Here is a 70,770-nt window from a genome sequence, read left to right as displayed (position 1 = left end):
TGAAAATTGCCTAAATCCTTCAAAGCTAATCTGTCATCTGCTGTTCGAGCAAGTTGGAACTTAAATGATGAGCATTATTTTTGATTAGCGAAGCCCACGCCGCTCAGAATTCAAGTTGTCCTAAAGGCAAGAGGAGCTGCAACAAAGTACTAACAATGGTGTGTTTCACAATTCCATATTTTTTCATTTTTTCATCAAAATGTCATTCCGACAATTTTATTAAAAATCATTTTAGGTATATTTTTTACAAAGTCAGAGTGTTCAGCTGCTAAATAAATTAATTCTATGTCACCTCTGTGATTATCTCTTTTCTCTGTTAAAGGTGAACTGTGGTATTTTCAACATTAAGCCTCTTTTCTGAGTCGTCTGCAATGTTTTAGAACCCCCCTCACCGCTTTTTTGATGTTTAAACGTCCGTTTTCAAACTAATCAACTCACCGGAGTGGTTACTGGTGTGCACTGGTAATCCATATCAAATTTCGTTGCGAAAAGTTGCTTCTGTCGTGTTTTATTTGGCAGCTCGTTCATGCTCGCACTATTTTCTTCGCGGTGGCGGAGTAATATCAACGAACATCCAGTACAAAATGTCAAATAAAACACGACAGAAGCAACTTTTCGGCACGAAATTTGATATGGATTACCAGTGCACACCAGTAACCACTCCGGTGAGTTGATTATTTTGAAAACGGACGTTTATGGTGCTTTTACGGACCTTTTAGGACATGCGCATGACTTGCCGTTCTGAAGCAGGTTGAGAAGAATCAAAATTAGGCAAATACCGGAGACAGCAGTAAACATCAAAAAAGCGGTGAGGGGGGTTCTAAAACATTGCAGACGACTCAGAAAAGAGGCTTAATGTTGGAAATACCACAGTTCCCCTTTGAATAAAAGTAGTTGAGTGAACTTCTTCCAAATGTGGGTGATTCCATTTTTTTTTTGGCCAGGAGTTGAACGTTGATTTCTTGTATTGTGTTTAGGTGACAAGGGGAAGACAGTGGTGATGGAGGATGTGAAGTTTCATCAGTGTGTCCGTCTCTCACGTTTTGAGAGCGATCGTACGATTTCCTTCATTCCACCAGATGGGGAATCTGAACTGATGTCCTACCGGATCAATACACATGTGTGATCCGCTTTATTATCTTGAACTTCTTGTTACCATATGTCACTTGTGCTATGCATCTAAAAACAGTTGAAGTTTACCGGCATGATCTAACATCGTCTCTTTTTTGTCATACAGGTGAAACCTCTGATATGGATTGAATCAGTAATTGAAAAATTCTCACACAGTAGAGTGGAAATCATGGTTAAGGTACTTTGCTGAGTTTTTTATTTATTTTTTATCTACATCACTACACTGAAATACCATACCCATTTTCTGAAATGTCAGTGCCACTTAAGATGTTTGCTTTAGCAACCATTAAAGCATTCAAATACCTTTGTTGTTTTCATGTAATTAAATGAAATTCTTGGTGACATATCTGTGTTTGCTCACTTCATGAGAAGCAGTGACACATGCACTCTGCCTTTTGTTGTAACAGTTGAAGCCGTTTTTTTGCCCAGGCGCTGTTGTGCTCAAACATCAACTCACAAGGTGTCCTTCTATGTTGTGCTGTGGCTTTAGGCAAAGGGACAGTTTAAAAAACAGTCTGTGGCCAATAATGTGGAGGTGAGGGTCCCGGTCCCCAGTGATGCTGATTCACCCAAGTTCAAAACCAGCACAGGCAGTGCCAAATATGTGCCTGAGAAGAACATGGTGGTGTGGACCATCAAGTCTTTCCCTGTAAGAAATTCACAGCAGAGTCCTTTTCTTTTTTTCTTTTTTTTAATGAAAACTGAATGGAATTGAAATGTGATTCTCTGACTGATGGATTTTTCTCTTTATGCATCCATCCGTACAGGGAGGGAAAGAGTTTCTCATGAGAGCTCACTTTGGTTTGCCCAGTGTTGAGAATGATGAGATGGAGGGCAAACCTCCCATAACTGTCAAATTTGAAATCCCCTACTTCACAGTCTCAGGAATTCAGGTATGTCTTACAGTTGAGTGCATTTCTGGTGAGCTGATTCAAGAATATTGCCTGAGGTATTAAGAGTAGAGTGCTCTGGATTTGAAGTCTATTAGGGTGTGACAGGTTTTGTGTATATGATTATTTAAATTATACAGCTATGTTAGCCTCAAACCTCTTTATTCTGCTTCTAGGCCAATCACTTTGCTTTTGTATAGTCAAGCCAGCTCCTTATAAGAGCCGATGTGTGTGCTGCGGGTAAACTGAGTTTAATTTGATGATACACAATCTTGCCTCAACAAGTTATCTTTGACTCTTTTTCACCAGGTTCGATATATGAAGATCATAGAAAAAAGCGGTTACCAGGCTTTACCGTGGGTCCGCTATATCACACAGAGTGGAGGTACTTGAGGAATAATCTCCTTGTTTGTAGTATTTAAACAAGTGGTCACATACTTATTGATGTTAAAACTGGTATAACAATTTATATCCCTTACATTTTTTCTCTTCCTATTTAGATTACCAACTGAGGACCAATGTGTAAAGCTTGGAGAGATGCTTGGTTGTGTATTCCTCACTTGCAGGACTTCCAGAGGAGCATAATGATCATTTTAACTGCACTGACAGAATGTCTTAAAAATGTCACCAGCTGTAATGTTAATTATCGTGTTTTATGAAATTTGGTTGCAACTTGATTTTAATGTGTGTTGTTTAACCGTCTTATGTGATATTATATCGAAATTATTTAAATCAAATTATTCCCTTGAAACAATTTGTCATCAGTCCTTTGTGTTTCCTTGTTCACCTGGTTTTCTCATGTGTTTCAATATCATATAAGGGGAGGTTTTGCCATCATACTGTAGTTAGGCATTGTGCAATCACAGTCACTAAATTCCGCCTAAAATTAAAAACTTGCACCCGCCTTTTTTTCCACACTCAGCTCTGGAGAAATACAACCAAAGGATGAAAATCTGAATGAACTGGCTGTGACACCAACGTATACGAATCGCCCGCTTTCTTCGCCTTGTGCTCTAATTGGTCAATTGCTGCTGTTACCACAGAGATAGCGTAGTAACAGGGTTTTGACTCCGCCTCTTTTGCCATATATGAAAGAACAACGCCTACTAGGCGAGCCCTGATTGGTCAGCGTGTGTTCTCTCCAATGTTTGTAAATTGTAGTCCAGAGACACCACTGTTTGGATCTCAGCGCGCAAATGTATTCGTTAATGTTGACAAACTCTTCTTGTTTGAATAGTATTTGAAAATAGCTGGGCTGAAGAAACAAGCGGGCTGGAAAATCTTGGCGACGCTTTGGATCTCAACGAACTGAAACAAGGTACTTGTAAAAGCTCTATAGTTGATTCAACGTTAGCAATAAGCCTTTATGCTAATTATTACTAACATTCACTCGACGTGACTTGTGTCTCTGTCGCCACAATAGATATTTGTGTTTAGCTGTGTTGTTAATCCGCAAAAAGAAAAAAAAAACCGACATGGTGCAACAGTAACATAACATGGCGTCAGCGGGGAACTACAACTTACGTTAGCCGGATGCTGTAGTAACGTTAGCTAGGTGTAGCCGACAATAATCTTCCTGGCTCTTCATCGTTTGTCATATTGTTATTGTTTTCTTTGGAAGCCAGTCCGTGGCTTACTGAGTTACTGAGGAACGTGTGTTACTGCGCAGGCAGTAACGGAGACTATAATGGTCCTGAGTCAGATGGACGCCGGTAAAGCTTTGACGGCGGCGGCGGCCAAAGGGAATACCAGCGAGGTGCAGAGGATCCTGGAGGAATGCAGGGTGCATCCTGATACTCGGAATGAGTTCGGCAGGACTGCGCTACAGGTGAGGAATGCTGCCACCAAAGTCGTATATGATTGATATTTACAGAAGATTTAACCCACACGGATATGCTTGTCGTTGGTCCTCCGGTTACAGAACCGCCTTTCTTTAAATTTAGCGACCCAAACTGTACTGTACGTTTTCGCACCATGTTGTTAGTATTAGAAAAGGGTTTTAGTCTCACAGTGCCAGTTGTTGACTATAGAAAAATATCTGAATTATTTTTAGGTTTGGAGTGACGGGAATAAACAAAAAAGAGGATGTTTATTCAAATGTGAGTTATTACATAATAATATGTAAATGCTGCGACTGGGTAGATGTAATAAACGGCCATGTTTTAATCGTTCAGTCTATTGAATCTGGGAAACGCCCCCTCACAAGTTTCTGAGAACTTAAACGAAAATAATTAAACCACGAGGTTAGGAATCCCAAAGCTTTTTTTATTTTTTATTTTTTATTTATTGGCATTTTACCATCAACACCCCTCCCCAACCATACATAACAGAACAGCACATCAAATAACAAAGGTTACACAGTCAAAGCAACATAAGATAAATACACCACATTATGAAACACACCATTCCAAGAATACACCAGGGAGCAAGGGCTCATACAATACCAGGCATTAATCTTTTGGCCAACTACGATCCCTTCATTGAAGGGATTTTAGTACAGAATCACACATTGTCCCAAACATGTTCATTTTGTCCTCGTTGTAATATCTCAATCTCTCCAGACACAATGTGTTTCCCAAAGCTTTTTTTAGATTGAGATGCTAATAATGAGAATAATTACAATTTATAAGCTGTAATTACTGTTCTATATAATATTTAAATTAGTGGTTATCATATATGTTTCTTCATCAATTCATGTGGGTTGACTTAATCATTCATTTAAAATAGTTGCATCCACAGGAAATACAGCTGTCAGAATATAGTCCTATGTGAAGACTTTCCATATATTCTCAGTATGGGTTGGCAGAGAGACTTGACATGGAACTGACAGAAAAAGTCACAACTTGCCAATTCGCACACACGTGATAAAGCGCTGAGCTCTCCTCTGATGTCTCCAACAGGTGATGATGATGGGGAACTCAAAAATCGCGAGCCTGTTGTTGGAGAAAGGAGCAGAAGCCAACGTCCGCGATAAACACGGGATAGCGCCCGTCCACGATGCTGCACGGACGGGCTTTGTCGACACCCTGCAGGTTCTGGTGGAGCACGGCGCTTCGGTCAACATCCCGGACCAGAACGGCGCCCTTCCCATCCACATCGCCATCCGGGAAGGCCACCGGGACGTCGTGCAGTTTTTAGCCCCACAATCGGACCTCAAGCACGCCAACATCAGCGGCCAGACGGCGATAGACGTGGCCCGGGCTTCATGTGTGCCGGATATGATGGACTCGCTTTTTGCTCACATTCATAGTTAGTCAGAAGAGCCTTCTGCCTGCCTCAAACCTCACACTTCCTGTTTTGTTGTTGTTTTGTTGCTTCAGACCTGGTGACTTGAATTCATGGCTGTGTAAAGGATTTAGTTTGTTTGTTTTTTCATTAATGGTGGCTCAGCATTAATATGTGACACAGGACATATTGTCTTGGCAGCTTACTTTCAGTGGATGGGTGGCTATATACTGTAGACACCTCTTTTGCACAGTGCAATTTAGGCACCTTATATACACACACATATATATATATATAGATATATGTATGTATATATATATATATATATATATATATATCTTTTTTTCCCTATTGATTGGGAGTGCACATTTGTAGATAGTTTCCCCCCCAGTGTTTTCTAATTATTGCATTATTTTCATTGTTCATACGCGTGTATGTTTCTTTTTAATTAACAAAACTTGACATGGTGCACCCTGATTGCTTTGCATAGTTGTGTTTCTCTTAATTAGATGTACTTAGAGGTTGACTTTACTCTTATTTATTGTTGGAATAGGACTGAATATTCCTGTGACTTTGTAAATGGCAACATTTATTGTGATTTTGTTGAAATGTTATTTATACAAATACTTTTAAGACAAAAGTGAGACTCCTCACTTTGATATTTGAAGAAGAAAGCACAAAATAAAGAGTTGAACTTGGTGTTATGACGTCCGTGTTTTTTCCCCATTTAAATTGTACACTGTATTTAGTCTCTATACGCTAACTTTTGCTACAATAGGCTAAATTTCAGGCTTTTCTTTTTCTGGTCATTTTGAGGTTTTTGAAGCTGAATTGATCTGGGGTTTGGTATCTGCTAAAGGATCAGCTGGCAACTCGGAGATAATTATAAAGAAAATTTCACCACTTCTAGTGTGTCAAAATGTATATACACCAACAAATAATTACCATATTGCAGGCATTTTTACGCATATTTTTGACATTTAACAAATAACAAGGCCCCTGATTGGATCCCCAACTTTGTTTTTCATATTTCAAAACCTACACCAACTCCCAAGGTTCTGTTATTTACGAAGTGGAACTTTGAGTGCTCAGCACTTTCTCAAGGTGATTCATCAAGGCCACTGCCAGTAACCCCACAGGAATGCACAACACAAGGAAAGCCCTCTCAGAGGTCACAAAGATAACCGCTCTGAAACTGAAAATGAATGAGGGCCCTGTGCTGTTGGAGCTTGTAGGTAACTGTGGCACTGTTTGCTGACGTTTGTCCTCGAGGCGCTCGTGGCACAATGGGCATTTTTGTTCGCCACTGACCGACTTCACCAGCCGAGAAAGACGATACAGTCCAGCTACTGTGCTGCAGGTCCACTGAGAAAGAGCTCGGGGGGGGGGTTATCATATATGCATGCTCATGTGTCATTCCTGTTTATTTCTCATTTAGTGATCATTCAAGTTTTCAAATTTATTTGACAAATGTAAAAAAAAAACCCCACATGCAAGAGTTTAAAACGCTTGACATTAAATTTCCTTACATTAAAGTTCTACTCCTTAGTGAAGTCATTTATATTCTTTATTCAGACTTTCCCAAAGAGTCATTGAAACATCAACCCTCTGCTGGGAGATGGGCGTCTCTCTCTCCCTTTTGTCAGTGCTGCCACTCCCTTGTCTTGTGTCACAAAAGCACCCAGCTATGAAAAATAGCTGGAGGTATTCATTTGCTATAAAATGATCATGGGGACAAACCCGGACTCAGACACACACACACCCAGCCACTGGGTAGAGCTCAGTGACTTCGCCGTGAACAATGTGGGTGTGTGCAAATACTTCCTGAGTAAATACTGCTGGGGTTGGTTTGTCCAGCAGGTTGGGAGGTAGACGTCAACAGTGACGAGCCCGCCCGCAGCCGAGAAACAATGGGAGTAAAGAGGGGAAAAAAAAAAAAAACAACAACCAAAAAATCCAGTCAGGTTTCTCCTTCAGTCACATGAGCGAGAGCACGGAGGCGTGCGGATATATGATGAAGGGAACACAGGGCATTAGTCAAGAATTTAAGAGGAAAAGTTGTTTTTACCCAAAGAGAATGTGACGAAGGAATGAACCGTTTTATGCACCCGCCTGAATAAATGCTTGTCAGCAATTAATACTTTTTTCTTTTTTTTAAAAGAAAAAAAAAGAAGCTTTTTCAGGCAAATTTGCCAAACATTTTGGGGTTCAAGAGCAAACAGCTAAATGATTAAGACACCAAACTTCCACGGTGAGATGAAACAGTGCTGTGCAAAAGTGCTGAGTCATTCCTCATTCCTTTCATAATTCACTTCGAAGAAGCCAAATTTCCTTGTAATCTTTTTTGACTTGTTCTCGAGCGATATTTCTCCACTCTTTCTGAAGGTCTTCGAAGGTTTTCTACAGACATTTACGGCTCTTTCGCACATGCTTCAGACTCATTTTAAAGTTCACTGACTTTTTTTGATTCAACTGCCCCAGTGAGCTGAGATACCACAGTTTGATTTCCAGTCCCGCACCACAGTGTTTTTGCTCGATGGCCGCTTGCTGTGACACTTTTGTGAGCTTTTTATGGCCTCTTCGACATGCGCCTGACACAGAGGTTTGTTTTAATGACAGTGGTGCTACATCCCACGACTGGACGGGAGCCAGAGAGCCAAAAAAAACTCCCCCCCAAAAAGCCAAATCTCTAGTCTTACTCTAACACTGACTTATGAATCCTTTAAGTATGAGACATGCACCTAAGTTAAGGGATGAACCAGTGTTGTGTCTACCCCTAACAGGCAACCCAGCAAAGAACCAATTAGTTGAAAACGTGGCTCGTTTCTTCATGGTCTTTGAAAAATTAGAGGAAACTGGACAAGTGGAGGACAAAAGGTGCAGCAGGTGAACAGTGTCTGAGAGGGATGTCCTGAAAAAGTAAGGAAAGTCCAGCAAAGAGCTGACAGCAACCGAGAGACACATCTGTCCATTCAGGAGATCCATCTGCCGTTCGCAGAAGCCTCATCAAAGGTGGTTTTGAAGAAGCCATTCTCTTAACGAAGGGAAACTGGGAGAAATGGATAGGAACAAGATCTGGACTGAAAATCTGTGGCAACAGGTCTTATGGAGGGATGAATCCTTCCCAGAGGCCAGACATCAACATAGTGAATCAATGTTGAAGATTACTTAAAGAAAGAGGGTTCAGGCTGTGTCGATGAATAAAAGTGATCAGACCCAATATGACTTTAAAGCCTGCGAGAATGATACAAACCCTCTTTTTTGTGCCTCATACTGTATTTCCATTTAAGTTTGCACATACTTCAATGAACTGCTGCAATGATTTCCTGTTTTTCTGCTGATGTATGAAAAAATGAGGTGTGACTCAGGAAGGTGTCAAGATGCGCTGTCCGTGCAAATGTTCCTATGTTGGAAACGGGCACCCCCCCCCCACCCCCACCAGAAATGTGTTTATTTTTCTTCAGCATCATCAAGTCTAAAATCTTCGCTCAGACTCTTCCGTTACGCTGAGGCTTTACCTCGAGGCTGAAACAAAATGACTAAAAAAGAGACATATTACTGTAGTATCTTTGTTATCAAATGTGTGGCTACCACCATTTGCCACTGGAGCGGCAGTAGTGCTCCCTCGGATAGATTGGAGCAGTCTGTGGAATCTTCCAGAAGATATTCCATCGGTTTGGAGTTTTGACAAATTGTTGTTGGAGACACAGATCTGGTGAATGCGAAGGCCATCGTGCTGGTGGCCTTCATCAGCAGAGAAATATTTTATCGCAGCAGAAGGGTACTTACTCAGAAAAGCTTTATCTACGTTTGCAACATCTCTTCCCACGAAGGGAACAAATGATCTCAGACTATATCAGCACAGGAGTGTACATTGTAACACATGACGAGGTTCTGTCAAACAGCGAATTAATGATTCATTTCGACACAGAAACACACCCGTGCTTCGACTTATGAACATGTTCTTACCCCCTGCTGCGTCCTGTGAGCCGAGTTCCAGCTGAGTTTTGGTGTTGACGAAGGTAGTCCAGCTAGTTGGCTGGGGTCGCAAAATAAAACGTTTTGCTTCTCAAAACAATATGCGTTCAAAAGAGTAATACATTTGTATCACAAAATCGTTCATCCAGAAAAAAAAAAAATCAGACCTCACAATCGCTTGGTGCTATTTTCTCTCTACCTTCGTATCACTGCGTGCTGTGCAGACCGAGCAGTCCGCTGCTTCTGAGCAGTAAACACAGTAACAGGTGCAGCTATCGCTAGGTCGCTGGACGCATTGATATCAAGGGAGGCAAAAATAGCGCCAAGCGATGTGAGCTCTGACTTTTTCTGGATGAACGATTTTGTGATGCAAATGTATTACTCTTTTGAACGCATATTGTTTTGAGAAGCAAGACGCTTTATTTTTTAAACCCCAGCCAACTAGCCGGACTACCTTCGTCAACGCCAAAACGAGGCTGGAACTCGGCTCACAGGACGCAGCGGGGGGTAAGAACATGTTCATAAATGATATTGCTAATATGGGATGTCATTCAGCTTCATGTCAAAAGAGGCGAACTATCCCTTTAAATGCTGCAGTTCTGGTGGCACCACACTCTCATGTGCGTTATCTTGAAAAAAAAGATTCATCCTTTTCACCTTAAAGCTGCAGTCGGCAAGTTTTCAAAATTCCGAGTCTAAAGTCGGAGAATTTGAACTGATACAACTTTCAGGTCCCTTCCCCAACCTCTAACAAGCTCCGAATCGCCCCCCAAACCCCTCCCCCTCTGTGAACGCACACAAGCTGGGGCAGACTCACGCTCAGCAGCGTGTGCACAAGCTGTGATTGACAGGTAGGATTCCTCCACCCTAACTTGATTGGTTAAAAACAGCCGGGAGCGCTCGATTTTTGCAAGCATGATTACAGGCTTCAGAGGGAGCTACAGATTTCGTTATTTTTCCTAAACAGCCTATTATGGGATTCTGGAAGTAGAATATTAAATAGGCTGTTTAGGAAAAATAACTAAGTTTAAAATAAATATAAGTTTCTGAGACAATTGCTAAATTCTCCCACAGCTTTTTCAAACGATGAAACCTGAAAGGAAGGAAAACACGAGGCGGAGGGGCACGTCAGAGTGTGCCTTGATCACAGAGGTATGCCTGTGAACTGTTGGAGCCACGCAGGCCAGGACATGACCGCGTGCTGTTAGGCTGTTTGAGACAGAGATGCATTGAGAGAAGATTATGGCAAAGAATACAGAAACCGCGCTTCTCATTTCCTCTTTTCTTTCTTTTTACATCTAAAATGAGAGTTTTCTTCCAGAACTACAATAACCTTCCATATTCCTATCTCATCAATAATAGAAATGTGATATTACGGGGTTTTGGGGTTTTTAGGGCAGTTTTGTTTATACTTGTTTACCTTCTGCACCGAGTGTAACATTATTGGCAAAAATGGTAGACAAAAAACAAACAAATAAAAAAAACAAACAAAAAAAACAGGTGAATTCAACTGATATCACGATTGCCATGACAACTGCCGTGGAATTCGTTGAACACAATGACCCTGACGATAGTTTAGTCAATATTTCACAGGATGTACGACATTTTGCAAAAGAAAAATAAGGCTTCAGGGAAGCCTTCATAGAAAATCACTGTAAATCACTAAGTGTTTCATATCCCATGCTCCGATTTCATTTGCAAACAAAGAGATGAACAGCTTTTATCTGTCTACTGAAGCCCCCCCCCCCCCGCCCCAAACCTGAGAGGGAGCAACATGAGCCAACTCCTCTTCGTGCTGTATAAACTTGTTCAAAAGGATACAGCCCTAAAAAATATTTAGTGAAAACATCACGAGTCTGGGTGAAAATACTGGCCTACAATGCTTTAAGGCCTGCGTATGAATTTTCTCTCCCGACTCTTGAACATTTCTTTTTTACACTTTCCAGCAATGTATGATTTACACTAACAAAACCAGCAAAGAAAACAAAACAATTTAGGTGAAAATTAATGTACAAATTTTTATTTACATGACCCTTTGTTTTTTTTTGTTTTTATTTTTTTTAAAAAATGGGACACAGACTTGAGAACACATTTCACAATACCTGATCACTAATGAGTCCTTCTGTGCTTGGTCAATTATGGTTTTGGTTACGGATGCTTTTCCTAATTGTTTCATGAGCTGCTTTCTCATTGAACAGTCGTAGCTACTATGCTAACCTGATAAAAGAGGAATCTGTGACGATCCTTCGCCCTACAATCTCAGCCCTGAGTCAGCTTGTTTCGTACATCTGATGGCAGCAGATCAAACAGATTGTCCTCTACTATCAACCCACTTTGTCTCAGCAGGGGACAGTCACCGATCTCTTGAGGTAGAGACTCCAGACGGTTTCCCTTCAGTTCTAGTCGCACTAACTGGGCCAGGTTGGCCACTCTGGAGCTAAGATTCGACAGGCAGTTGTTACCAAGAATCAAAGTCTTTAGTTTTTTACAGGTGAACAGCTCCTCTGGGAGTGTCTCTAAGGCGTTGAAGGCAGCAGAAAAGAACTGAAGGCCCTGAAGGATGCTCACTTCGGGAGGGAGAGAGGTGACCTGGTTGTGGGAGATGTCGAGGTGGCGGATTTTGGTGCAGTAAAAGAGCCGAGAGGGAAGCTTTTGCAGTTTGTTCCAGCTCAGATCCAGCGTCTCCAGGGTGCGCAGCTTGCTGATATGTTCGGGGATGTAAGTGATTTTGTTGTGCCACAGTTGGAGCGTCACCAAACGCCGGCAGTGCTGTAAGCTCAGGATTTCTTCCACGGTGGTGAGTTTATTTTCCCTCAGGTCCAACTCCTGCAGGTTGTTCAGGCTGAAGACGGCACTTGGGATGCGTTCCAGTTCACAGCCCACCAACTCTAACGAAGCTAGGCTAGTAAGCTTCTTCAAGCTGCTAAAAGCTTGGAGCTTGACCCCTTCGTTGTTGATGCACAACCGCTGCAACTGTGATGCGATATCCCCCACACAGGGTGGGATCTTACTCAGGTTGGAGCGGAGGGTGAGGAGTCTTAAAGCTCTGAGCTCTCGGAGGGATTCCAGAGTGCTACTTCTGTACACCTCATTGGTTAAAGGACCATTCAGATGCAACTCCTCCAGGCCGTGAAGGGAATACATCCACACAGGGACCTCCTCTAAACTCTCGAAAGCCAGACGCAGAACCTTTAAACGCTCCTTGAGGTGGTTCAGCGCAGGCAGCTGTAGTTTTGCTGGGCTGTAGATCAATGATAACTCTTGCAGAGAGTCCAGCTTTGCCACGCCAGCTGGGATGGTGACATTGTTAACTTGCTCCAGTTTGAGGGATTCCACCTCAGCAATCTCAAAGACTGTGTCCGGAAGCCCTGGCAACATTAGGAGGTGGAGCTCCAGCCTGTCGCTGGAGTTCTTGGTGAGACGGGCGCGCAGCTTTTTGTCCGTCCACTCGTAGTTGAGATTGAGTTGATAGAGGCGGCTCTCGCTGACTTCAGACAGAAAGACGGCAAACCTTCTAGAGTACAGAGCATCGTACTGGTCCACGAGGTGCAGAAGGAAAGCAAAGTCGTTCTTCACATCCGGTATGTCGTTAATACCCATCTCAAATCTGACCTGCTCAAAGGAGTACTCCTTCAGAGACCGATGGAACAGCCAGTAGAGGGTGTAGATGCACATGAGTCCATACACTCCCACGAAGCAGATGTAGCAGTAGGCAAGCTTGGAAAAAAGATGGGCTTTGTTGTGGTTACAGCAATAAATATCGAAGCCAGTCAAGTCCGGAGGAACACAACAGCGCACAACTATTTCAATGTTTGGTGCCAGCACTGCAGTGTAGATGATGATAACGACGAACTTGAAGACTTTCAGCGACGTCTGTAGCACATACATATGATACAAGATGTCCGCCTCCTCCACGTGGGTCCGAAACTTCTTCACCTTTTCGAAAAGAGCTTTGGCCTGCTCTCCTTCCTTCTTGTCCAACACGGAGGGGGCAGACTGGGGTTCTGGCATTTTCTTTTCCGGATTAGACTTGACAGAGGAGGAGCGAAGAAGCCCTACCGTCTCCTCCTCATCTTCTCCTCGTTCGGCAGAATCCTTTGACATGTTATTCCTCCTCAAGCTGACCAGCTTTTCTTCTCCCCTTTCCTCAGAGACTTCACTCAAGGCCCTCGTGGTCCAAGGCGAATCGAAGCACTTCCCCAGAATGATGACAAATAGGTCAATTTTAGAAGAGGTGCCAGGGAATTTGAACCAGAAGCTGCTCGCGATCATGAAGATCATAGTGTGGATCACAACAAGGTACGGGAAGTACTTTGCATACCAGTGCACAGACGTCTCGTAACAGTAGTGGTTGACAAATATATATTGGTGAATGTCTAGATTGTTCTTGTTGCCAAACACCTCCCGAATGATGGGGCTCACGGGCTTGGCCAGCGTGCTCTGTGACGTCTCGTTATCCCTGTAGTTGCGGATGTGGCTGCAGTTGATTGCCTCAGGTGTTGGGCTGGTGAAGCGGCTGGGCAGGCACGCAATCTTATCTTGCGTCAGCTGTGGAAAATGGATGAAAGCATTCAAATGAGCTGGGAAGGATAGAAATAATATGAATGTGTGACGATGCATTTAGTTGCTTAGCAATAAAGTGCTACTGAATTAAACTGCCCTATTAAAGTGTTACAACTCTGGGCCGCTGCACTCCTTTTTCTTCCAACTAAGCTAACCGTATCTGATTCTGTCGCACGAGCAAGTTTTCTTCTTCTTCTTTTTATTAGGTTCCTGCTCAGCCTATCAGTTAGCAGGAGTACATGCAAAGCTGAGTTTGGCAACGCTTATAGCTCAATTTGGCCATTCAATTAGACTGATAATGTATACATATGTGGGAGCAAAATTAAATTATTAACCCAAGAATGTCTGACACTGCAAGACAGTGGACTGAAAGAAAAAAAAAAAAAAAAAAAACGTTTCAGGACAGTCTGCTGCCTCTAACTTTGTCTGCGGGCGATCATACATACATGTACAGCCGAATTCACTGCACGGATGCTGCCTTTAAGTTACTTGAATTGGGGTCTTGTCAGATTATACTACGGGTATAAAAATCAAGATTTTATTAGAGCAGAGCAGCAGTCGAGAAATTCTTTAAGTTACTTATAGCCTGGTACTTCAATTCAATTCATTTTTATTTATTTATTTAACGCCAAATACAACAAATGTCATCTCAAGGCACTTAAATAATAAAGTCCAATTCAAGCCAATTGGAATTCAATTCATTGTAATCATAATTTTTTTCAAAATAATGCAATTAATTCATATAAAGCCAATTCAAAAACAATTTCCGAGCTAAGGAAACCAAGATATTGCAACGAAACTTGTCTTCAGTCCAATCTCCCGTCCTGAGCGTGCCTGAGGCGACTGTGGAGAGAAACGACTCCCTTTTAACAGGAAGAAACCTCTGGCAGAACCAGAACCAGGAAGGGTGGCCTTGACCAGCTGGGGTTTGAGAGGACAGAAAAGGGGGGAAAAAAAAACACTGTAACACCATTCAAAGGACACCTGTTGGAACAGGGAAACACGAGTTAATGACCACAGTCATGTCACATCTACATAATATCATTTCAGAAATTAAACGGGGGGAAAAAGAGAGTAAAGTGAGGAAAGGTGTGACAGATGAGGCCCCCCAGCAGTCTGGGCCTATTGCAGCTTAAAGGGACATTATGTAATTTCTTCCCCCATCTAGTGGTGCAATTTTATTTTGCAAAGTTGAATGAATTTGCTCTCTAGCGCCTCACGTTTTCAAATGTGCGCTGCAACTTCTTGAACTACGGCAAGCGGAATGTGTCAAGATTCAAGAAGCTATAGCTTCAGACTCAAGGTCCATACAAACAAAAAGAAATCAAGACACACAGTACAAAGGATTACATAACACACATACAACAACACTATAAACACAGATGACAGATAACATGTCAGATAACATAACATCTCCTTTGGTGTGCAAGCAATGCAATTAGTCATTTTCCGGGAGTTACCGGAAGTGACGTCGACGCAGCGTTAGCATTAGCAGCGGTAAATAAACTCCCGGTAAACTTACAAACTTTCTAATGCCTCGTTTTGTGAGTTAAGAGCCTATGTATACTACGGCAGAAGTTTGGTAACAATCAATGCATTATTAGTGGGATAATTTACGAGATAAAATCTATTTAGCATTTTTTTTTTTTAAACTTTATTAGTAAATCAACAAAATAACAGTTTACAAATGTGAGCATAACGCCAAAAAGAAGATAGCCAGGGGGAGCATAGGAATAATAATAAAAAGAAGAAGATGATGCACTTACAAAAAGAAAGCCAATGAACACAAAGACATAGGTGCCAAGGAATAAAATCTATTTAGCATTAGCGGCTGTAATAAGCCATTTGGCGGAAATGACGTCACAATGACGTCATTTCCGCTTGTAGGCCTGGTGGGGAAATCGCGATTCGAAGTGCTTTATGTCCCTCTCGGCACTTCGTCGTTTTTCATAGACCAGAAGGACATGGCAGCCTCCATAGAGCTTACCTGCTCTATGTAGATACAGACAAGTTATTCTTCACTCAGGAGGATAAGTGAGATTTTTGACAGAGATCATTTTACACCAATGAGGACTAACTTATGAATGAATATGTTGATTTGAGCTAATAAATGACTTAATTTATTACATAGTGTCCCTTTAAAGGGGAACTCCGGGGCATTTGAAGCGCGTTTCCATTGCTAGAGGTTGTCAAATACTGATAGTAGGACACAGACTGGTGCAAATCTGCGCTCCCTGTGTGGAGATCGCGCTGTTCGCACAGCGTGTCATGCGAGGCTAATACGTGGTGGCTAAGGGGCAACTGCTAACCCTTCCACGTAAAACAACAACTTGCACACTGCAGAAACGTCACACCACTTTATAAACCATCCGACAATAAAGTCACAAGCCTTACCATCAAAACCATATGCATGGTTCTCACATTACTGGCATGGGGACGTTACAAAACAACTTTATAAACAGCATGTAACTCACCGGCTGGTTGTAGGCTCGCGCATGTGAAAGCCCAAAAGAGTCGATGGACGATAATCCCATATACAAAACAATTATATTCTCTAGAAAAACTGCGTTCAAGTATTTAAAACATTACAACAATACATGCCCAGTAATATTGTTGTAATGTTTTAAATACTTGAACGCAGTTTTTCTAGAGAAGATAATTGTTTTGTATATGGGAGTATCGTCCATCGACTCTTTTGGGCTTTCACATGCGCGAGCGTACAACTAACCGTGAGTTACATGCTGTTTATAAAGTTGTTTTGTAACGTCCCCATGCCAGTAATGTGAGAACCATGCATATGGTTTTGATGGTAAGGCTTGTGACTTTATTGTCGGATGGTTTATAAAGTGGTGTGACATTTCTGCTGTGTGCAAGTTGTTGTTTTACGTGGAAGGGTTAGCAGTTGCCCCTTAGCCACCACGTATTAGCCTCGCATGACAGGGTGTGCGAACAGCGCGATCTCCACACAGGGAGCGCAGATTTGCACCTCTCTGTGTCCTACTATCAGTATTTGACAACCTCTAGCAATGGAAATGCGCTTCAAATGCCCCGGAGTTCCCCTTTAACTATGGGATGTTTCAGGATCACCTGAGCCATCCCTAACTGTAAGCTTTATAGCTTTACTTGGTTTGTACTTTGCAGCAGTTGGATTGCTTTGCTGCTAGTTATCCTGTAACCTACCGCGTGTTGCTGTGCGTCATAAACACCAAGTTTATAGTATGCTTATCTCTTCTGCTAAAGAGAGGACGGGCAGCAAAGGGCCTCCTGCTTTTACCACCCAAGAACAGATCCAAGACAGACATCTTTTGTTTGCGACTGTTTCTTTGAATTGAACAGCACCCACCACCCTCTGTCCTTGTATGTCCAGTTTTCAGTTTCACTTTAAAAACTCCACTCATTAAAATATTCAGTTTCCGCGCAACTGTGTCCTCTTCTTAATTGTCCCATCCCATCCCCCCCCCAGTCAAACACTGCAGGAGTTGTGCTTTGCCAAGAGACAGAGAGAGAGGAGTGTGGGAGATACTGTAAGCAGGTTCACAGGTTATTCAAGGGCGCTACACTGGATTTATTGATTTATTTTAAAAAAAGGAGCAAATCATTTGTCCCCAGAGGTGTGACCAGAATGGCATGTGTGGGTGGGCAGTTAGCTCATCTGGGGGGGCAGAAAACAATACCTGAAAAAAAAAAAAATCGATGGAAAACCACTACAACAACTTCAAGCATAATAATAATAATAATAGTAATAATTAAATTCGGTAATGAAAATATGGTCACACTAGCATAAATCATGACCGTCAATTTTAACTTTAATTAACATCTTCCACATTCTCCAGAGGGTTTAAATTCAAGTAGATACTTGGGGCAAGACATCCAGCCAACTCCAGCTATTTATTACCTTCATTAAGTCTACATTTCAGATCATTATATACAACAAAAACATCAGAAAATGTGAAAATCGCCTTTTTTTTCAGCAGCAAGGGGTTAAGGTTTACGGAGGCGGGTAAACACGATAAAAAAAATAAAATAATAAAGCTATAAACTTTGCAGATATATGCTTTTTTAAAATCACCACTTGCATTTATTCTCAGGGGGGCAGGACTTGTTCCTGGGGGGGGCACATTAGGCTATATTGTAGTGAGTAATTATCAGTAATAATCTGTTTCCAAATACAGATGACTCACCTGCAAGGTGCACCCAAAGACTCCGATCATGAGCATAGCAACGCACAGGTATTCTGAGAAAACATCCCACCATGGTTTGAGCACCCGAAACTTGGAGTTCTGCTCCGTGCCGAGGTTTCTGAATTCCCCCAGCGCGATCATCGTGGCTTCAGCCGCACCACACAGAGGACAGAGAGGAGTGGATCTGAACTCTGGGGAGAAGACGGGCATTCAGCTCACTGCAGTCTCCAGAGAACATTGTTTCAGAGGTTTGAAATATAAGACACACAAGTACACACAGCGAGATACGAATCGACGAATGAATGGAGTCTGATTCAGGACTGAATGTAGATCCAAAGCGGAAAAACTACTCGGACAACAAAAAAAAAACAAACCTCCTACACCACCTCTGAGGAAAGAAGTGAGGAAACCGTGAAAGGAAAATTCCCTTCGTCATGTAGCGTAATATATCGTTTAAGAGCTATTATCACTGACACGCATCTAAAAAAAAAAAAAAAAAAAGAGTAATGAGCCTCATATATTTCTGTGACCTTTCAACGCGGATAAATACAGAAACAACCGCAGCAGGCTGGTTGGAGGATTCTAACACCCCCGAGTTATCAGAGGCATCTTCACAGCACCGCTTCTTTTTGAACACAGGCGACTTCCCAAATGCTTTTTCCTCAAACTGTTCCAAACTTAATTCGTATTAAGTCACGCAAACACACGGGCGCGCGCTCCAAAGAACACCTGCCGCCCTTGAAACTCAACTTTAAATTCCCGAAAAGTAGTTCCGGAGCCGACACAAGCGGCGTCCGCCGGGCGAGGCTTACCTGAGTCCGGATAGGATCCACTGGGGTCCGGGGGGGAAGTTTGTCTCTTTTTTTCTTTTTCTACATCACCTCAGAGGAGCGCAGTGTGAAGGCAGCGAAACGTGACACGACACTTCCGGAGAGCAATTTCAAAATAAACCCACTCTCAGTGAGTCCCTTTAAAACATTAATTAACCCTCATAAAGCCCGAGGAGCCTCTATCAATAATCCTTTATTGATCCATGTTTTTACTGTCACCAGTGTTTTCATTGGCATTTATTGACTAGGCTGAAAAGCCACAAAGGGATTTCTTTTGTAAGGCTCTGACTGATAAGTACTGCACCTACCTGTCATTTCATATTAAGCTTGGCTGATCAGGACCAAAGTATTTAAATACACTATATATGTAGGAGATTGTAGAAAACCACTATTTCCTGAAGTGCCTTTACAAAGTAAGATATACCCCAACATATCCCCCTTTCTCTATAAGGCGTTGAAACAGTGAGAGGGGTTGGGATTACTTTAAGCTTCAGCTCTTCTTTTTCTCACAGTGTAGAAGGTTAAATTCATTGCAGCATAAACAGTGTGAGCTATGACACTGCTAATAATTACTGAAGAGTCTAACAGCAAAAGTTAATGTGCAGTAAAAGTCTTTCTTAGGATTATGGCATTGATGTAACAGTATAAAAGGGTTTTTTTTCTTCTTTTTTCTAAAGGTCTGCCTCTTTCTTTGCTGAGATTCTCTCTTAATACTCGTAAGCCGGGATGTTTTCCCTTTGGACGATTTAATAACGGCTCACATCCACATCCACCTGCCAGGCTTAGACAGGAAATTAGATGTGTTGATAGATAGAAATCATGGGTGGTCGTTAAATGGGATACCTACTCAAGTGCAGACCGACGAGCACGTACATCAAAGAAAGATCATTTAAAAAAAAAAGAAAAAAAAAAAAAAGCGGCCATTTGCCATGAATATCTATGGTTAAAATGAATGTGGTAGCATTGAGCTGTTTTAAATTTAATGTGGTAATAAGAGCTTCGTTCCACATAAAGGAGCTTTAGCTCCCTCCAGTGGTCACTGCTGCTTTGAAAACCCGCACAAATGTAAAGGTGACCCAGAAGTAGGTCAGAAAATATTTGGACCTGAACACGGTTTTGGTTTTAAAGATGTCAAATAAAACTTATTCAATTCCCATTCGTATGGTGGATTATTGCTTTAAGCATAGCTCCAGCTTTAATATGAAGTTTGGTTTTTTTTTTAAGTGGGAGGAAGAATTTAGGAATTATAGCTCCTTAATATGTAAGAGCACTTAAAAAAAATTGACAACTATTTAAAAAAAGAAAGAAGGAAATCAGATATTTGCTCGAGAATCCCTTGCAGTCAGTGACTGCCCGAAGTCTTGAGCCCACGAACATCCCGAAAAATGAGTTTCCTTCTCGGTGAGACTTCGTAAAGCCTTTAAACGCTGCTGCCTTCAGTTGTTTTCTTTTGGAGGATCTTTCTTCCTTTAGTTTCGTCTCCAGCAAAGCAGCTCACTCAGCTTGAGAACCTGCGATGGACTCAGGTGTCACAGAACATTCAGCTTCACTAAAAACAACAACAACAAAAAAAAAAAACTTGCTGCTGTCACATCAGTGAACACTGGTGACCAAGTTAAGTTGGAAGCCATGCACGCCCACGTGTTTGTCTTACAGGCGCCGTTTCCTTCAGATCAAGAAAAAGCTACTCCAGAGCTGCTCTGGCTTTGAAGAAAAATGTTCCTTTACAGCAATGGCTGATCACTTCAAAAATATTCTGAACACTGGTTGTAATTTCTGAACCATTAAAACCTGTTTGGATGTGATACCCTCAAGATGAGCGCACGTTTTTTTTTTGGTAAGACAGACAGACAGACGGACAGATGCAGGCAGACAGTTGGGAAAAAAAAAATGTAATTATTAGAAGACTGGAGCAGTACAAGAAACAGATTTATGTTTTTTTTCCCGTTTTTTTTTTGCTGGGAAAAGAAAATGTACAAAGCAGACTAAATATTCTAATTTCCATTCCAACGACCGACTGGAGAAGAGAAAAAAAAAGTCCCTTTTTTAAAAGGTGAAGCATTTTTTTTTTTCTTTTTCTTTAACAAACATCCAAAATTATCAACAGGCATTCTCGCTGAGTTCCATTGCATGCTGGTTATTCAAAAAAAAAACACTACACCAAGAGTCAGGTCGAGAACAAAGCCGATGTCAGTTTAAAGCAACGAGAAAACCAGAAGAGAAAAAAAAAATGATTTGAACAAATAAATAAAAAAAGTGAACTCTGGAATTCTGTACAAGACTTCTTAGATTATCAATGTACAAAACATCTCTTAAAAACTTTTGTAGCTTAAATTGCTGTTACAAATACACTTATTTAAGCGAGTTTTTGTCATTAGTATACAGTATTTGAACACTACTGCACAAATATGGTCACTTCCGTTTCTGAGGTCTCTTGGATACGAAAACCAAAACAACCAAAAAAAAAAAAAAAAGACAACAGCAGGTGGGGGAGCGTTTCGTATTCTGTCAGTGGTTAGTGTTTTTTCTTTTTATATGTGTGTGTATATATATACACACACACACACACACATACACACACACATATAAAAACACATTCAATGAGAAGTTTGAATCCAGGTTTCCAAATGCTACAGTATGCTTCCTCTGAACAGTCTAAACTCCTTTCTTCATTTCAGTCGTGCTTTGCACAACCACCAACAGATTTCTGTGGGAGCCTGAGGAGACAAACGGAGTCTTTTTCTAAAAATTTCACATTTCATGTACAGAGACGAAAAGATGCATTTGCTGTCAACCCGACTTCCGGCATCTCTTGTACCGAAACTTGAATTTGAGACAATGGGCTTCATGCAAGAACCACTCGTATACACAGGTTGGCATTTGGATGCAGTTATGCCTCAATGGAGTCGTATTATTGCCACTTCTGGTCACGAATATTGTCCACAACACGACCTGCTGCCAATTTATCATCAGACACATCACACAAAGGCGCTTTAACGCAACAGAAAGTCCTCCCTGCATGAGAGCTGCGATGTTTTGGGGAGGTGTTAAGTGAACTCGACCACCATTTAGGATGGTCAGTGTGTTATTGATACTCGATTATAAAAACATGTTTTCCCCAATATTTTTTCCACTAATTTCTCTCATTTATAAAAGTCTTAAACAAATCAGAAACACCCGTGTCTGTGGGTCAAGATTAAAAGGCAACAAAAACAAAACATTTTAGCCGTCATGAAACTGGAATGTATTGTGGGACTGTTGATTTTAGCAAGGTGCATTTAGTGAACCAACGGCTGGGTGGCAGATTCCTGTGACTGCCAACTCGTATTATGGTCATGTACGGAAAGGCAGCGAGCTTCTTTTGTAAAACAACCCCACCGTCACTTTGATAGACCTGAAGTTCCAGCGTTTGAGATGGTTTTGCACTCGTTTTGCGGCAGATTTCGCAAATCACACTGTGAACTGGAACAAGACTTTGCAAAAGAAAAAAAGAAGTTTTTACATAAAACTAAATTAAAAAAAAAATTCTTTCATGAAGCCCATTGTCAAGCAGGAGCTTCATCTTGTGACCATTGATTTCTACACGTGGACTGAATCTGTAACAAAGACTCCAAGATAATATACTGATAACAATAATGCCCACGGGCACTATAATGGCACTTCGAACTCTACCGCTTATACAGACAAATGCTACTTTTGTTGCCATTATCTCGTAATTTCCTCTCCTATCAGATTCGAATGAAACATGAGACCCTGATGACTCTTTGAGCCAATAGAATGACTTCCTTAGTTTGCAGCCCTTCTCTGATAAAAGATGGTCTGAGGGCTTGAAACGCCACATGTGAACACTTACACGCTCTGCAACATCGCACCACCAACAAATGAGTCGGAGGTTAGTCACGGGACCTGGATCGTCTGGGGAGGGGGGGGTCATACTTAATTTGGATGGTTGAATGCAGAAAGTTCTCGTCACCCCATGGAGGAATATCAGCGGTGCACTGAGAATAGAATACTACTGATATTGAAAATTTTTTCTTCGAGAGTCAGTGAGGCAGGCTGTGTCGTTCCAGCTCACCTCTGTCCTCATCTTGATTTGGGACAGAGGTGAGTTTTGGAGTGAGGCTGACAGCATCTGGCGCTGAACTTTCATGTGCCTTTGACAAAGGGTCCGCTGTGGTGAAAGCCAGAGCTGGCAGACTGACCGGATGGTGACACCGCGCCCCTCTCCCTCTCAGACCTCTGGCACTGCGGCAGGTCCTTCTGGCAGGGCTCCATGGTAACGGCCACACCCACGCCGCTCCGCCCTGAAGTCATGTGCGTCACCTCCGACCAGGTGTCCTTCTCTGGGTCGTAACACTCCACGCTGTCCAGGAAAGTGTTGCCATCGTAACCTCCTGTAAAGCAGGATGTTGATGTTTTGCTTTTAGAGTTCAGGATCAAGAAGGTAGTACGAAACACAATAACTTTAGGAACGGTTATATATATCACGCACAAGGTCTCTTTAGCACATACTTAGGGTCTCATTCCCCCCCCCCCCAATTTTTGTACAAAAACTCCAAGATGCAAATATGCTCGACAATAGCAGGGAAAAAGCAAAGTTACTACGTACAGTGACAATTCTAAGGTTTTATAAATCATGACACAATAACAATTTTAAAAAAAAAGAAAGAAAAAAGTAATAAAAAAAAACAGAATACAGAAAAATGATAAAAATGTGTTCCTTACAAGGTCTTACAATGAAGTAAATACAGTATGTTATAACATGCCATGAACAAAGCACGACATATTAGGCTGCATAATCATTTATTAAACAAAAACTGCAGAAGCAATGTCTAAAAAAACTAAGTACGACCTCAGTAGTCTGTTGAACCACATTTAGAAGCAATAACTTGAAGTAATAATTTCCTTCACGTCATCAGACTCTCACATTGTTGTGGAGGAGTTTTGGCCCATTTTTTCCCCCACATAGTTGCTTCAGTTCATTCAGGTTTTCAGGCTTTTGTTAAAGAACACCTCTCTTAAGGTCCCTCCACGGCAGTTAATTGATTCAATGATTTTTTTTTTTTTTTTTACTTTTTTGCGAATTGTAATCAAACTACCAAAAATCTTATAGTTTACGCCAGCATCGTCTTGATATGGAACTATACTGATGCAACTGGCAGCTGGAAGTAATGCATTACTACCACCACAAGAGGGGCCTAATGCATCAAGCTGTAAAGCCTTAAAAAGAACAACAGAAGCGTGCTTCACCACTGCAGCCTCCGGTGAAAGCACCGCGAGCTTAGATGCTTACGGTGCTCCAACATGAGAAAGATAAAAGTCTGAAGGCCGCAGCCATCAAACACTTTTGTGTGGAAGTCCTTGGGAAAACAAACAAACAAACAAACAACACAAAAAAACAACAACAACCAAAACGTCGTCGAGTACAAACTCTTCCAGGAACAGCTAGCATGCCACGAGTTTACCACAACTACGCAGTCATTTGGGAGCAAAGAACGCAGCGCAATTTCTTCCCTACAGATGTAGAAAAAGTTTCACCTTATGACACATTTTCCTCTATATTGATTCTAGTATCACATAACGAAATGCTCCAGAACAGCAGGCTGACAAAAACTTCTGCTTTTGTAGAAGTGCTCACACCTGCCGATGATCGTTTGATTAGCAGCATCAGGCTGCTACTTACCCTCTTAGGCCACATTTACACATAGCCGGGTATTTAGAGAAACAAATATTTCCCCCCCTCCGTTTTCAATAATAACATCGTGCACACAACATCGTTTTCAAAAAACTTGTCATTTACATCAACCCGCATATATACGCCGTCAAGCGCCATAATAACTATGCCAAACCTATTGGCGGCAGTGTAGGGAAAGGAATAAAGCCATGCAAGCCAATCAAAATCCTCAGAATCGACACCAACAAATAACACATATTTCTGACCCAAGTGGACAGTAATCGCTCTATAAATCTTTCTGATTATTATTGAAACAGCCGATCTAGACAGACCGAATGCGTTTGCTGTTTTACGAAGTCTACCCTCATCAGCCAAATAGTACAGGGTGAGGGCAACTTTTTTCCGTAAAAATTAGTAGAACTTTAACATCATCCATGATAATCCTGATCAGTAGCCAAACAAACTGTAAACACAAGGCGCTCGCATGACGTTAAGCATTTTCTGGCGCATAATGTGACGTTTAAGAACCTAAAACGCCGTTTCTCCCAGTTGACACGGCAACACATAACCGGCGTTATCAGAAATCTCCACTTTGGCCGGAGGTTTTACAAATAATCGTTTTCTGTGATAAAAACAGGGTTTTGGTGTAAATGAGAGGCCAAACCGCAGGAAAATATCTGAGTCTTCCTATCGTGTAAACGGGGCCTTAATTCCTGTAGAAGCAGTAATGATGTGATTTGTTTTTGTTAAATAATGACCGTCTTTCACAGAGAGGAACTAAGCTTAGCTTAGAGGCTACCAGACATTTTTGGTATGTGTTAAAAAACAAGGGCAGAGGAGGAAATCACCAAAAAGGGACTTAAAAGCCTGAAAGTTGGACACAATGCAACAACAAGTTTTCTTTCAACTGATTCGGTTCTAGTTACTACTCACCCAATACATAGATGCGTCCATGCAAGGCAGAGACTCCCAGAGCGCTGCGTCTGTGCCTCATAGAGGCAGCAAAGCTCCACGTATCAGTTTCCACATCGTAGCGCTCTACTGTGTTCAGCTGGTTGGTGCCATCATATCCGCCCATCACAAAGATGTGATTGCCCAGAGAGCACACACCTATGAGATCAACATTAGCTTATTCAAAGATGTGAAATCTATTTAGACACAGCGGCCACCTTACGGGGTTGGCAAGACTCCTCCATGTTACTCAAACTATACTAAGAGACTTCACTCATAAAACTTTAAAAGTAGTTATGGATGAACAGGCTTTCACTTGCAATAATGGAGTGCTCTATTTATCCATTTATTTTTTTTAGATCCAACTCAAACAACCTGAAAGCGACATACAGTTATGAGAAAAAGAAAGTATTTCCTCTTTAAATTCAGAAGTTTTAGATCAATAAAGGCTTAAATAAATGACAAAAATGTTTTATTGTCCTGATTTCAAATCCTTCGAAGGGGGACGTGATTTATTTCTAACGTCCTGAAAATCTTTTTTTGTGTCATTTGATCTCACCAGCATTAAAAAGAAAAAAAAAGAAAATCTGGTCAGATTTATCCATCTTTAAAAAAGAAAAAAAGAAGGATGGAAATTTGTACAAAGGGCTGACTGTTCTTCCAAAACATTCAGCAGGTTTTCCAAATTTCTTTCTTACCAGCTCCAGACCGCACAGTATTCATGGGGGCCATGGTCCTCCACTCATCCCTCTCAGGGTTGTAGCATTCACAGGAGCTGAGCCGGTTGGACCCGTCGAACCCCCCCACAGCATAGAGCAGCCGGTTGATGACCGCAACACCCACACCTATACGCCGCGATAACATTGTAGCCACCACCTGCCACTGGTCCTTCTCTGGATCATACCTGTAGAGCATAAACACGCATAGAAATGTCTATTCATCACTTTTCCCCCCACTGTCCAGCACCAAAAAACACATCTATAAGGTGCTTTCTGTATATTCATATTCATACATCACTTGTTGAATAAAAGAGAAAAAAAAAAAAAAAGAGAACCAACTTTAAAACAAGTAGGAAGTGGAAATGAAATCAGGCCTTTGGGGGCATTACCTACTTAACCCAAAGTGCTCAAATTTAGAACTGACAGATTCTGTAAATGAGCAGATGTAATGTAAAATGTAAATTTTGTAATAGTGGTTTCACCGCCGCATTTAACGTTGGGCTCTAATGTAATAAACATATCCATTTAGGCACACACCCTCAGTGTGACAGCTTTTCTTTCTGGGGATATTTCCCAGTTAAAAGTGTCCTGAGGGTAAGTAAATATCACAAATAATACATTTGATGTTGGAGCAATCTGAGAACATTCGGTGGCTGCTTCTACATTTTCTCCAGCAAACAGGGATGTTACCCTCATGGTGAAATGTGTGAGAGGGTAGCACTGAAAAGTATACATTTTCCCATTTGGTTATAATTAGTGATGTCCCGATCCAATCACGTGATCGGTTTCAGACTTGATCGAAATCGGACGTTTCATCCCGATTAGGGATCGGATATGTAGCCTATCTATATAGGTATATTTATTCTAATTGTTTATTTTTTATCAGAACTATAATCTTTCAAAACAAATGGGGAAATATAACAGCTTAGTATTTCCTGTTATGTGGTGGTACAGAGTCAGACCGTCTCGACCACAGACATAATATACGTAGACGCCTCGTAGACCGACGCTGCCTATTGGAGCTGACGTATCAGCGCGGCCGCCATCTTGGATGGGTCTCCAATGCCTCCACATTACATTTATTTCGACTGAGGAAGGTGTATATCCCCAACTACAATAATCATAACTCCCTGAATTTTTATATCTACGGTCTCAACTCCACACAGAAACATGCGGCATGACGTCACTTTGCTGCCGTAAAGCGAAGCAGAACACGGCAGCAGCTTGAAGCTGGGGGCCGAATGTCTGCGGTGTGGAGGTATTTTAAAGTGGATGACAAAAACGTTGCGATTGAAAACTGTTAAATATGCAAACTTGGGATTTCAAGAGGTGGCAAGGACATCGCTAACATCCTTGATGAGAACAGGAAGCCAGAGGAGGAGAGTAAGAATTAGGAGTGCAGTTAAAGCACATTACTGAGCTGCTGCTCGTTTTTATATTAGACATTGTTGCACTAAACTACAATGTGAAGAATTAGCTTATTACTTGATTAATTTTTTTGTTCAAGCTACCTCACAGAAGTGCTCTGTTTATAAGTGTTAAATTATAAAATAAGTGAATAAAATAAAGAATCAGGGACATCCTGGATCTGTTTCTTCATCTTTTTTAATGTACTGTAGAAGTATCGGATCGGGATTCGGTATCGGCAGATACTCAAAATCAAATGACTCGGGGGCAAAAAAACCTGATCGGGACATCCCTAGTTATAATCTGCTGGCATCAGATAATGCCTTCACCTTTGTTACATTTTTCATCTTCTTACCAACTAGCTGCCAAATCTTCAATTGGTAGAAGCATGACTCAAACTTTATTTGTAGGTATTATTATTACTTCCTTGTTTTTTTTCTTAGCTAGCCAGGAGACTATAGCGTATGAGGCGAGTTCTCACTGGTTCATTCATTGGTTTATTCACGCTCACATACAAACAGCCGCTGTAAAGCAGCACCAGATTAAATGGATGACTGCTGTAACTGGGCACAGATTAATTTCTCACTATCTGTTTGCAGTTCTGCTTTGGGAGGTCAGACGTTGACGTCATCATGTGGCCATTCCGACAGCTCCGATGTGTTCCGCAGACACAGAAGTTGTGGTTTGCCAGATTATTAATTGACATTTCAGTCATCAAACGCATTGCGCTCAGTTCGGGTACATTTAGGGCCTTGAATCAAGATACACAAAATTCCCAGGACAAGATAAAAGGATTGTACCGCAGTGTAGGTATGTCTGGGGCTGAGTAACAGACACTCAAACACCTGCTTTAGACATTTATTATGGAACCTGTCAACAGGCTTAACAACTTCACTGATAACACTATAAAGCAGTGGCTGAATAAACAAAAGTGCCTTTTGAAGGTAAATGAAGGTAAGAATTCCCTCATGGTTTGAGCAATTTCTCCAGGAAAGGAAAAGAATATTCTTAATTTGGTTAGGGGAGAGGGGAAAAAAAAAAAAACCCTCACTGCAATCATAGCCTTTTTAAAGCCCTCGCTACATTTGTAACACCAAGATATTTCCTTGTAGATTAAAATACCCTCATGGCAGCTTTGTGCAAACTATAAATAAATTGCAGGAAGTGAAACATTACCAGATCCTTTCCAGGAAGTTACCTGATCTTATTTTTTGTCGTACACACTGACCTCAGACAGTCAAAACTTAAGTCTGTACTACAAATATCGTCCAGACCGAGGCAAACGCTTAAATTATTTTAGATCAACAAGCTTTAAATCAAAGCTCAGTCTCTGTAAGAGACAAAAGATATAGAAAATATCCACTGCTTACCTTTCCACGCTGTTATGATGAATGCACCCATGTGAACCGCCGACTGCATATATCATGCCATCGATGACACCAACCCCGATTCGGTTCCTGGGAACACTCATCGGCGCACACGGAAGCCAGCAGTTGTTCATAGGATTGTAGCAGTCCAGAGAATTGGAGTCCATGTTGCCATCGGGTGCGTTGTTCCTACCACCGACAGCATAGAAAAGCCCACTGATCACACAGGCTGCCAGGCCACTGCGGGGAACCTGCAGGTCAGCCAACCTCAGCCAGGCTCCTGTACACGGATTGTAGGCCTCCAGGTAGCTGAGAGACTGACGGAAATAACCCCCGGCCGTGTAGATGAGCTGCGGCACCTTAGGAGTTCTGCAAGAAATGACTTTGGTGGGTTTGTGGAGGGTGAGGTCCTGGAAGATTTGGGCCAGGTAGTCTTTACACTGTGGGTCCCACTCCAAAGACTGGAGCTGGGCCTGCAGGAAGTTGGGGGTGAGGGAATGGCAGCGGACAGCCTGGAGTAAGGCTTGGACGTACGGACGCCGGTTCTCCCGGTCGTAGCGCACCCAGGCCACGCAGGCCTGGAAGACTTCAGACTCACAGCGCACGTTGAGCTCGTCGCGGCTGATGAGGTTGACCAGCTGGCAGTGGGACAAGTTGAAGAACTCCTCCTGGGTTGCTACCTGGAAGCAGAGATAGGAACAAGTTTGTAACAACATTTTTCCAATTCAAATGCTGAGCTCAAAACAACCGGATAAGCAACATTAATTTGTAACATACGAAATATGATATTTTACTCATATTTTTTACGAGTTATAAAATTTCCATATAATATCAAAATGGTGAAATCACAATTGTCTTCAAATAGCTTGTTTTTTCTGAATAAATCAAAAAGACACGAAGAACATGCAAACGGTGGACAATGTCTGATCCAAACTAAGTGAAGAATCATTCAAAGTGATAAATAATTCAACTTATATCAGCGTTAATTTGATTGTGCTCGCTATTATTAAAACCAACCGTAGGTAAACGGAGTCTAAGTCCTATTTAAACTAAAGCCGGAGTGATATGTTGGCTCACCGGTCGGAGGTAAATTACTACCTGCGTTTTTGACGTCCAGCGTGTTCTGACATGCGAGTAGAAAAAGAAAAGCCTGGGGCAGTTTAGAAATGGCAACATCACATACTGTAGATTGCCCAAAAGAGCAGTTCCAAGTCGAGAACTTTTGTACAGCACTCAGTTGAGCTGACAGTGGTGGAATCTGGCTTCCTGCCTTAGACAGTCATAATAAAACATTGCTGACAGCATGTATGAATCAAACATTACGCAGGACAATGCAATTTTTATTTTCTTCTGATACGACTGCGTTTTCCTGTGGAAAGTCTTGAGGTGCTTTTACTTCTGCTACTCCGCATTGTACAGATGGTTTGCAGTTCGGTATGCGCCAACCGCAGACAGAGGCAGAAAAGAAACCAAAAAAAACAAAACAACCCACAATGTAAGAAGTGAAACAACTTTTACTAAGAGAGCACTTAACACACGTGCCCTGGTCCAGAATTTACTGTGAATAATGACGCTCCGTCTTTGGTTTCAGCTATAAATAGGGTAACTACATTTATAGTATCCTCATAAATCCATATAAGACATTTTTGATTAAACACTTCTCAGCTATTCTTTCAGATGGGGGTTTAACCATAATCAAAAACGTCAAATAAAACCTGCCCCGTGTCCAACCTCCCTCTCGCACTTCCCACATTTTCAATATCGACAATACAAAAACGTGGAAACAAACTGGAAAACAAAAAAAGTTAAGACGACAGAAGACATAAACAGCTCTGATTACTCTTACCTGGCTGAAGTTCATATAGATGTATTCTCTGGCCTTCTGGTGGAGCTCTGTGCAGCCAATCTGCTCAGCAAAGCTGGCGATGCCAATGGCGTTGCTGGGATCAAGCTGCTGGACGAGGAAATCACAGCAGGCCTTGACCACGCTGTCTATCTGGTACATGACGGCACCGTTCATCACATGGATGACACACTTCTCGCCTACAGAGATGCTGGTTGTGTAGGCAAACTCTATCAATCTGTCCATAACCTGAGATTAGATTAAGAGCGATGCATGGAAGAGAAAGTTATGAGGAGGGGAACAGAGAGAGATCAGCATCTCTTAAGCTAACAAGTCCCAGATACTGTATTTATGTGTGTATTTAACATCAAGCATGAGAAACAGATGTCAAACTAAGATTACTCAGCCAACTCATTATGTACCTTTCATCGTGTATGTTTCTATTTCTACTTCGGTTTCAAAGAGCTGATCAGCTCTTTAATGGAGTTATACATCCATCATGTTCCATCTGATCTGTCCTAGTCATTCTGCAGCATCACAGACAGCCTGCACCAAACTGTTTAACACTATCTGTGTAATCCTCTGGGACTGGAATTCAAATCAAACGGAAACTTCTATAGAAAAGAATGTCGATTCTATTCCTTAGGCACTGTAACATAATCCAGCTGTGTGCCGGAAAGCAGCACGGTGAATATGCCCCCAAAAAAAAGCTGTGGTGTAAACACATATCTAACTCACCCTGGGGTGAATCCCTTCAATGGGAACCAACTCCATCCCGCACTCCTTCAGGCCGTTGGTGAACATGGCCCGGAAGACGGGGGACGAGGACGCCAACACCACCTTGTGAGCCACGAAGTCCACGGCCTCCAGGTCCTTGTAGCGCACGCGCAGCGTGACGTCGCACAGCTGCCGCCCCAGACGCAGCTCGTTCATGATGGCGAAGGCAGCCGACGTGTGGCTATCCAGCGTGTAGCTGAAGACGCGGTGACCGTTGCGCGTGGATGGAGTCACCAGCGCCTTGCATTCTGTCAAGCACTCTGACATTTCCTATGTACCCTTTCTCCCCTTCCGACTCTTTCTCAAGAACAGCTGGTAGTGTTATGGGGCATCCTCGCGCCACATGCAGGCATGGGTAAAATTTTAAAGAATGGAGTTCAAACTGAGGTAATCGGCAGGTGGGTACACAGACAGCTCCCAGCTCTCTTGGGTGTGCCTGGTCTGATTGAAAGTCTTATTTATGAAAACTTCCTTGTTCTGTTCAGTACTTGAGTCCAGCTGCGCTGCTCATTACGACATCACAAGAAACTGGTGTGGGAGCTGCCTCTCGTGGCTCGGTGCACTGTTGCCCGCTGCAGTTCCAACATGATGGAAATGTTTGAAGTTGAGAATTCTTCTGGTTAAGCTTCGCAGAATAGACTAATGACGTTTCTTAAAAATGACAACTATGACTCAAAGGGATCTTTCAGTCAACTGTTTGTCTTGGCTACGGAACAGCTTTTCTTTCCCCTCCTCAGCGACGTCGACAGAAACTCTGATAATCATTCCTGAAGGCGAACGAAGAAAAAAAATAAATAAATGGTGGCACCGTGCCTCTTGATTACGGAAAAAGTTTTTCTTTCCAAATTTATTGCTCAAATGCCCTCAACAAAGCAATGGTTCAGATAATCTAAAAGTAAAACTCTAATCATGAGCGCATTTCCAGTCTCGGAACTGATTTACTTAAGTGCTTGCTGCTTCAGTATAAAAAGTCAAAAGTCATTCAAACCTACTTAAGATGACAGTTTGGATGGAATCAGCTGAGTCAGACACGGAAAATATGGCAGTTCAGAGCTTGTTGACCCTAAAGGGCAAGAAGAGAATCAAGTGCCAAAAGCATCACAAGCGTCACTTGGAGCACTTTGGAATAGAGAGGGAAGGAGAGCTGATGAATGGTCTTCTTCTGAGACGGCTTCCTTGGAATTCCTTTGCACCACCGTGTTTACTACCAAGCAGTTGCTTTAGCTGACAGCTGAGAAGAGAAGGGAAGAGAAAGTTTGTATGTATATCATATGCATTGAAAAAGATATAACTCTGATTTGTTCTGTTGAAAAAAAACAAAAAACTAACCCACATTAACGCTGACGAGCACGCTGTTTTACGCAACAAATGACTCAGCACAAATAGGTCCTTACAGACTTAATCAGATAAAGTTTATTGATGCAAAGACACAAACTGGCATCATGCCCTATGTCCACTGACCTATAAACATGCTAGCTTGATAAAAAACAAAAACAAAGACTATTTGATCCACCGTTCCATTCCACGACAAAAGAAGCTTCACAGCCTCTAAACCTTAAAACAAAATGCAAACCTCTGTACAGATTAGCATGTAAGGAGCAGTGAGGAGGTGATATTTAATTCTGAAGGACTCTGAAGTGACTTTAACAAGGCTCGAATTTAGTTGTCCGGCATAACACAGTGTGTTTTTGACTCTGTGACCAATCCAGCTGGGACCGGAACAGAGGGAACAGTTTACGCAACAACCCGCAGAATCCAACACACACACACTGACGTCTAGCAAACATGTAACAACCTCAACAAATATGATCTATTCATGAGAATCAAGGGTTACTTTTTTTTTAGATCCACAGGAATCTTTTATTTTGTCAAGTTAAATTAAAAAAAAAATTTATACTAAACGCACAGCTTATCAAGAGGGATTTTTTTATTTTATTTTTTTTAAATATTACAACCCTTGGAACGCCAGCTTTTTGTCTCTCAACCAACTGCTGCTTAATAATCTACCTGAGAATCAAGGTGTGCACAGTGCAGTGCTGCAGCTGTTTATAGGATTTACGTCCCAACAGCCAAAAATGGGGCCACAATAAGACTGACAGAGTAGCAGCAAAACCTCAAACTTCGAAAAAAAAAGACTCGATGGGGATTTCTGGTCTCAAATAGGGCGGTCAACAAACGCTATGTGTCAAGGCTCCGGTGATGTGATGAGTGAAACTTGCAGAGACCACTCATTCTCTAACGGGATATTTAGGGATTTTGACATCTTCAAGGAGACGACACGGGAGGAGGAGCGATGATTAAACCCTCAAGGAGCTACAGCAGACGAGAGCGCAAGAGATGTCGAGCAAAGGAACACGGACGCATTAAAATCTGAAAAAGCAGAAAATGGGTTAAACATCATTGAGAGTGTGCAACGTCACGACAGACTTGCTCAAGCCGCAGAGAAACTGACAGTTTTCTCCAACAACCAGTTGAGCAAATCAGACACGTAACACCAGGAGCTGCTTGTATGATAATATGACGTCTGTGACGAGAGAGATATTCGTCCGTATGACAGTGCCAGCTGTCATGCTTGATGGTAATCGCTCAGACCAGTTGGGGGTTAAGTTTGGGCGAAAAATGTCAGTGTGAGCAAGATCCCCTGGATTTCAAAACTTCCCACCACAAGAGAAACACACAGTGTGATGCGAACTATACTGAAAATTGTGAATTTGGTCTAAGGGCTGCTGAACAAAAATAAAAAATAAAAAAAAAAATGCAGCAGAAGACAGGGATGCGACAAGGAATCAATAAAGATAATTATCAGAGACCATCTCAAATAAATGCCGATACTCTATCAATTGTTGTTACAGGCCTAATTATTAGAGTGCGACCTTTTCGTGAGAGCTCTCTGGTGCTCTCATAAAGGTTTAGGGGAAATGAAAGCAATGATGATGAGGAATAAAGCAGTCCAGCTCGAATGATTTAGATCAAGCAAGTATAAAACAATTATGGCAGTTGTGCAGGGGATACAAAAGCAAGCAGGAGACGGCTCTGCAGGCTGGTTTGGAAGTTCATTTTTTCTATACAGGGACCATGTCGGCACAGATCCGCAGAGGACCATAAAAGCGGACCAAGAGGGATGCAGCAAAACGAACATCTCACTTTTCTGCCATTCGAACTTCTGCTTTTCAGAACGTGAACTGCCTGCGACGGCCACAAAGTACAAAGAACAGATCGCAACTGACTGTCTGCTGATCTCTGAATAGGAAGAGTCATAGTTACTCAGCAACAATGTCGCTGTGAGTGTTCACTTGTATAACACAGCGCCTAAAAGTTGTGCACCTACATGCACACACAGGGCTGAGGTGGTGATAAGAGAGGACGCAGCGGACAGGCTGTCCGATACGGCTCTGTTACTTAACAACTGTTCTGTTAAATTAGTATCAATGAAGAGAAAAAAAAACAAAAACAATGATAAAGAAAAGATAAACTGTAATCAGCAGACAGTCATGAGTGAAATGCCATCAAGAGGCTTGTCATAAGCTCGTCAGCGCGTTAAACTCGCTGTAATATGAAACACATTATGTTTCAGATTTATTGCAGAGCTGTTCTCCCTCTCGGTTTCTGGGTAACATAGTTTCACGCTGAACATATTGCTCAACTCGCCCAAAGTCTAAGGCAGACAAACAGGCTACTCAAGTATCAGTGTGTATCTGCTCCAGACCTCTGATATTCCAGAAATAATCATGCACATCATGCCAGGTTTTGGGTATGACAAATGTAAACAATCATAACCTACGGTAGTACAGTTTGGTCAAAACTGGCCTGGGGTGAGATACTTTTGCTCCAGAACAAAAAAAAAACTCAATGAGAGAAAAGCAAATAGTGGGTTAATCAATGAACAGGATATCTTTCATTTGCCTATTTTGTCACACACCCCTCCCCCCCCTTAACATTCAAAAGTAGGCTTTCTAAAGGGATAAAACACTCAAAAGATTTTGGGTGGTTTTGCTTAAAGGATGGCTTGAATATTGGGCAATGTGGCAATTTGCAATCTGCAAACCTATCAGTCCAGCGGTTGCACCTCGGGGGTTTCCTATTTGACACAGATTTAGATTACTGGTGCACATCATAGTGTCAGCATCAGAATCAGAAAAGGTTTTATTGTCAAGTAATTTGTACATCACAAGGAATTTGGCCTGGTCTGTTTGGTGCCATAAGAACAAAACAAAAAATGTAATAATAATAATAATAATAATAGAATAAAGTAATAAATGTAAAAAAAAATTAAAAATATCTGCAAAGCATCTGAAGTACACCCTGATTTATACTCAATGTGATCTAATCCTGAGAATAAACTTTTCCCATGTCGCCTCCGAAGACCCCTAGCAGACCCTGCACCTCAGTTTTGGAGCCGCCCTTCAGGGCCTGCAACACTTGGCTGCCACTCAGCAGGGGCTGCACAACTGGAGACAACTGAAGTTAACTAGGTGACCAACTCAATGTTGGCACCGACTTTGATGCTACAGAGCAGCACAACGCGGATGGGCAAAGGGTGTAACGAACGCATAAACACTGCTTTACGTACATTGGCATTTTTTTTTTAGGCAAAGAGCTTCCCTCCTCGGTGACTCATAGTGAACTCCTTACCCTGCAAACAGTGGAACTGGATGTACCAAAACACGACCCAGAAGCGGAGCTACTTCTTACATAAGCCGCGATGGAATTAGATTTCCGCGCCATCTACCTACCTGACATAAACAGCTTTCACACAAAGCGCTGTTTCCCTTTCGCTCCGGGACTGTAAGGTCATCATTTTTCTGAGCTAGTTTCCGTCCAAAAAAATATTACAGGGAGCTGGCGTGAAAAAGGCTATAAACAGACGCGGGTCTCCGACGACAGTAAACTCAAAGAGGTCCCACCGTAAAGGACGGACGCCACAAATAACAAGTTAAACGCTTCGGAAACAGAGCTGACAGCAAAACAGGCTCCTAATAATAGACAGCAGAGTAACGGCTGCGAGCCGATACCAGCACCAACATGCTAACAAATCCGTCTTTAAAACATTTTCCCACTGCTAGCCACCCCCCTAGCTCACTAATCTGTCCGCACAAGTGGTATTAGTCGTCGCTCCTTGCGTAAATGTATCATAAAAAAAACTCACCAGCCCTTCCATCACGGTCTGCCGAGCTGTGAGCCACATATGAAGGAGGAGGGGGGGAAAGCGGTAACTCACCGTGACTAAGCATTGTACAGGCCTCCCCTCGCCTTCACAGTAAGAGTCTGCCTCCAAGTCTCTAAACCCGCCTCCGTTGACGTGTAACGGCGGCCAATTACGTCAGGAGGGCACACGCTTTTATTGAGAAGGAATTCTCAGACTCAACTAAAAGCAAGTCCAAAAGTATGGAAGTTTTTCTGTGCCATCAGTTTCAATATGAATTTCTAATATTGAATTTTTACGTTGTATGGAAGTTTTTCTGTGCCATCAGTTTCAATATGAATTTCTAATATTGAATTTTTACAGCATCGAAATCAGACTTTGAATTAAAAAAAATCAACAGTGTAAAAAAAAAAAAAAAAATTCAAAAAAAAAAAAAAAAATTGTGTAAAAAAAATCAACATCTAAAAAAAAAAATCAGTGTAAAAAAATTCACCTTTAAAAAAATTTCAGTGGAAAAAAATTAAACTTCAAAAAATTCAGTGGAAGATGTTGAGTCTGGTTCTTTTTTTTGTAAGTTGAATTTTTTTCCACTGGATTTTTTGAAGTTGAATTTTTTTACTCTGGATTAATTTTTTCCACTGTTGTTTTTTTAAATTCAAAGTCTGATTTTGATGCTGTAAAAATTCAATATTAGAAATTCATATTCAAACTCTGATGGCATAGAAAAACCTCCATACATCACCAGTGCCAAAATTGCGACTGACAGTCAGACAGTTTTCTTATAAACAATATTACAAATCACGCACAGATGTTAAGTGTGCGTCTATAACTCTGTGACAACTTGAAAAGAACATTTAATTTATTTATTTTTTTTGGGGGGGGGGCTTTTTATGCCTTTAATGACAGGACAGTTGGCGAGAGACAGGAAGCAAGGGGCAGAGAGAGGGGGCAGACATGCAGCAAAAGGCCGCTTGGTGCGGGACTCGAACTAGGGCCAGCTGCAGCGAGGACTGTAGCCTCTGTACATGGGGCAGCTGCTTAACACACTATGCCACCGACCGCCCCAGAACATCTAATTTTTAAAAGAAAATGACAAAAAGTGATAAATCTCAGAACAAGAAAAGAAACGATCCGAACCAAGCACTGTGAATAAATGTTGAAATCCCGACAGGAAATTGCTGAAAATGCTATTACATAACGAAGATGATTATGCTGTGGGTAGATGAAAACAAAACAGTGTTAAGGTAATACTCCATTATTACCTCATAACCCGCATTGCTTCCCATGTAGGGGAAGCTCTGTTTTTTCAACTGTCAATTATTCCTTCCTCTCGAAAAACATATTTGTGAATGGCTCCAGCAGCGAGCAGTAGTTTGAGAGTGGTCTCCCTGTCCCAGCCAGGTGCTGACACTCCAGTTTTTCCCCGCTTGCAAAATATGGAATCCAGGTCAATAGGGTAGTCTACACAGCAGGCCGTGTTCTTGTTTTTCGTCACAAGGTGGAACCAAAAGCCAACTATGGGACTGCAGGCCAGGTTGAACGTTTCTCCTTCACCTGGGGTTAAAGCCGCCCCCATCTGTTGCGCTCCCATCACTTGTGTCATTTTACAGCTCTCAGTAAGCCCAACTGACGGAGGGAACTGTACAGTGTGTATCTGCACATCTGTCCCGGGTGTTCACAGATGACTTATGACTAATACCTGCCCCCTTGTTGTATGAGTTCAACAGCAGGAAGGAAGCCCTGACTGGTTGACCTCTGTCTGCAGGCACATTGCTGTTTGATGCAGTAGACATGTGGAGTATCATCTGCGCCCCTACAAATCATATCAAATCAAAAGTTTTCCAATTAAACTGTATAAGTTCTATCAGACGGGCATGTCTTTGGGTCACTGAGGGTTGAAAAGGTAACAACTATATATTAAGTGAGCTGTATCCACTGGATTTACTCTTGCGTTAAGCCTGTCAGCATCCATTCAAACTGTGGTTTGGTAGACTTTAATAATAGTTACTGGTTCCTTTACTCAACCTCAACCACACAAGGGAAAAAAAATGACAGGAAGTGTTCTGAGATCTGTTCTTTTACAGGGCATGCTTCACGTCAACAAACTCGAAACGTTCGATTCAGTTCTTCTAAAAGCTAAGGTAGTTTTAACCCAAACTTAGAATCTTGCCCGGGTTCGGCTTCTGTCTCACGGTTCCAGTTTGTTGTTTTGTTCCATATTTTCCAGCACGCACTATAAATCACACATTCAGTGAAGGCACAATGCATTTGCAAGCATTTGAAATTCAATAAATAGTGTACTCTTATGATTGTAACTTACATGAAAGCACGGACATTCTCAGTTGAACACAAACTTGGACCTGAACCCACACACGTTTAAAGGTTTCCCTTACTTTGACTTTTTTTGCTCTAACGTTGAATTAACAGCCTGCAGAGTACTGTCTGTCCACAGATAGTTTATCTCCCAGGGAACAAGATCAAGACCAGCTGCCTATGATTTGTCCCAGTTTTGGCCATGACAAATGTGGATAGCAGATCAATGTGAGGTGACAGTCGAGCTTAACTACAGGTCAAGAGAATAAGAACAGCAAAAAAGTGCACAGTGTTCGATAAAAGATGTAGTGTGTGGTGCTTGAGCCAGTCTGAGACAAGCAGAGCTTGCTGTATGTAGGCCAATGCCATTACCAGATGTTAGACAAGGGGGCTGACTTCCTATGGCACTTCTTCACACAACCTCACCCACATGAGTTAACGCTCCCACAGAGTGACTTATTATCAAGGCTTAATGCTATGCAGAAAAATAATAAATCCCAAACTCTCTGGAATCACTTAAGAAAATATTTTTATTTCTTTTATGAAAAGAAAGATAATACTTGCCTTTGCTTATTTAAAAAAAGATATAATTTACAATACAGATGATATAAAGACAACTTGAGACATACAGAAAGATCACTAAGTGGATTTCAGTATAAAAAAAAGAAGTACACAGCCTCATTCAACAGTTCAGGTGCAGAAAGACTGAAGCAAAAAAATCTGTATCTGTCAGCTGAATTTCACACTAAAAATAAGTACTTTACGCTTGAATCAGAAATGTTTATGATGCACTGTGAAAGGAAGAATTGGACTGTTAATGTCATTTAACTTGCAAGTCAAATAATGTCCCTTAAATCTCAGATGTGGCACATTGACATCTGCAACTTTATTCACAAGTTGAAATGGAAATGCTTGATGTATTCATTTATCGGGCAGCGGGTTTGCTTTCAGTCACAGTTAAACAGTCAGCATGTAAAAACCAAAGGAAAATATTGTTTGTAACAATTGTCTGCTGATTGGTCACATCATGGATACGTTGACATTTTCGTGCATTTCTTGCCGTTGTGGTTTTGCTGCAGATGCCAGACTGACATTTCAAAAATTGTGAACAACTTTCCACTTCCACGTGAGACAGATCAGCCATCTGTCTTTTCGAAACAGCATTCATTTTGCAGCATCCCTCCCACCGTAATACCACAACATTCTTCACTGAGCTGGGTTTTTCTCCCCTGTTATCTGTCTCCCTTTGATTCCCCCTGCATCACGTACACAGACGTGTGTAGGGGTTGTCTAGACGATTTTATCTGAACAAATCTAGCGCACCATGGGCCTTCGAACCAGCGAAATCCAGGTGTCTGCAGATGCACAGATTGCAAGTTCTGTCCTAAATGCTCTTCAAAAAGAAAAAAACTGCACAAAAAGTTCATTTGAAGCTATACTTTTTGGTCTTTATCAAGTAAGTCTGGAAGAGATTGTCCTGTTTGCTATCATCATGGTGAATTTACAGAAGTCTTTTTTCAGTGCAAGTTAGTTTTGGAGACTTATCACGAGCATCATAAAACAAGTTTGTTTACATGCACATTTGAGTGGTACCCCTATGGCCTTTAGTTTTCTAATTATGTTATAATATAATTTCTTGATCCAATACTTTTGATTTATCAGAGGTTAGACATTAATCTAAAGACGTTTTTCTTGTGCTTCTGTTGTATTTCATAGGTTCAATGCATGTCTCTGGGCTTGTTTCAGACACAAGAATATCACAGCTGCTTTCTCTCTATGTCTTGTGTTCAGTGGGGAACCCTTTCACACTCTTCTGGAGTCTATACAGTATAAAGTCCTTATGACTTGAAGAGTTTGGGGTAAAGAGCTTTAATTGGAGATGAAGTGGTGACAATGTTTCCTGAAGAGATGGTGGTCTCCACTCCAGCCTCTAACTTTTGGGAGTCCACCTCAGATTTACTGAAGCTGCACTCCAGGAATGACCTCCCGATCTTTTTCACCTGTCCATCTTTGGTCATCAGACACGGCCGACACAACAGCCTCAGAATGGCTCTCCTCATGTCCTTACTAGTCAGAGTGTAGATGATCGGGTTGAGTAGTGAGTTTACCATCGCCACTCCTAGGAAGTAGTCAGCCTTTAAGAGCAGTGAGCAGCTTCGGGCAGGGCAGAAAAAATCCAGCAGGAGGAGGACGAAGAGGGGCAGCCAACAAGCAATGAAGACCCCAAGCACAATGGTTACTGTTTTAAGGAGGGCGACGTACTTCTGTGACTTTCTCGCTAAGCCCTTCCTCAAGCTGCCTGACATGCCCACCCGCTGGCGCTGCGTGTTGACACGAACGATGCGGAAAACCCGGGCATAGAGGACCACAATGGCCAGAAGCACAGCACTGAACACAGACACACAACAGAGAATGTAGTTTTTGGCATAAAGTGGAAGCACCGTTGAACACTGCTCCAGTTTATGCATGCAGTTCCATCCCAAAATTGGGAGGATGCCCAAAAACCCTGCCAGTGCCCAACTTCCACCAATTAGTGCCATCATCCGTCCCCGCTTTGCCCCATGATATGGGCGCATAGTCACCATAGTGATGTGGCGTTCAATTGCAATGGCTAGCAGACTAATGACAGAAGCAGCCAGAGTGATGAAAACCCCTCCCTCCCTGAGGAACCATAGCAACGGGGTCAGTTTCAAAGTATTATGTCCTGACATGATGATGTTGGCCATGTAGGCAATCCCAGCCAGCAAGTCTGACAGAGTCAGGTTTCCCAGCAAGTAATACATCGGTAGGTGGAACTTCTTGTTCCTCCATATGGCGATGAGAACCACAGCGTTCTCCAGGACGATGAGTAGGCACACCACCAGTAATGCAATACTCACTGGTTTCAGATCTCCACTGTAGCGATCTTTCTGCAGCTTATCGGTGTAGTTGTAATGCTCTTTAATGACAGATTTGTCCTGGTACTCCCAAAAGAACTGCAAGTAGCCAGGCAACGGAGGAGTATGGGAAGTGGAGAACACTGGTGCAGAAGGTGGAGTCCCTGCAAAAGCAGAATTTAATGCCTCCATGTTGTATGTTGTTTGTCCGCTACTCTACCAGTGGCTATACAGTCATTTTGAAGAATTTATGAAAAAAATGCATTAAAAAAAAGCTTGAGGTCCTTTAACAAATGGAGGGACTACATGAAGATGGTACAGTGTTATCCACCAGAATCCCAAGAGATGTTTTTTTTCTCGCCAGAAGACGGTGCTCTTGAGCCTGGTTATAGGTCCCAGACACTGAGGAAAGAGAGGAGAAAAGCATGAGAATGATGGAGAGAAGGGCTGCCACTTGAAAAAGTCAACCCTTAAATTACAAACATTTGTTCTCTGAGAGAGTTTAGGACTAAGATGGATCACTGTTATATTCAGCGAATAGGCCATGAGTCAAAATTTTTGAATAGCAGCTCCTCTGTGAAGTATAGGTTTACCATATGATTAATGAAACTGAAAACGCTGAAAGTTTGCATTGACAGTACAGTAAAGGATATTGCTGTTGAGTTTAATGTATACTTTGCTGTTTGCATTTGTGGATGTGATACTAAAAGGCAGAAGGATAGTTTTAATGCCAAAGCAACATTTAGTTTTTCCACTTTTGTTTAAGGTGTATCTCGGTCAGTGAAAAGTTGTCAGACAAAAACCACAACATGTGCATTTAATTAGCTTTAGCGCACATGAGGCCGATTCTCACAGTGCATATGAAGCGTGTTTGAGACTCCCCTCCCCACCTCCCAAAGAAAATATACTTGAAACCTTTAAACGTTTGAGACAGAGACAGAATGTCTCAAATTCTATGGAATTTGCCAACTATAAACATCAAAGAAATGATTGGTTTGCACGGTTTAAAGAAGTTAACAATCAGTGGTGATTACGGTTGCAATCCTTGGAGTCTCTATGGAATGTTTTCCTCTCTTCTTGAGCCATATATTAATACAAACAAGTGGTCTGGCTACTTTAATCAATCCCATCTGTTGCAAACAATCAGGAAAATGTACTTGTCCACATTGCCACGGACGGCTGAGTGACAAGTCCGTTCATAATGCTTACTGGATCTGAATTATCGATCAAAGTATGAATGCCTAAAGGTCAAATTATCCATAAAGTTGGGTGACAGAGATTTTCAAAGGTTGAATGTTGTTGAATGCACAACCATTTTTCCTTTAAATGACTGACTTCAGTTTGAAAGTACATATTCATATTTTTCACCTTTAATTACCCATAGTGCAATACCTCTATGCCTAAAATTTTGTTTAGAAGTTTCTGCAGACTTGAATATCCCTGGTAAAAAATAAATAAAAATACATTAAAACAGTTGTTGCTGTTGCTCTTAAAAGATTAGAGACTTTTTAAAACGCAAATAAAATGACTAAACCCTTAAGATGCTCATGATTTTGTCCCTCCATTATGTGCTGAGTAAATATGATAAAATTACAACTGTATCTAAAGCAAAGAGTGCCAGTAACATGATCTATCATATATTGCATCAGACCCAAGAATCGTGAAGAAATTACCGTGAAAATTGATGAAATTGTCTTTATCCTGCACGTAATCTGCTTTTCAGTCAGAGGAATCCAACCGAGAGTGAGTAAGTCACCGTCAAACTGACAAGTCAGGGAGAGTGAGGAGCGTAGTTGAAACATGCAACAGCTCAGGGGGTTGGTCTAAACCAGAGCTCCCTCTCCCCCTCACATTCCCTCAAGCTTCCTCTCTCACACGCTCGAAACTGTCACACACGGAAGATAGCTGCTTCTGAACAGCTGGATGTCGCTGCAAATTAGTTGTTCTCATTGCGCAAATCTTGAAGGTGTGAGACTTATTTTACATTTACAAAGTTCACATCGTATCACTGATCAGCAGGCAAACAAGAATGTGTGATAATGAATCTGAAACTTTTTGATATCCTCATGAAGACCTCCACTCCTGAGCTGCAGATATCATACTGTAATCAGAGCAAAAGAAAAAAAGACAGCAAAGTCTCTGTTTATAAATTAGCTGCATGCAAGCTGTTGCTGCAGCAAATGCTGTTCATTTTCAAGAGTTCTTTGTAACGCTGCCTTAAAACTTTTCATAAATCACTAGTTTGTAAACCTTTACAACCATTTTGCTTGAAGAACTAGTTCTCAACAGAATTGGCTCAGTAACAATTTTCACAAACGTTCCACACAAGGTAAAATGTGGACAATGAGGTTTTGTGTTTCCTTAGAATTCACAGCTCCACAGTCACATTAGCATGACGACTTCCAAATTTACAGCGTTTTCTCGGTGAGATTGCAGCATGCTTTGACACGCCTCATTGGTTCACCTGTGAAACTTCCCCCACAGGCTCTGAACACGGTTTATCAGGGCCAAACAAAGCATGGGAGAGGTGAGAAGGATGCTGTAGAAGTCAAATAAAACTTTTATTGGTTTGTTACATGTTTCAGGCATTGGTAATGATGCATATGCTGCCCTTATCATTCAACATGATACTGTATTCACGAATGCATGTGAAACAGCTGTGACGCTAACAACTTACACTTAGAGTGTTTTCACCGTTGGGAATCCTGCTCCTGATCCAGATGCTTCTCTGACACCCTACAGTATAGTATTGCACTATTCAAACAGTGCTATACTACAAGCTTCCTTCTCGTAAACCTGTTTGGTGTGGGATTAGCTTTTTTAGCAGTATGACCCTCTGGCTCCTTTTTGTACACCGGAGACTGAATTGGTGGCTAGACACAAGCATTACTTTCTGTCTTTCCTCGTCATCACAACTCCTTTGTTTTTGACTCAGACTCACATGCTCTTCATCCACATTCATGTTTGGATTTTGACAGGGTCAAGTGTCTGCTTTCCAGGCTTCTGATAATGTCACTTAAATGCAACCGCTGACATACTGACACACACCAGTGAATAAACTGTCATCCGAAAGCGGCCTCCTAAAAAAGCCGGTGTTCTCAGCATCAACAGCCTGCAGACTACAGCAAGGTTACTGTGCCCTTTATTCTTCGTATTCGGCTAATATTGTTCCTGCACTCACTTGAGCAGGCACAACAGGCTTTTAATATCTACACATGTGTTGGCGAGGCTAGTTTAGGACTTAAATTTGGAACTTTCTGTACTGCTCTTATTTGCACTTAAGTGTTTTTTGAGCTCTTGAGTAAATGTAACTACATGTTCCACCCACACTCCCTGCTGTGTGCAACATTGTGTGTAGGAGGGGATTCCTATCAGGAGATCATTAAAGAGTAATATCCTGTCAGGGTGAGTGCTGAGGCCTCACATCAAAGTCTGTAGCAGAGAAACAGGGATCTGACACTGAGGATGAGTAGTCTAACAGACGAACAGGACTTACTACCATGGACAGGAAGGAAAGGCTGTCCTCTTTCATCTCTTCTTTTTGATCATTGAAGGGTACCTCAGTGTTGTCTGTGTCTATTTCCTTGTGATTGTTTCTGTCTGTGCCTCTTTTTTCTTTCTCTCCTCCCAGGTCACCAGTTTTCTTCAGCTTTCTTACTTTCATATGGTCCTATTTTTGTGCAACACTCAAGGGTCTTCCCGCCTGGTATTCTTCAGGAATGTTTTTGGCCACACACACTCCTGTAATACAAGCTTCTTTCAGCTGAGCCAGCTCCTCTAGGGTATAGATATAATGTTGACCTTTTTGAACGATGTGTCACACACTATATGTGTTTGCCGTGCACAAAGGTTTATTTTTGAGTGTCCACAGCCACCATGCTGATGAGATTCCACGAAGGAAATAGCACCGGCTGTGTTCCTGTAGCTTTAATATCTCAACATCCTTGATGCTGAAAACACAGCTTAGGCTATGACATCATTGTATTAATTTAACTCTTTGAAGATAAATTTTGGCCTATGCATGAACCTGACCCATACTTCCTCTCAGTAGAATCAAAGTTCAAAATATCCCACATGTTATTTTACAGCTTCAGCTTTCGCTTGTCAGACATTCATTACGGTTTTGATCTCCTAGGAGGCAAAGATATGAACACAGAGCTTTGGAACACCATCTAAATGGACTTTGTCTGCCAAGTTCTCCACACTTCAGGCTGGGCTGATCTCACTACCGACTCCCCCCCTGCAATCTATCACCAGACAGTTCTCAATCCTACTCCACTGATAAGGCCCCCAAATCAGACCAACCAGACCACATCTGTGATGATAAGAAAGCATTCCTCACTGCTTTCCAGTATATCTCTTTCTCTAGACTGGTGTTTTTATACAGAGCACCAGCAGACTCTCCTTCACCTCTGAAGGCAAGTATACATCGTGATCCAGGACTGTTAAAAAAAAATAATGTGACCACCACGAAAAAACTGTGGATATATCTGTGGTTGTTGCTCGAAACCTCTCACCTGTGTGAGAGACATTGAGACAGATGACAAGTAACAGGTCTCATGATCAAACTTTAGTCTTTGTTTACCGACCAGCCAACAGGAATGGTGAATTACATGGCATGCTGATTAGTGCAAAATGTGTGACATTAACTAAACAAACTAAGAGTATGGGTTTTTTATAGGCACGCGGTGGTGTCTCCCTAGCACTGGGATCCCTAGTTCATGCTTCATAAATTGTGACACAAATTATCATTGCATGGTGTTATCGTGTAGAACAAGGCTGAAAACAAGGCAGCTCTGGCTTACCTGCGCCTCCACCTGTGTGAGCCACACACTGCACAATCACCGTCTTCTTTGCATTCACTTCAGTGTAAAATAGCAAAGATGACACTCATTATACTTCATCATTTTCTGTTTGTTAATTATCCAGAGAATAAACAACCAAATGAAAGTATTCTTCTGGGCCCTACCTCTACGGTCAGCACTTGGATCACTCCCTCTTTTTCTTTGCCATTGTCGACTGGGCAATAGGTGACAGGAGTGGTGCGTTCTTGTACTTTGCATAGCCATTAGTGGGAAGAGCCAAGGCTGTGCCACTGCCTCATTCACGTTCATTGAGATTTGCAAAGGAAAAGTGTGCAGGACCAGGCATGCTAACACTATCATTCATGTAGAACTAAACACAAGTGTCACACGCCCTTACGTCCCCCATAATTTTCCTTGATGGAGAAATTATCCAGGTTCTTAACTCCCAATGTGACATATATGTCACATTACAGATCTCTGGTATTTTGGAAAAAAATTCTGAAATTTGTTCTATGTGGTCTATTTAGTCTGTGTTATAACCCCCTTAATTTTCATTTAAGTAGAAATGGGTCCGGGTTCTTATGGGTTAATTAATACTTTTCAGATTTTGTGACTACACCCTATTTCAGTGTGAAAGTCTTTGTCAAGTCTTGTAAATAGATAAATACATAAGTAACAGACAGGTGTTGATAATCAAATGCACTTGATCAAATGATCTTCACTAAGTGTGAGCACTTCTTTTAAAGCAGAAGTTTGGGCTGTTTGCTGGTCTGCAGCATTCAGGTATGTGTTAACAAGAAGAGAGACTGGAGAAAAGACATCAGCAAGCAGTTGTTGTTGCCCATCAATCAGAAAAGTGTAATGAAGTCATTTAAAAATGATTTGCAGTTCATTATTCTACAGGATTCTTCCAAGGAGTGAACTTCACAGCAAATTCCTGCCAAGGTCGGACCATACAAACAAACCTCAAGACTTCTGGGACATAGTCCTTGGGCTGGACAAGACCAAAGCGGAGTTGTTTGGTCATTATGCACAGCACCAAGTAGGGAGAAAGCCAAACACTGCATATCAGCACCAACACATCCTACCAACTGTCAAGTATGGTGGTGGAGGGGTCATTTCCACTTGTTTTGCAGCCACAGGCCCTGGTAAACCTTGCAGTCATTGAGTCGGCCATGAACTCATCTGTATACTAAAACATTCTAGAGTCAAATGTGAGACCATCTGTCTGACAGTTTAAGCTTGGAAGAAAGCGGTTCATGCAACAGGACAATGATCCCACGAACACCCACAATTTTACAATACATACCAATCCATCCACTGTCTTCCAGTTATCCGAAGTTGGGTTGCAGAGATAACAAGTCCTAAAAGGAAACCCAGATATCTCTCTCTCAACCATCTCCTGGGAGATCCCAAGACATTCCCAGGCCAAAAGAGACTTATAATCCCTCCAGCGAGTTCTGGATCTGCCCTGGGGTCTCCTCCCTGTTGGACATGCTCAAAAGTTTCCAAAGGTAGGCAAACAGAAGGCATCCTAATCAGATGCCTGAACCACCTCAGCAAATGCAAAGAAGCAGCAGCTCTACTCCAAGCTCCACCCGAGCTCCTCACCTTATCTCTAAGGCCGAGCCAAGCCACCTTCTGAAGGAAACTCATTTAATCTGCTAGTATCCGCAACCTTATTCTTTTGATCACTATCCAAATCTTGTGACCACAGTTAAGGGTCAAAACCGAATGGCCGAAAAAGAGAAGAATGAAGGTGTTGCAATGTCCCTGTCATAGTTCCACTTTGCATAAACAAATGTCTGCAAATATCAGTGAACTGATGCCACATTGTAAATAAGCTAGTAAATAAGCTGCTAGGTGGTTCTGTGAGCTACTGAATCATTGTTTATTTGAACTTTTCAGCCAACTTGCGTGAGATTTAGAGCAACGTAAGGGTATTTATGATGATCTGTGTTCCTTTGAAGTGTTCAAGTGGCCTCAGAAGGAGGGAAAAGCTTAAGAATTAGTTCAGAGTCGAAGTCAAAGTGGAGCGGATTGAGGGAAATGGGTACAAATGATCTGGTCTTCCTCTGACAACGGATGAACTATAATCGGTGATGCAGTGAAGAGCAATGTGTCATCACAGTAAAGCTCAGGAAGTAACCACCTATTCCTCCAGTTACATTGATAATATAAAAAAAAACACCCTCATACGTTCATGCAAGTATTCTTGTGCATATACTGCATTTTCATCTGTTTTTAGTGTATTTTTTTTTCTTTCCAGACAGCAGACATTTGAACCCATCTGCAGTTTTCATCATGCTTTCCATTTTCAACTGTAGGGGTGTTTCAGGTCACTGAGCACTCAGTTGGTGATCCGATATTTTTCTCTTGGCTTGTCTCAGGGCTGATGGTTTTTTAGGTGTGTGTGGGTGCCGACTGGATGTGTTCAGTCCAGCAATGGCAGACCACAGGCCTAATGAGATCCAGGTTTAAGAACATTCTGGGTTCAAAGTGTGATAACGACACCCCTCTTGGCTCCGAGGGGCTGTAACCAAATCACTCAACCAACAAGATGATGTGTTCATTCCTGCAATGCCAGAACTAACTCTCAACACCAATCGAGGTCTGCTCCCTGAGGGCCTCTGTGCATGCATCTCAGCTTTTGTCAGTTTGAATTTGAATATACGTTCACACGAGTATACACACGCTTCTCTCTACATGAAAAGATAATAAACGAATCTGATGTAACTGCTGCACCCCTAAATTAAATAGCTAACTTAATCAAAGAATGATTCACCTTCAGATCAAGCCCAGACTTTATGCTCGTATTCATTTTGGCATGCCTATTTGTGATACTCATTTAAAAGGGTAGATTCCTTCAAGGGACATCTCCAGAATAGTTCAGAATAGATAAATTCAGATTGGATAAGTGTACAGTCAACACATGATGAAAAGAATTACTCATAATTGATGTTATTAATGTTGTTTTGCATCACAGTGCAATGCAAATACACGACCATTTGCAAGTTCTTCATATCATAATTAGGAAAAGGCAACTTTAAATGATCAACACTGGTGCGATTTCTGGCTCTGGCATATGGTGGAGCAGACCTAACACCTACCAGTACTTTGGATCAGGATGCGGTCAGGGGTGTGGTTATTGTTATGCTTGGATACAGGAACAGCAGCCCCAAGGAGAACTACCGTAGTGCACTGCATTTCTTTACCCTGGCAAAATTTAAACAAAAACATCAATACACATCTTTTCAAACACACATGGATTCACATAAATTTAGCCCTCATGGACTTGCCAGAGACGTGATGGTAATCAGACAAGATGGGCGGACAAAAACAAGGACAAGCCCATGGCAGCTGTACAAATCCCTGTGAGAAGCTCACTCCGGGATTTTGTTGTTTGAACGATTTCTGTTTTGTTTCTTTTTGCCCCACTGAAATTCTATCTAACTCTCTCCTCTTAGAAAAGAAGAAAAAAAAGCCAGAGGGAGAGAGCAGGGGAGGCATAAAGTGGTAAGAATGTAAATTAATGCCAGATCTGAGTTTTGGCCTCTCTCAGCTTCCCAGAATAATTTGTAAAAAAGGCGCTGGCGAGACAAAGATAAGGTGAGAGCAAAGAGAAGGCCATAAGAAGTTTATACCTGAAATCTTTTTATCTACTTTAACTACTCTATTCTTCTTCGTTTCTTTTAGTTTTTGGTCTCTTTACCATCAGTTTCACATCACTTTCTTCTATTATTTAATTCAAAAGGTGCTCAAGAAAAAAAGCAAAAAAGCTTAGGCAATGTGAGAACAGAGCCAACTTCGTCAGCCACACATAAGGTTAGCGTGACTGAAAGTTATTTCAGGGGTCTGACTTCTTTTCTCTACTACGTGTAATATTTATTTTCAGTTGGCATTCTACTTAAAAATTAGCCGAACCTTATTTGCCCCATCTTTTAAAACTGAACCAAAAGCACATTGTCAGCATTCATGGTTCAAAGACTTTTTTCCTATTAGCACATTACCCAATTTGGTTGGAGTGAATCTGAACCAGGTTTGCTGGTTCCAGTTCAAACAGATGACATTCCTTTAAAGGAATAGTTTGACATTTTGGGAAGTGTGTTGATTTCATTTTCAGAGTAAGATGAGAAGGTTGATGTCACTCTAATGGAGCTAGAACCAAGAAGTGATTAGATTAGCGTAAGTTTCATAATTAAAACAGGCTTGTTACTGTGCCCAGCCATTGGTCTCTGAGGAAAAGTCATTGTAAATAACTTCTTGATGTTTCTTAGCGTGCTTATTTTTTTCAAATACTTCTATGTGGAAACAACAGAAAAGCTGAAGGAACTGAAATTGTTTCTTCAGTTTTAGATACAGCTGGGCGAAAGCATTTCTCAAGTTAGCTTCTGTTATGTTAGGCCAACCTAATTTCTACCCTACAGATATTTGGTCAGGAGCCTTGGACTCACACTTTAATATACAACCTTAGACAATCACTGAGTGTTAAATTGTTTAGCAGCAGAACATCGAGCTTAATGTACAATATAGAATAATGTCATCCATGAAGGTAACAGTTGTGCTGTAAAAAGTACGTAGGGGAGCCATTAACTCAACTGGCTGAGCAGGTGTTCCGTGTACAGAGGCCTTAGTTCCTCGATGCAGCTGGCCCAGGTTAGAACCCCAGACTGGGACCCTTTGCTGCATGTGTTCCCCACTCTCTCTACCCCCTTTCCGGTCTATCTACTGTCAAATAAAGACCAGAATGTAATTTAGTCCTAAACCTTGATTGTTTTTTTTTTTTTTTAGCTCTAACCGAATAGTTTTGATTCCTATGTCTAATTAAGTAGTATTATTTCCTAAACACAACTTAGAAATGACAGTGATGATGTGTAAGAGTAAAGTGCTGTTGTGGTATTGACTGATCATAACTCAAAGTGAAATAACACTTGCCACATGTTGGTCTTGAACATGTGTCAGGAATGGACGAATGACTGAAAGCGCTGCCGACACCATCCAACCTGCCCTCCATCTTTTTTAGGACTCTGTGGATCGTTAAAGAAAAGACTTGAAGATGACGTCTGTGCCGATGTGTAAATGTTCATCTGAGTCGTGTTGCCCTTTTGCCACTTGTAGGAGAAGTACTTTACAGGACGCCATTGAGGGTATGAAAAAATGACCCAAATGGTTGTGTTCTTCGCTCACATGGTTCCATGTTCTTATTATCATGATTGCAGGACTCATCATAGTAACTAAGAAAATGAATTTGAAGTTTTTGAAGAAGAAAGTAGTCAAAATAACTTTAGTTTGAGTGTATTTTAATCCCAAACATGACATTTTCCTAAACAAAGAAATTTTATTGTCTGAAGTTAAACAAATAATATTTTTGCCCAGTCGAACTCTCTGAGCTAATAACAACAACAGTCTCTTCTAAACCATCAACTTGTATTTTAAATACAATCCCAACCAGGCTGTTCAAGGAGATTTTCCCCATAATCAACACTTCCATATTGGATTTGATCAATTTGTCTTTGTTGACAGGCTATGTACCGCAGAGTTTTAAGGTTGCTGTAATTAAATCTTTACTTTACCTCTTCTGATCCAGGAGTGTTAGCTAATTATCAACCTATATCCAATCTACCATTTATGTCTAAAGTTCTTGAGAAAATTGCTGTAGCTCAACTTTGTGATCATTTACACAGAAATAATCTGTTAGAAGAGTTTCAGACTGGATTCAGAGCTCATCATAGTACAGAAACAGCATTGGTGAAAGTACAAATGATCTCCTCTTAGCCTCTGATTGCGGAATTGTGTCTGTGCTTGTCCTGTTGGATCTCAGTACTGCATTTGATACGATCAATCACAGCATTCTGTCACAGAGACTTGAACATGTTATTGGGATTAAAGTAACTGCAATAGGCTGGTTTAAGTTATATCTATCTGATAGATTCCAGTTTGTTCTTGTAAACGAACGATCTTCGTCGCACACCAGAGTAAGTTATGGAGTTTCACAAGGTTCTGTGCTTGGACCAATTCTTTTCACTTTATACATGCTTCCATTAGGTAACATTATGAGACAGCATGGCATAAATATCCATTGCAATGCTGATGATAGTCAGCTGTACTTATCTATGAAACCAGATGAAACCAATCAGTTGGTCACACTACAAGCACATTTTATAGTCCTAAAGACCTGGATGACTCTGAAATTCCCGCTCCTAAATTCAGACAAAACTGAAGTTGTTGCCTTTGGGCCTGAGTGCTTCAAAGAGAAACTGTCTAGTTATATAGTTACTCTAGATGGCATTTCCTTGGCTTCTAGTACTACAGGGAAGAGCCTCTGAGTAATTTTTGACCCGGATCTGTCCTTTCGCGCATATAAATGTATAGGTTTCTAGGACTGCCTTCTTTCACCTTCGTAATAGCACCAAAATTAGGAACATCCTGTCTCAGAGTTATGAAACGTGCGTTACTTAAAGACTGGACTACTGTAATTCTTTATAATTGGAATTGTCTTCATTGGCTTCCTGTTAAATTCAGAATATTATTTAAAGTTCTAAAAAACTCTTAATGTCCAAGCTCATATCTCACAGTGAAATATTTTCCCAACAGAGCCCTTTGCTCTCAGACTGCAGGTTTACTTGTGGTTCCGAGTTTCTAAAAGTAGAATGGGCCTTCAGTTTTCAGGCCCCTCTCTCTCCGGGAAGCAGACACCCTCTCTACCTTTAGGATAAGGCTTAAAAGTTTCCTTTTTGACAAAGCTCAGGTGACCCTGAAACATCCCATATTTATGCTGCTATAGGCCTAGACTGCACAGGGACCTCCCATGATGCATCTCTCATCACTCTGCTCTCTTTTTTCTTTATGTACATATGACATTATTGTTGTCATTAACTTGTGTTTCTCTTTCTCAGCAGTTGTCCCTGGTCTGGTGTTGTGGTGTTTGTTGTCCCCTCTTTCCTGTCCACTGAAACCCCAGCTGGTCGAGGCAGATGGCCACCCTCCTAAATCTGATTCTGCCAGAGGTTTCTTCCTGTTAAAAGAGAGTTTTTTTCTTTCCACAGTCACCTCGTGCATGCTCCAGATGGGATATTGGATTGAAGTTTCAGTGCAATCTGTTGTTTTTTGTAGCTAGACTACTTTCTTTGAATGGACTCTGTATGTATGAACTGGAGCAATTTGGAATTTAATTAATTGGATTTGACTGGATTATGATTGGCTCTAATTGGATTGTATCTTTGAAGTGCCTTGAGATGACATTTGTTGTAATTTGGTGCTATATAAATAAAATTGAATTGAATATTCCAGCCCAGTCTCACCAGAAAACGTCAAATAGATACACATATCTGCATGTCCAAAAAGTAGTACTTTCACACTCCACTGTAAATTGTGAGATAGCAATGTTATGCCTTTGTTTTCTATAGGTCAGGGTTTACATAACATGACAGGAATCGCGAGCTATGAATAAAAATAATTTTATATAACCATATAAAACTTGTGACCATGCCTATTCTTAACTGTCACTAACTGATATTTGTACTACTACTGCAGTAGAAAAATAAGAAACTGTAAGATTAGGAGTGGAAGAAAAGTAGAATGTCACTTGAAAACATCGTATTGGGCAAATGTCAAACCAGTAATCTCTTGCACAAAGGGTCTGTTGGTTCTCCAAAGTTCATGGTTAAGCCTCCTCTGCAATGCCCTCCTCCACCCTCTCAACTATCTGGGGCAAAGTAAATACGAGCGACGTGTCGAAAGTGGTGCCATAGCATTGAAACACATTATGAAGATGCTGACGTGGTGACAAAAAAAAGTATCCAATTTCTGAGCCTTTGTGTAAAACTGCAACGTTGTGTACTTTGGGACCTAAGGTAGCTATTTCACAATCTGTCATGTGATCAGATTGCACTTTTTTTTTTTAATGGGGAGATGCAAACCTAATTGTGTCAGCCCTGTTTTCTTTTCCATCACCACCACTTGTTTTACATTTCATGTACACTTAACCAGAAAGATAATAATTTAAAAAGCAACCCTGCACCTTGACAATGATGCCAAAAGGTTACCCACGAATAGTCAGTATGTAACAAGTTGTGACAAGGATGTGTTGTTTTAAGTTAATCATGTGCCAGTAACCATTTAACTTTAACCATTAAAAACCTTTATAGTGTGACATCTAGAATGTCTTTCTGTCAGGGTGGGGTGGTGATGTAGGACACGGATGTGGACTTATAAAAGAAAACTGGGTTTATTTCCACAAGAATCAAAAAACAAAGTACAAACAAAAGGCGCGGCTGAGCCGGATTCAAAATTGTAACTGTGAAAGACAAACAAAAAGACTTGGCGTGGCATAGAATAAATAGAATAAATACTTAGTTTAAAGGTGACGAATAACATGGGAAACTCCGGTAACAAGGTGGGTAAGTAGACAGGCGGGTAAGTAGACAGGTGGGTAAGTAGACAGGCGGGTAAGTAGACAGGCGGGCAAGTAGACAGGTGGGTAAGTAGACAGGTGGGTAAGTAGACAGGTGGGTAAGTAGACAGGCGGGTAAGGTAGGCAAGGCAAAGATCCGGCAAACTGAGTGGGGAGACTGGAAAGTAAATAGAGGGCTGGGAGTGATTATGAATGAGTGCAGCTGATGGGGAACACACAGGTGAAGTGAGTGAAGCTAATGAACAAGCATGGGAAGTGAGGGGAAAAACAATGGCAAGACTAAACTAAACATGGACTTAAAAAACTAAGACATCACCAAACTAAAAACATGGGGAGAAATCCCATGGGCGTGACACTTTCGCACTGGTTTAGAAAATTGTGGGTTTAGTGGCGTATTAGCTTCATATCAAAATATGTTGTTTAAGTGTCTGTTGCAAATAGTGGCCATTACTGTACTGCACCCAGCATACTGATGTGATGATCTTGCAACATTTTCCAAAATAAAAATGTGAACATTATGACAAAAGCCAGTAATCTTCTCATGTAACTCTTGGCAAGACAGTAAATAGCTCAAAGTGCCAAAATTTTATTATAAAAGAATAGTTTCTTTGGCGTCTTATGGATAAATAACTAGAAAATATATACATTTTAGTGTCCTAAAGTAAAAAGATGCTGGATTTGGATTGATTCTCTGCTCAGGCCTGTTAACAGAATCCTGTTTCTGTTTAACAAAACTCATAAAGTACAAATCTTTAAAATACGCACGCCCAAGTTAATTCAAAGCATTTCTGAAACACAACAGCAGCCAGAATCAAAGAATCAGAATGTGAGTTAAACATGTGTCTTACATCTGCTCTTGCTAATACATTTGGCATTCGGCCATCTAATTGGCATGTATGTGCATATATTATTTTGGATTCTTTTCCATTTGAACTGTTTTGTCAAGTTTTACAGGGAAGTTGAATTATCGGAGACGCACATATTTCAGTGTTGTTGCTTAAAAAGTAACAGTTAACACAAGCTGCAAGAGATTCATTAGCTTGCAGCTTGTCGAGGTTAAAGCTTCATGTCAGATCTTCGATTGTCCAGTTTCTCCTTCAGTCAGCCCATTAGTGAAAGTCAGGGCGCTGATGTCATTCAATCCCTGCAAACAATTATGAGCGGTTTTGAGGAATTTCAGTGCAGAAACTTAATGTATTCCTCGGTTTCTGAGATTCCACGTCTATGTGTTCATTTCTTTACCCCCCACACCCACCACTCACAAACCACATACCCAAGCTGCTTCTTCCATTGCAAGCAATTAGATGTCAGGGTCACAAGCGCAGCAGGAGCAGCTGGTTCCTGTTTCATTGTGCTGCAGTCCAAGTTCAGCACAGGTTTAGGTGAATGGATCGTGAGCACGTCGGCAGAGCCTACGCAGATACAGAGCAGCAGATAATTTCCTCCAGAGTGATAATTTGGGGGGGCAAAGGGAATTTTCATGATTTGAAAAATATCCTCAGTGTGAACTGCAATTTCCTTTAGCACCCAGAGCGATTGCAGCAGCAGAAGTAATACACTGGCCTACACACTTAAAGTACGTGTAAAGGCATGTGCATACATACAATACCCAAGAGCAACTGGAGTAAATTATTCCAAAGCCATGTTTGACTGCTCTTTTCTTTTTCTTCTTCTGTCCATATGGTTTAGTTAGATAAACTTAACATTGACAGGGGACAGTAGAAATCTCCAGTCACAAAGTTTCCATTCAGATATCCCTTTGTTGAAAACCAGTTCATTTAGCTGAGTTTTTAAACAAGTGCCATCGAGCCTTTTCTCCCGATTAAGCAGTTTTCATTTAATTGTAACCCGCAACCACTTATAGGAATAAAATTACTGTGTGGACTATGTCCAGATAAAACCAAGTCTTAAAGTTGTTGGCGTGTAAGCAGTGTGTAGTTGCAATCAAAGCTGTCAGGTCACATCAGCAGAGGGGTTTCAATTCAAGCACTAGTCCTGGTATTCACTTGCCTTCACTAAATATCCTGGCACTGAAGAGATTACTAATCAGTCCTGCAGGCTCTTTGGCAGGTCCATAAGAAGAGTTATTCACACACAGAACCCACAGAACTTGTCAATTGTAGTCAGAAGGCCAAAGTGTCCACAGATGTAAAATAAGAGAGGCTGAATTACAGGGAATTGTATAGACAAGAATGCAGATTTTCTGTAGGAATTACTATTATTGTAATGTAACTTCAGGGACATTTCCGAGCATGTGCTTACAAGTTACAGTATGCTTGTGTGACAATACTTCACTGTTGAAAACCCCCTCAATACTTTAAGTGAACGTCAAGAGAAATGTTTGGAACAACACAACTGGCTTCCCATACTTTGTGTTATGTGTGCGAATAGTTGTGTGTCAGTACCAATCAGCCTCATGGGACCCCCCAGTTCAGAGGGTCACTGTGAGTTTCAGCCCCATGTCTTATTTTGGTGTTTTGTTTGGGAGATTTTCAGGAGGTAGGGTATTTTAGTTTTCCCAATGACTGAAGGGACTTGTTTACGGAAGCTCAATTATACAAGCAACTCGGCAACATGCTGGTCCCAAATGAGTCCCTGTGGGCACCTTAATGGCCACTCTTTAACGGCTGAGGCTTAGTGAAGGGTGGCTAAAATCCCTGTTGGCTGCTGTAAACCTTTTTTTCCCAGCTGGCAAACACTGTAGACTTTCTGCCAAGCCTGTGTTTGCGAGGTCTTCCGAAGCTTAATGCTAGCACTGAAAGGGATTGATAGAGGCAGAGGTATTTTAACATGTGGTGGAGAAACTGCAAAAAGAGCCAGTGGAGATGGATTTCACAAGTTTCCTTTTGGGCCTTTGACATTCCCTCTGGGATTTGTCATCTGGGACCTTTGCCCGACCCCAGACGGAGGATGTCAAGAGCATTTTAGAGGGACAGAGGAGCTGAATGGGAAAGGGAAAGCATATTCAGAGACAAGTAGAGATGAAAAAAAAACCTGGACAAGGAAAAAAAAAAGGAAAATGCTTCTGAAGAGGACTCATGCTGATTTAAACATAAGCGGGGGGAATGGCTGAGAAATGGCACTCTTCTTTCAAGCGTGTTTAGTCTGGAGAACAAAGGATTGTCCATAATTCGTCTTTTTGCGTATTTTTAAACTGTCTTTTCTCCGTGCCTGTCTTCTCTTTTAGTTTTCACTCCCTATATCAGACTCGGTGAAGTGAAAAATCTGGTCTCTCACATCTTCAGCTTGTGTTAAGTCAACAAAAATCCCATTCAGCACCGAGATGATTGGTCAGGGAAGCCAACATTCCGCATCAACAGTGGTGAATCTTTTAACAGTGTGGGCTTAATTGCCCTATAAAAGACGAAAAGTCTGAGGCTTTCGTCGTGTTTGGCATCATGACAGCTAGGTTTGAAGGAGGGGGATGGGAATGGATGGGGATACTTAGATGGCGTATGCGTATGTGAACTCAGCTGGATATTGCAAGAGGGCAAGTCCCCTGTCAAGAGTTCGAGTTTTTTTTTTTTTCACTGCACAGTTGACTATTCTACTGTGGTGTAAATTCTTTGTGGGAGCCTTCGTTAAGCTCATTGGTCAGCACTCACACTTCGCACAAAGAGCTGAAGAGTGTCTGAAACCAACTCCCTCAACGCTTCTCTCACACTGTAATTGTTGGGCTTGGAAATTTTTGGAAGGTTAAAAAATGATAAGCATTTGGTTGGCCAGCCGTGCTGAGAAAGCATGAAGGGTCTGATTCCTTTTCCGGTGTACTTCCATCATTTTTGTGGGAAAATGCGTTTTTCAGACAGTTCAGACTGTCTGAAAATGCATAACTTTCCTCAGCCCAGCTGACTGAGTGAAATTATGTAATTTCATTTTTTTTATAAATTACACAAAAAAAAAAGTATGTTTCCCCGCAAATAGGGGACGCTTTGCAGGGAATGCCCTTGATTTTCAAAAGATGCATTATCTACCATCCTAATTGTCTTTCCTCATCCAAATTATATATTTTTTTCTTAAAGCTATCTAATGGACAAGCAAACGAAATCACACAGGACTCACAGGAAAATGGAAATGCCGTATGTATAGCAAAAACATCATCGATAAGGCTGGTGATGAAGCAAGGTCTCAAAAGCAGTGGGTCCAGTGACTTTTTCCACTTTAAGAATTTGCCTGCACTCACCCATGCTAAGGCTTGTTTGTGCACACTGTGAGAAAGTTTGCAGAGAAACTTTGAGGTATATTCTTAGGAAACAAAACACATTGAGAAATGTTAAGATCATGCATATTTGTGTTTTTTAGCAACACGAAATGGCTACATTTTCCTCTGGGTTTAAACTGGGTTTGATCATTTCACCTCTCCTCCCTGCAGGAACAGACAAGCTTTTCACCGCACTCTTGCATTTAGTCATGGCCTGCTGCCACATCAGACATACTAGTTTTTCTTGAGAATGCCCACCTCCTCTGCTCTAAATACATTTTGAAAATGTGTTCAGGAACTGAGGCCTTACGATGACGCATAAGACATAACACAATCTATGTGATCACTGTGTTACAGTAGCTTTGAGTGGGGTGAAGGGGGGTGGTGGGAGGGGACTTGGATAAAGATGAACAGTGTAGATGGTGATGAAACTTGCTTTAAGCTATTAGGTAAAGGCCTCATCATTCATGACAACAGATCATTTCATGCCAATTTCTGGAAACATGTTCAAGCTTTCACTGATGATCTTTTACTGGTATTGATCCATAAAATGAATGTACCAGCCACCGTTTCTCTGGCTGTGCACGGAAAGCCAACAGGACATGAAAGAAGGATTTGGTGATTAACAAAGCAGATTATATCTCCAGGCGGGTTATTCATTTGTTCAGTTGGGACTAGTTTGTCTTTGTACAGGTGCAAGCACTCCCTGAATGCAGATGTGATTTTTTTTTTACAAGGCCTCTTGAAAATATACACTTTGCCATGAGTGACCTTACAGAGTAGCCTACTACAGGAGACCAAGGAGGGGAGGTGGTTTATTGATATCTTTGGCCAACTAATGGGCATGTGCAATCGCATATGTTAGCATGTTTTTCTGTTAGGGTGTGTGTAGTATCGCTCAGCCTTAACCTTATACTCACTTAATGGTGACTTCTGAGAGCTTGTTTTCATTCTTTCATTCTTTCATTTCATACATTTCCATCATTCCTTCCATAGGTCAAGCTTACACATGCTACACCCCTCATCTGACCCTTCATCTCCATGTTAATTTTGTGTTTTTTTTCCTCTACGACCCTCTAGTTTGGCTCTTAAGAGCCGCATTAACATCATTTTACCCCATTTAAACCAGAACGCGTGAAGCGTCAGCACGTTGCTGCTCTCCAGCCAAATATGTAATTGAGCTAACAGCAGCTGTTCAAGCAGGATCTTAAAACACATTCACATGTTCCATTAGGAGCTGCACTCACAAGCCAGTGGTGGAGTGACTGGCTCCAGATGTTCTTTACAAGCGCTGAAAGTCTCGCAGCATACAACAGGGGAGAGGTGGAGATGTGCTTTTTACCACAAGAGACGGATGAAATATGTCCTTACTGATTCTGAATACCCTAAATGGAGCTGTGTTTTTACCAGCTCTGAGCCTAATGGGTCGTAATTATTCAGACTGTCTTTATATGTCAAATCCTCATGAGTGATCAGGTCTTATATGTGCTGTCCAAATGATAACACCTCACTGATTATATTATGGTTCTGGGAAAGTTTGTACTTTCATTATGATTAACCTGAATTTGTGGTGGGAAGATGTAAACTGTTCTGGGTGGTTCAAGAACACAGCTGATCATATGTAATTTCACTGCCTATACTTTATGATTAAAAAGATCTTTCTCTGTTCTAGATCCATTTCCTGGGGCGATTATAACAGGGCTTGTTCGTGCCAGAGAGAATGACATAGTTTGTACAGGGGATTGGCATCTGATTAGCAGCATGTAAACTACTGCTGCAGATTCAACTGCTGGTAAACACTGTACAAATCAGACAGCTGTGTTCTCAAGGGAAATTTGTTATGAAAGCTGGTGTCTTTAGGCAGTTCATGTACAATCAAGCTCTCCAAAAGATTTTCTCATGACTCAGGTTTCTCTTTTCCAGCTGCTCAGCCAAGATGAAAATGATCATTTATGCTTTTAATTTCTCATGCTTGCACAAGTTCAAGTCTTATTTGACTTTACCCTATAGGAGGAGGATTTCACAGGAGATCATGAATGCTGCTTCTATTTTTGAGTAGAATTAGGGGAAGTGTTCACATCCGTGAATTATTTCTCTACTGTGCTCCAAACCGAGTCTCACAGCAAAACGTAAAATAGTCATGCAAATTTAAGATATCAATTCACAGATGCAATTTTCAGTTTTTTCGACACAGCATTTAGTGAAGATTTGGCTTGTTTTATAACATGTAATAGGTGAAAAGGTCCAGAGGTCTCAGAGGTCTGAGGATAGGATTACACACCTGACTGCCAAGGGGCAATGTCAATATTGAGTCCCATCCTGACCACTAGTGCTTTCAAGTAACTTTACTTTGAAATGTTGTTTTCGTATTCAGTTGCTGTGCCATGGCTGTTCTACACATTACAAACTACTTTGTTATGGTTAAGTAATGAAAACAACACAGTTAAGTTCATGTACAATGTATTAAAATTACTTGGTTACGTTTGGATATTTAAGGCAAGGCAAGGCATCTTTATTTATATAGCGCATTTCATACCACAGGCAGCTCAATGTGCTTTACATAAAGACAAGGCATTTAAAAGATAAAAATTAAAACACAGTTAAAAGCAATCAAAGAAGAGGGGGAAAAGAAAAATATAAAAAAATAATCATTAATTCATTCATTTAAAAGTGAAGAGTGCAGATAAAATACTTTCAGGTGTCATATGCACAGATAAATAGAACTGTTTTCAGCCTGGATTTAAACATTGTCAGAGTTGAGGCCTGTCTCACATCTTCTGGAAGGCTGTTCCAGATGTTAGGGGCATAAAACTGAAACGCAGCCTCACCTTGTTTAGTCCTGACTCTGGGCACCAGCAGGAGACCCCTCCCTGAGGTTCTCAGAGCCCGTGTTGGTTCATATGGCTCTAACATGTCAGAGATGTACTTTGGCGCTTGACCATGAAGAGACTTGTACACGAGCAGAGCTGTTTTAAAGTCTATTCTCTGAGCGACAGGAAGCCAGTGCAGAGACCTGAGCATTTAATAGTTAGTCCACAACAAGTCTTACATCCATAAAGACAAATAGTCCGCTGCTGCAAACAGACCATGCCCTGGTTCAAGAACAGCTTTAAATTTGCTCTGGGTATGCCGTTTTAAGGTGTTTTTGGCAAAAATTGCAAGAATTTTAAGGGGCTAAACAGCTACATATAGTGTTGTGGGGACTTCTTTCTGTGATATGACAAAGTTATTATTGGGGAATCACTTGTTCCGAGTGTGGAATTCCTGCCTATTTCTGTTGATTAAAGTAAAACTAAAATATTTATCTTGTCATTTGACTAAAGGAGAACAACTTACACGTATGCTTTTAAAAAAACAAAATAAATACTTCTTCAAAAAATTGTTTAAAAGTCAGTGCTAATTTCTTCACAACTTCTTAAGTGTCATCACAGACACAAAGTCAACACAACTGTTTACAATTTAAAAGCCAAATTGACTCAGATTCCATGTGCCAGCGAGGATGACTCTTCTGTGTCAGTTTCTCATCTGTGCTTCGTTAACACTTGTTGTGTTCTCTGTGGTATCAGTTGGTCTGGTTCTGATCTCTGCAGCGAGCTGCTCCCTAAGCAGCCAACTCAACTACCAATCTTAAATTCTGAGCAGAACTTGAATCTGGAGAACGATTTAGCCACATCAGAGCGAAAGCAGTAGGTAATTGGTGTCTGGGGACTTTTTTAATGACGCACTCATCGGGGTGGCTTTTGGGCTTAACGATGCTGATGTGGTTCACAACTGCTTGCTTCGGTTAAAATCCCATCCAGTGTGATGACGAAGTGAATGCAGTGTGTTTCATGTAAACAAGAAGTGGGACACAACAGCAGTGCTTTCTGTGATCTTGCTTTCTTTTAATCCCAACATCTCTCAAAGTGCTACAGCACCTTTCATCTACTTGCACACATGTCTCTCAGACAGTGTATCCAGCAAAAAATGCTCTGGCTGCTGAGAGAGGCTCCACATACGTGGTTACAGTGAATCAGTGCAGACAGAAACCGATTCAAAATGGTGGCGAACCTTATTCACAGCGTTACCTTCCTCAGAGTTTCTTCTCTCCACCTGCAAACAGAAGCACATTTTGAAAACAAAGAATGCTTGGGGAGTGACGCTGGGCGTCCATGACCTCTGACTGTGACTGACATTAAAGGGATAGTTCGCCTCTTTTGACATGAAGCTGTATGACATCCCATATTAGCAATATCGTTTATGAACATTTTCTTACCCCCTGCTGCGTCCTGTGAGCCGAGTTCCAGCCTCGTTTTGGCGTTGACGAAGGTAGTCCGGCTAGTTGGCTGGGGTTTAAACAATAAAGCGTTTCGCTTCTCAAAACAATATGGGTTCAAAAGAGTAATACATTGACAAAATCGTTAGCCAGAAAAGGTCAGACCTCACAATCGCTTGGAGCTATTTTTGCCTCCCTTGATATCAATGCGTTCAGCCACCTAGCGATAGCCGCACCTGTTACGATGTTTACTGCTCGGTCTGCACTTCGGTCTGCACAGTTTACACAGCCCGTAGTGATACGAAGGGAGAGAGAAATAGCGCCAAGCGATTGTGTGGTCTGACTTTTTCTGGCTAACGATTTTGTGATGCAAATGTATTACTCTTTTGAACATTGTTTTGAATATTGTTTTGAGAAGCAAAACGCTTTATTTTCGCGACCCCGGCCAACTAGCCGGACTACCTTCGTCAACGCCAAAACGAGGCTGGAACTCGGCTCACAGGACGCAGCAGGGGGTAAGAAAATGTTCATAAATGATGTTGCTAATATGGGATGTCATACAGCTTCATGTCAAAAGAGCCGAACTATCCCTTTAAGTAAGTGAATGACACGATTAAATTGGTGTCCCAACATCTGTGGTTTATTTTAGCAGCACTCCACGTCATTCAAAGCTGTTTAAACTACAGGGCATTACTGTCCTGATGCATAAACTCCTCGTTGACAGACAAGTGACAAGTCTAAAGGTGATGTCATAAATCCTTCACGGACACATTAGAGAGAAAGAGGGAGGTATTCTTTTAATTTGTTTTTGCTGCAGAGTCAGTCATTTCTTTAGTTTTCAGGTTTAATGTGTTTACAGGTTAACAACAGCGACTTAAAGAATAGGAACACACAGCAAGAACTGCTCTTAAAAATGTCTTTATACAGTAAAATAATCTTACTTGATGGTTTACTGTAGCAGCACAAGCTGTCATAACTACATGGCATTGCTGTCAGGTATGTAAGCTGCTAATTGACAGACAAGTGACAACAAAGAGCTGTGTAAACTCAAGGGACAAGTCAGGACAAGTTTACTAATAACACAGATCCATGCCGTGGTTTAGGCACCGAGCGAGGAGATTAAAAAATGTAAAGGCACAAGCACCTGACAAACCACATTCTTACAATCGTTAGCCTGATAGGCTACAAAATCACCAGGAAAAGGCAATGATTAGGAGAAATGTCGGCCCTCACAGAGAAATGAATTTGTGGTGTGCGGTGACCAGGTGGAAAACTGAGCTGATACAGCCCAGTCTGACAGCAAAATGTGAAATAGCCAAAAATACAGAAAGCTTTGGATTCATATTGATGACCGTGAATTCTTTATTTTTCTTCGTTTAACCAAACACAGCTTTCAAAGTAGGCCTACTGTTTTAGGACGTATGCTTGGAGTGTCAAGCATGTCTTGTGGAGAGGAGAGCCAGAGACTCAGCAGCCAGTAATCCAGAAAATGTATTTACTGATGTGATACTTTATTACTGTCATGTTTAACCCTGTCATTTTTAATACTTAACCTGAACAAAGTACTTCATAATATAGAAAACAGTGTTTCAAAGCACAAGAAAACAGCAAAAGTGACATTTCCAAACTTAAAAAACTGGAAAGCACCAGAGCATGCTTGTCATCCTCGGTGACAATTTTAAAAGTTGAAGTTTTGACGTCGTAAGGAGCAACTGATCCACCGATATCACCAATATCCACCAGTTTCAGAGCACAGCACTTTGATTTCTTGGAGATGTTTCCAAGAAAATATGTTTTTAGTTGGGAGAGCAATTCAGTTCAATTCAATTCAATTGAATAATATCTTATTAATCCCCAAAGAGAAATTACATTGCTGCAGTATAAAATATTTTTCAAGATATTTTATTCTTATCGGTAGAAAACAAAATTAATTAAATAAAAATCAGCTGACAAACATGTAAAAAGTTGAAGTGTAGCTTCAGAGGTTGCCATCATTGAGTTGGGGTGTTGCTTTTGTAGCTTGGCAACAACTTAGCTGATGCATGCACATGCAGCACCGGCAGGTGAACTCTCTCAGAAGACAACATGACAGTAACTCACAGCAACTGTGGTGCTCCTCACCACTGACATGTCCATGATTACACCATTTGTTGTTAAAAAGCACTGCCTTTCCTCCTTCTTTATTGTGCAGTCTCTGTCCGCCCATAAAGTCCTAAAGTCTAGCAAGTCTTAATGATTCCTGAGGCTATGTCGTAGTGATAGAGAAAATGTTCCTGATTTTCCTGACATTCCTGCTGTGTCCTCATCAAGGTTCCAAGCTCATGCATTATCCACCTGTTATCTCACATTTTCCACGATAATCAAGTGACTAAATGATTTAAACTTCCTCCTCATTTCTCTCTGTTTTGTAACTCAACTGCGTCCTAGACGTCTCCTATTCTACTTATCTGGATTTGGGAGTCTTATTCCTGGCATTAACTGAGCTATAAAAGCTCAAACAGCTGCCCCCACATGTAAACAAGCTTTCCGTTGCCAAGGTTATGCATCCAAATAGATGTGGAAAAGTGCCATAGTTACAAGCAGAAATCATTCAAACAGCACATTATCTGAATCAGCATAGAAAAAGATGCAAAGAAAGAGACAATGTGTCCACAGCTACTGCAGCAGGCTGCTTCTAATGTGGCACCATTCTTCAACATCGCAGACTACTGACCCAACAATCTTGAATCAGTGGATGCAGTTTGTTTTTCCTGGCCAGCATCACAGTTCCGAAATTGTTTGGATTTCTTTGCAATGCTTCACAGACAACTGATTTATAAAGGCCCAGTACAATGCCAGCTTTGCGGGTAGACTGAAGCTGAAAGTTGAAGCTGTTTCAACACTAAAAGGAATTTGAACCTCAGGTAGTGTGTACAACTGTTTCAGATGTCTATGTTGTTTGGGCATTAGGTGAATGATCGCATTTTAGTGCAAACATCATGGCAAGATGGAGCCAAATTCAGGTAGGGGGTTAATGGTACTTTGTTTTGTTATATTTGTTCACTGGGCAGCTGAAAATATCCAGTTGTTGCTTCTACAACTGCTCACAAATGTCGAGTTACTCTCACATGCAACCATAGTTCGCTTTTACCACCGCCCACACATTTCACATATTGCGAAATGCAATCAGAAACCTAGCCTTGGGTAACAACATGCTCAAAACCTTAACGTGTTTGTCAATATCTTTTGTTCTTATAAATCTTGTAGTTCCTGACTGGAAACAGGTGTTGTGTGTGTCATCATCATCCCTTCCATGCCCTTATGGCCAAGCCTCTTGTTCTCTGGAAGAGTTATGGGTGCAAAGCTAATCTAGGCATATACAGCATTAAGAAAGAAATGATTGGAAATGATCGTGCTCGGTCCACTTTATGGCTCAATGACATGAGCAACATTTGTGGGGAAAAAAACTCATTTGAGACTTTGTTGAACTGTTCAGTTACTTTTGCTACTTTAGAGGACCACGGACTTCATCCTTGCCTTTTTCTGGCTCGCCAGTCTGGAACCACAAGGTTAAATCATCACTAAGAAAATCAAAATGGTAAGTGACCAGTGAGCCAATAGATCCTGTCATTGGAGATGCTGCAAGCAGTAAAGCCAGTAAATCCACACTACTTTGTGTAAACAAACGTGTGTTGTTCAGTCCTCCTCCTAGACAACTGGAGCCATTACAAGCCACCACAGAAACCCGAAGCTCTCTACTTATTAAAGACTGTCTTCATCCGCAGCTGGTTTCATAAGCCCCTCTACCCCTTCCTCTCCATCCCTTCCTCCCTTTCTCCTCCGCATTAATTCTTTGTGGGTTTTGGGTTGGCGAGTGCAAGGCGTCACAGAATTGGAGGCCAACTCTTTCTCTCGTCATCTCTCAGATTTTCCTCTTTTTTAGTACTCCCTGTCTTCTCCCTCGATCCTTTCTTCCTTAACTCCGTTTCTCACCACTGGGCGTTCACAGTTTTGGAAGGGAAGGTCTAGCCAGAGTTCATGTAAGAGTGAAACAATGAGGTTTAGTTTGAGAGAAAACACTGGAAGCAAAGATGTATGGACTCAGGAGGGCCTATGGCACGCTGAGTGAGACGGAGCGTGGTTTGTTGGTGCAGCAGAATTTCTCTCCACAGAGTGATTTACCGCACACAGAAAGAGGCGGCTGAGCTCCACACATACAGAAAGGATCACCCAGATGGTTATCAGAACAATACCAGCCATCTAAATCTAGTTATTTCCTTTAATATTTCAACTAAATATGCCTGAAAGCATATAATCATAAAAGGCCCAAATGATTCTTGCAAAGAGTGTTTGACATAGGAAGATTGTACATACTTACTGGAAACCTGCAGGGACAGATAAGGAGCAAGTATGGTGTTAAGGGTGAAGGGGACACACCCATACGTTTTTTACGTCCAGCGTGTGTGTGAGGGACGACGGACCTCTCTAGATGTATAAAAAGTGAGCCTTTGTTGTTAACAGTGACCGAACAAGGTTCTCTGGCCTATGGATTTAGAGATAGTATCTGTTTGGAAGACACCTACAAGTGCATGTGGGGGAGATGGGTGAAGAGCTGCTCTCCGTTTATCAAAAGAAGTAGAAAGGACACCGAAAGAAAAAGAAGGCAGTGTTTCGAACACTTCTGATGAATCCTGCTTCCTTACATGGGGTTTTCCACTCTGGACCTTTCCACAGAGCAACATTAAATAGAAAAAGAGTGACGATAAGCTCAGAGGGAGTCATAGAGTCAGGAGGGAGTATGGTGTGTGTAATTGGTATATCCACTCAACATGCGGTTAAATGTGAATCATTAAAAGGAATTTTCAAAACAGCATCAACTGCAGAATGTAACTATAAAAGAATAAGAAGAATATAAGTACTGGACAAAATGGCTCCCTATCAGACACTCTGTTTGTTATGAACGATGTGACTTTGACGTGCACACGGAGAAGTAATAAGGCAATCATTAATTAAACAAATCAGTCAACAGTAAATTATACTGTTTTGCAGCACTGTGCCAAAGTCTTGAGCTTCCTATCACTTTTTCATTCATTGCCAGAAAATCAGAAACAGGGGAAGCAATTTACTGAAACATGCAAACATAAATAGAAATACAGAACATAAGGCAAAAACAGAACTTGACAGCCACACTTCCGTGGAGACCATTTCCAATGAGGCTTCAGTGAACAGATCAACTGAGGTGACATATGCATCTCCCGGGTCCTGTGTCAGGTCTATGCTAAATTTTTTTTACTGTTTTGGAAGGACAACGGATGAACATCTCTGTCTGGAAACTGGACAAAAAAGTCATCTACAACAGATGGACTTTTTTGTCCAGATTCCTCACGGAAAGAACACACTGCACACTGTGCCGATTCATGCAAAGTTTTGATTCATAGCACTTTGGGAATCATCTTTTTGGTGTACGACAACTGTTATATGTCTGCCAAACTGTGTTATATTTTCCATTTTCCATAGATACAACCAAAGAAATGGGAACAAAGGATGTGCCCTTATGACAGGCTGGTAGTGACAAAGTGCCTCTCGATACAACTTAAAAGGGGTTCTTTGCTAAGTTGTTTGTGAGGTGTAGATGCAACACTGATTCCGGTCTTGAGTTTGGTGCCTTATATAGGCTTCAATGAACCGTAGGTCAGTGTTAAGTGGCTTAACAAACAAAAAACACATTCCTCAAAAAAATGGTCGAGGGCTGGACTAAAAATGAGTGATAATGCAAGCAATGTCCAAAGACAAACTTTGAAAGACCTTCAGAAAATTTGGAGAACTACTGTGCAAAACCACTTTAGACGATTACAAAAAAGTTTGGCTCTTTGGATTCAGAGTATGAAGAAATGAGGGGTGACTCAAGACTTTTGCACGGTGCTGTAGCATACATATACTATTAAACAGCTGTCTCTGTTGTCCCACTAACGTTGATTAGATAAGACATATGGACCACAAACTAAAAAGGTTTTAAGGATTGAATAAAGTCACGTGACAAAAGATAGGGATGCATGATTGAAAGAATGTGGAATAAAAAACAATAAAAAACAGGGAAAAGTCAAATTCCTGCTCACTCACTGAGGGTAGTAGTGAAGGTAAGGAAATGCCTTCAGTAAGTTGTGATAAATTCTTTCCATACAGGGAGTTTCCACATGTGGCTGACTTACTATTAGACTCGTCTAAACTGTATATCCTCTGTGTCAGTGGACCCCCGTCTGCTGTCATTTATAAAGCCAGACTATGAAAGAAAAACCCTTGTCTATGTAGCAACGTTAATTAAAAAACAGATCACTAAATGGGGGTTGGCAAGAAAAAAAAAACTGTTTAACCATCTACTTGGCAGACCGCCTGCAGCTTTGCTTCCAGTAAAAACAGTCATCATAATGCCCTGAACGTTTTTTTTCATTTGACTCTCATCAGCTTGTGTTTACAACACTGTCTATTAAAGATAATCATTTTGATCTGTTTTCATTGAATCTGTTTATTTGCTGCATTTTCAGGTAAACTGAACTTTCTCTGTGAACGCGTTTGCAGATAAATAAACTGGCTTCCCCTGATTGTTTGCTGGCACGAGGGGAAGAACAAATTTGTTCCAGTCTTTATGAAGTCGTGTGACCAGGTGTTGCCTTTTTAAGGGAAAGGATGACGCGAGTGAGCCTGAATAATTATAGGACCCCGAGTGTGTGTGTCATTCTCATTTCACTGTCTGCGTCTAACTGTTTATTTTGTGTGCATCAGTAGTATGAGTGTTCATAACTTGGAATTCGTATGACTAAACCTGCATTTTGCTGTGTCTTGATGTTACAGCTCAGTCCCAGACGCCCCAAACAGCAGCGTCATGCACACCTGCTCCCGTCATGTCACCACCTGCAGGGTCTGATTTGATTTAGTTTTTCATGTGAAGTAAAGATAGCTGTGCTGTATCCCTGGGTTTTGCACTGGAACAGGTGAATACAGAACACATCAAAGATCGCGTGATGGCGTGCATTTGCTGTGTATGTATACATCATGCGTTTGACAGAATGTGTGTCTGACCGTGTCAGTATAGGAAACCCCAGAATAATAACTCACACAGTGTAGTGACAGGAGCTGCTGCGATGTCCTGCGCAGATACACGATCCCGGCTGAGGCCGCACTCACAGCTGCCCTTTTTCCAGGAACAAGTACACAAGACTGTGCAACTGCCAACTGCCGTGCCTTTATCATC

The 70,770-nt window shown here is 41.4% G+C and overlaps 5 protein-coding genes across 10 annotated transcripts in view; 2 read left to right on the top strand and 3 right to left on the bottom strand.

Annotated features, from left to right (window-relative positions):
• ap1m2 (adaptor related protein complex 1 subunit mu 2) overlaps positions 1–2,775 on the top strand; it is a 10,405-nt gene extending 7,630 nt beyond the window's left edge. The window contains exons 7-12 of the mRNA XM_075462690.1: positions 978–1,120; positions 1,238–1,309; positions 1,622–1,780; positions 1,899–2,024; positions 2,331–2,406; positions 2,522–2,775. Of these exons, the coding sequence (XP_075318805.1) occupies positions 978–1,120; positions 1,238–1,309; positions 1,622–1,780; positions 1,899–2,024; positions 2,331–2,406; positions 2,522–2,547 (602 nt within the window). The 3' untranslated portion in view covers positions 2,548–2,775. The remainder of the gene's footprint in view (positions 1–977; positions 1,121–1,237; positions 1,310–1,621; positions 1,781–1,898; positions 2,025–2,330; positions 2,407–2,521) is intronic.
• A 96-nt stretch (positions 2,776–2,871) lies between these two features.
• cdkn2d (cyclin-dependent kinase inhibitor 2D (p19, inhibits CDK4)) lies at positions 2,872–5,945 on the top strand. Of its 2 annotated transcripts, XM_075462691.1 has the most exons (3): positions 2,872–3,339; positions 3,691–3,849; positions 4,922–5,945. In XM_075462691.1, the coding sequence occupies exons 2-3, from the start codon at positions 3,709–3,711 to the stop codon at positions 5,273–5,275; spliced, it is 495 nt and encodes a 164-aa protein (XP_075318806.1). In that variant the 5' UTR covers positions 2,872–3,339; positions 3,691–3,708; the 3' UTR covers positions 5,276–5,945. The 2 variants fall into 2 exon arrangements, with proteins under 2 accessions (XP_075318806.1, XP_075318807.1); XM_075462692.1 differs by lacking the exon at positions 2,872–3,339 and having other exon boundaries at positions 3,395–3,849.
• Positions 5,946–11,222: 5,277 nt separating this feature from the next.
• Positions 11,223–19,653, bottom strand: LOC142378327 (volume-regulated anion channel subunit LRRC8C). Of its 2 annotated transcripts, XM_075462689.1 has the most exons (3): positions 18,781–19,653; positions 17,969–18,159; positions 11,223–13,772 (listed from the first exon to the last, which is right to left on the bottom strand). In XM_075462689.1, the coding sequence occupies exons 2-3, from the start codon at positions 18,107–18,109 to the stop codon at positions 11,484–11,486; spliced, it is 2,430 nt and encodes an 809-aa protein (XP_075318804.1). In that variant the 5' UTR covers positions 18,110–18,159; positions 18,781–19,653; the 3' UTR covers positions 11,223–11,483. The 2 variants fall into 2 exon arrangements, with proteins under 2 accessions (XP_075318804.1, XP_075318802.1); XM_075462687.1 differs by lacking the exon at positions 18,781–19,653 and having other exon boundaries at positions 17,969–18,453.
• Positions 19,654–20,673: 1,020 nt separating this feature from the next.
• On the bottom strand, positions 20,674–36,745 carry keap1b (kelch-like ECH-associated protein 1b). Of its 4 annotated transcripts, XM_075462686.1 has the most exons (8): positions 36,683–36,745; positions 32,529–32,767; positions 31,498–32,303; positions 30,763–31,008; positions 28,920–29,596; positions 26,122–26,327; positions 25,406–25,582; positions 20,674–23,192 (listed from the first exon to the last, which is right to left on the bottom strand). In XM_075462686.1, exons 3-8 carry the CDS (start codon positions 31,801–31,803, stop codon positions 22,945–22,947), a joined length of 1,860 nt encoding a protein of 619 aa, XP_075318801.1. In that variant the 5' UTR covers positions 31,804–32,303; positions 32,529–32,767; positions 36,683–36,745; the 3' UTR covers positions 20,674–22,944. The 4 variants fall into 4 exon arrangements, with proteins under 4 accessions (XP_075318801.1, XP_075318798.1, XP_075318799.1 ...); XM_075462683.1 differs by having other exon boundaries at positions 31,498–32,767; XM_075462684.1 differs by lacking the exon at positions 36,683–36,745 and adding an exon at positions 36,270–36,662 and having other exon boundaries at positions 31,498–32,767.
• A 2,785-nt stretch (positions 36,746–39,530) lies between these two features.
• s1pr5b (sphingosine-1-phosphate receptor 5b) lies at positions 39,531–43,627 on the bottom strand. Its single transcript, XM_075464360.1, has 2 exons — positions 43,542–43,627; positions 39,531–42,270 (listed from the first exon to the last, which is right to left on the bottom strand). Exon 2 carries the CDS (start codon positions 42,058–42,060, stop codon positions 40,831–40,833), a length of 1,230 nt encoding a protein of 409 aa, XP_075320475.1. The 5' UTR covers positions 42,061–42,270; positions 43,542–43,627; the 3' UTR covers positions 39,531–40,830.
• Between the last annotated feature and the right edge of the window lie 27,143 nt (positions 43,628–70,770).

This window comes from Odontesthes bonariensis, chromosome 4 (genome assembly GCF_027942865.1).
Source record: "Odontesthes bonariensis isolate fOdoBon6 chromosome 4, fOdoBon6.hap1, whole genome shotgun sequence".
Lineage (NCBI taxonomy): Eukaryota > Metazoa > Chordata > Actinopteri > Atheriniformes > Atherinopsidae > Odontesthes > Odontesthes bonariensis.
This window is presented reverse-complemented; position numbering and strand designations above follow the sequence as displayed.

What these genes read in the sequence shown, in the direction of transcription:
- keap1b (XM_075462683.1), bottom strand. Translation starts at nt 31,803, where the DNA reads ATGTCAGAGTGCTTGACAGAATGCAAGGCGCTGGTGACTCCATCCACG. An exon ending in TACTGTGCGGTCTGGAGCTG is followed by an intron (nt 25,583 to 26,121) that starts GTAAGAAAGAAA and finishes TTGATCTCATAG; the next exon opens with GTGTGTGCTCTCTGGGCAAT. An exon ending in TGGACGCATCTATGTATTGG is followed by an intron (nt 23,193 to 25,405) that starts GTGAGTAGTAAC and finishes CCTGCTTTACAG; the next exon opens with GAGGTTACGATGGCAACACT.
- s1pr5b (XM_075464360.1), bottom strand. Translation starts at nt 42,060, where the DNA reads ATGGAGGCATTAAATTCTGCTTTTGCAGGGACTCCACCTTCTGCACCA.
- cdkn2d (XM_075462691.1), top strand. Translation starts at nt 3,709, where the DNA reads ATGGTCCTGAGTCAGATGGACGCCGGTAAAGCTTTGACGGCGGCGGCG. An exon ending in TCGGCAGGACTGCGCTACAG is followed by an intron (nt 3,850 to 4,921) that starts GTGAGGAATGCT and finishes TGTCTCCAACAG; the next exon opens with GTGATGATGATGGGGAACTC.
- LOC142378327 (XM_075462687.1), bottom strand. Translation starts at nt 18,178, where the DNA reads ATGCCCGTCTTCTCCCCAGAGTTCAGATCCACTCCTCTCTGTCCTCTG. An exon ending in TCTTTGGGTGCACCTTGCAG is followed by an intron (nt 13,773 to 17,968) that starts GTGAGTCATCTG and finishes CATTTTCCACAG; the next exon opens with CTGACGCAAGATAAGATTGC.